This window comes from Cryptomeria japonica, chromosome 6 (assembly GCF_030272615.1).
Source record: "Cryptomeria japonica chromosome 6, Sugi_1.0, whole genome shotgun sequence".
Taxonomy (NCBI): Eukaryota; Viridiplantae; Streptophyta; class Pinopsida; order Cupressales; family Cupressaceae; genus Cryptomeria; species Cryptomeria japonica.
In genome coordinates this window covers 31,700,554-31,772,642 of record NC_081410.1, presented here as the reverse complement: position 1 = coordinate 31,772,642, position 72,089 = coordinate 31,700,554, and the positions used below count along the sequence as shown (strand labels likewise).

At 36.3% G+C, this 72,089-nt stretch overlaps 1 protein-coding gene across 3 annotated transcripts; it reads right to left on the bottom strand.

The window, feature by feature from the left end:
• Positions 1 to 31,538: 31,538 nt before the first annotated feature.
• Positions 31,539 to 68,841, bottom strand: LOC131069997 (serine/threonine-protein kinase D6PK). 3 transcript variants are annotated; one of them, XM_058005549.2, is made up of 4 exons: positions 68,578 to 68,841; positions 65,736 to 65,874; positions 44,427 to 46,171; positions 31,539 to 32,743 (listed from the first exon to the last, which is right to left on the bottom strand). In XM_058005549.2, the coding sequence occupies exons 3-4, from the start codon at positions 46,016 to 46,018 to the stop codon at positions 31,858 to 31,860; spliced, it is 2,478 nt and encodes an 825-aa protein (XP_057861532.1). In that variant the 5' UTR covers positions 46,019 to 46,171; positions 65,736 to 65,874; positions 68,578 to 68,841; the 3' UTR covers positions 31,539 to 31,857. The 3 variants fall into 3 exon arrangements, with proteins under 3 accessions (XP_057861532.1, XP_057861531.1, XP_057861530.1); XM_058005548.2 differs by lacking the exon at positions 65,736 to 65,874 and having other exon boundaries at positions 44,427 to 46,189; XM_058005547.2 differs by lacking the exon at positions 65,736 to 65,874.
• Between the last annotated feature and the right edge of the window lie 3,248 nt (positions 68,842 to 72,089).

Below are 72,089 nucleotides of genomic sequence, written 5' to 3'. Positions count from 1 at the left end.
TATTGATGCACTTGAAGAGGATGATGAAGTCAACCAGGTGTTGATCTCATTAGTTGGTGGTATGCTTGTGCTTGAAGAAGATGATGAAACAATTGTTGACAAGTTGTTTTGTGTAGCATGATCTAGATTGGTAATTTTATTGATAAGGGGTTCATGACCAACTTGTGTAGAGGAATCATGAGAAGAAATGGAAAATTAATTTGAGAGGGAATCTTGTGAAGAACATGGAGGATTATGACATCAAGATGAAGGGATGGAGAGATATTGATCAGGATCCGGAGAAATAATGGGATCTTTTTTAGGACATGAAGGTAAAAGTATGCTTTGATATTGTCTTGGAATAGGATTATTATGAAGGATGGAAGGGATGTCTTGATCTTGTTTAGGAGGTGGATGTTGGATGAGAATTGAAAGGACACTTTGTTCTTGAGATGAAAGGGTGTCATTATGAATGGAATAGAAAAGAGAAAGGGAATTATCATAAGACTCTTGGTCGGTGGGATCTTGATCAAAAATTGGGTAGGATGGAAGTGGTTTTTCTTGATCTTTATTTGTTTCAGGACTCATTTCTTCTAATTTTGGATCATCCTCTTGACACGGGGAAGGAGTTTGGAAATGCATGGGAGATTGTTGGAATGTTTCAACCTTTTGGCCTGATGAAGAAGGATTTCAAATGAGATTCTCTGAATCATGACTTGGATTAGATTGATTTTGTACGATGGATAGCCCTTGGGAGGTTGTGTTATTAGATAGAGATGGCATGTATTGGTTTTGTGTGACTTCAGGGGATAATGAAATGGTGGATAGATATAGTTGATTTGGGCTTTGGTTGAAAGGGATTTGATTTTTCTTGAAAGAGGTTTGAATGTTGGGTTGGTGTGAATTTTTATTTGGACTTTGGTTAAAAGGGGTGTAATTTTGGTTGAAAGAGGTTTGAATGTTGGGTTGATGTGAATTTTGATTTGGACTTTGGTTGAATGGGGTTTGATTTTGGTTGAACGAGGTTTGAATGTTGGATTGATGTGAATTTTAATTTGGACTTTGGTTGAATGGGGTTTGATTTTGGTTGAATGAGGTTTGAATGTTGGATTGATATGATTGATATATTGGGTTTAAAGAAAAAGAAGGTTTACATGACTCTAATGTTGGTTGAACTGAGGTAGGAACGATTTTGTTGAAGAATGAAGGTTGGCATGTTTGAATGGTCTCACAAGAAGAAGAAGGTTGGCCTGATACTGATCCCCTCATGGTCATCACTTCTCTCATCATATTTTCTAACTAGCCCCTATGGTTGTCAGGACTAGTCATGTCAGTCACTTGTTGTTGCAAAGTTTTAATTTGTTGAGCTAAGGTTTCTATGGATGGCGATGGAATAGGAATGGAAGGGATGAATCCTCCTCCTTCCCTACGAAATATATAATATCGATCCATGATGTTTTCTTGATTGGTTTGGACCTAGGATCACAACATGTAAGATATTTTCTCCATTTCTCTGAATGTGACAATGCTTGATTGAACTTGACCAACTTGTTTGAGTTGAGGTTGAGTTTGATTGATCCTCTGATTATGTTTTGGATGTTTGGGGTATGAATTTCTAGGATGATTATGCAACTGATGATGAACTAAGACAGACGTATATGAGGTCTAGACAATGACGTATATGAGGGTGATAATGAGGACGCAATTGAAGACTATGCAAGGACTATGCAAAGACTTAGGACGATAATGAGGACGTAAGTGAGGACTATGCAAGGACTTAGGATGATAATGAGGATGTAAGTGAGGACTATGCAAGGACTTAGGACGATAATGAGGACGTAAGTGGGGACTTATGCATGGGACAGATGTATGGACTTCCTAGGGTCACAAGTATGTAAGGACTTTTGAGTTTTGGTTTCAAAATGGACTTTGTTTTCTGTAACTTCATGTGTGGGACAATGTTTTATAGTTTTCCAAATCTAAGAATAATTGATGGTAGGTATGTATAGCTGACTGACTCAATTTTCATACAATCTTGGAAAATTTGGAGATACGTAGGATAGGGCCTGAAATAGCCCAAGGGATTGACTCAATACTAGTCTAGCACAACGATACATAAAAAAGCACGGAATACAATCTTAGGCTGGAAAGTGGACACCATTCAATGAGGCCCTTACGAAATACCGAGAGAAAATGAAAAGATAGAGAGTCTGGCAGCACTGGCTCCACTCCACGGCACACACTTCTCGGGCATGCCAGTCTCTCTTACCCCGAAGATCCTAAGATCTTATAGCCGAGGGATTTCTATATCATAGTGTAAGGTACATGAAGGGTATCTATGGGGTATGATGCGTACTCCCGGAATCACTGAATGTAGGATTGTTGGCAACTAAATTGGTTTGTAGTATTAACTTTTGAGGGGTCCCGATCCAATGATGGATTCTCAGAGAAAGCCACTTAAGACTTTAGTTGAGCTTATCGGTGCAGGGAAGGCTCCCACATACGTCGAATTCACTCAACACTCTAGCCACCTGACCAGTATATTTATATAGCGGCTCGAAAAACCTTCTCAAGAGTACGTTGGGAGAGATGATATCCCCAACGCATCCCAATTTGAAGTACCTTTGTGGGGTTGATGAGATCCCCAGTCAAAGATACCCCTCACTACGTAGAATAAAATAAAAATTTGGATGTCGTTGTCACTTTCATCCTTTCTCCCAAGACCTTGAAGGCGGGTGGAAAGTTAGTTAGTGCAATAGTAGGTCCACCCCAGACACAATAAAAATTATTTACCTTAAGAAAAAGACAAATGATTTAATCTAATGCAGCCTGATTCACGTTCATTTTATAGCCCAAATTTAGATGTTAGATACGCATGTGCATGTCTATTTTAAACACCAAATCGAAATATGAAGGCATACATGTCAATTTTTAACCATTTGTTGATTTTAAGCACCAAAAACCAAGTGTGAGATACATGCATGTCAATTTTAGCCCATGTTCATTTTAAGCACCAACAATGAAGTGTGAAATTATCCATGCATGTCTATTTTAACTGTTGTTGATTTTAAGCACCAAAAAAAATGAAGTGTGAGATTATCCATGCATGTCCATTTTAACTGTTGTTGATTTTAAGCACAAAAAAAAAACTGAAGTGTGAGGTGATGCATGCAAAAAATACTAATCTAATCCAGTCTGCAAATCCGCCACAGGCTATAAACAGAAGATTAGTAGTAAAACCAAACTAATAGAAAACAGAAACTCAAAACTTGACAGAAACGAATGTGTAATTCTACCTGTACGATTGTGTGATACTTACAGAGCGAATGCGTGAACCTGACAGAGCCAATGCGTAATTATGATAGACCAAATGCATGATGATATCTGATCGATTGCGTAGCACTAACAGGTCGATTGCATGATAGACAAGCAGACAACAACAAAAGTTAAAAACTAAAAAATATAAGAAAACTAAACCCGATTAGGAACCTGCAAAACCAATTGTGAAGCCCTAGCCAAATCTCTCATCATCCATTCAATATTGATTAGATCATATTTAACTTGATAAGAAAGAACTAAGCTATTATAGATATCTAAGGGCAGTTTCTCTTCTGAATCCTGTATCAATTTTTCTGCCCGGAGAACCTTTTGACAGCGTTTGGCTTCTCTTCTTTGTTGTTTCGTCCTTCTTGCACCTGAAATCCTGAACTGAACTTTTCTTGCCATAAACTGTTATAATCAAACCATGAAATAAAATCAATTTGATCCTCGATTAACCCAATTTAAGTCAATATTAAACAAAACAAATAACAGACAAAAGAAAAAATTAAACAACAATTAACCCTGCGGATGCGTGATCCAGAAAGGGCGATTGTGTGATCTAAACAGGACAATTGTGTAACCCTGTCAGAGCTAATGTGTGACCCCAAGGGGTCGAATGCGTGATGTTTTCTATGCGATTGTAGGATGATGTAATCATGATTGCGTAATGGAATATCTATTCTTGAAATCCGTGCGAAATCTTTAAAAAATGCAAAAATTCGTACGACCTGCAAAAATTACACAGAGAACAGAGAAGTTAAGTTAGTTGTGATTCACGTCGTGTTCACCAAAATGTATTGCATGTAAAATTCATCTTAACAACTATGTATCAATTAGAAATCAAGGGAAATCACAAATCCCTATCTAATCAAAGAATCTAACAAACAAGACAATGAAATAATGCAACATCAAATAGGAATTAAAATAATTCAATGAAACTGTTGGTTTAAATAATTATTCATCATGGATATTATTACACTTTAATTAAGTTTACTTAGGTACATGCATTTCATATTAGTTTGGGTATGAGACACTTGGGTGTTTATGCCACATTGGGATAGTGTGTGTAGGAGAATTTCCACCTTTTATGGTGTTGATTTTATCTTGTTGTTACATTTCACCCCATGTGGAATATTATATTGTTTCTCCTACCTACCCACACCTATTTCCTACCTACCCTTGTTTCTTATTGAGCCACATATCATGTTTGTGTGTTCACATATCCATATAGCCTTGCCTATATAAGCAGGCTCATCTACATTGTTTGTATGGGCAATCATTGAACATCTTGTAATGATCCAGTTGATCACATTTTGCATCTTGATAGAATACAGTTTATTCCTATCATTTATTTCGTCTCTCTTATTTGTGCTTTCCATTGCCTCTAGATCTTGGCAAATTCTCACATGGTATCAGAGCTGGTCCATGTCTCACATGGTATCAGAGCCATTAGAGTGCCATTGGTTTGCCAATTGTGAGAAATTTGAGGTTTTGCATTTTGAGCTTTCTATTGCAGGTTATTATTGAAGCTTGATGGGTCAAATCTGAGGTCACCATTGGATTTAGGAGGTCCAAGATAGTCTTTTTTGCCTTTTGTTCCATCCAAATCGGACTTCGGAGGCCAAATCTAGAGGCATTTGAAGCCGCGGCAGAAATTTTCCAAAAATTATAATTTTGCAGGCAATTTTCAAATAGTGATATCTCACTCATCTGGACTCTTTTTTTCGAGCAATTTTTTTTTCTGGGGGTAGAATTTCATGATTTGTATAGTGGTGTAGGAGCTTTTTGATTTTCGGATATAGGTTGTTTTGGAAATCATGAAATCCCAATTTTTACAACTTTGGAGGCTTCATTTAGGCTCATATGGACTCCTTTTCAGGTGCCGTTGTTTTTTAAGTGCATAATTTTTTATCTACTTTCATAATCTTCTATCAGTTTTTAGCAATTTTGAGTAGAAATTGTACTTTCAGTATTTGGCCATTCTTGGCATATTTGGTACTTGTATTTTGCTTAGATCTCAGTTTAGATCACTAGCAGTATTTGTTGAAGTCTCTTATATCTCATTTTGAGAAGTTGTAAAGTTGAAATCAAAAGTCCACTTTGCCATTATTTGCAAGTGCCAACATGATCTTTTTATGGGGGGTCAGTTGTTCATTTATATCTCTTGGTGAAATTCCATTCGAAGGCATCTTCTTCTGCAGTATTCTATGAGGCTTCTTTCTTGGTGGCATCATCTTCATGTTTCCAGATTTGCACTATCATGTTGTATGCTCTTGCATGAGCAATGTTGTACTCGCACTATCATGAAGTGCCACACCTCTTTGTATCTTGTCATTGTTGACTATTTGATGTAATCCTCTTGTACACATAGATTAGGAATATCTTGTGAGACTTGGTGCATGGCTCCAGTTGAGACTTAGATTGTACATAATTGTGCATGGCTCTCGTGAGACTTGGATTGTACCAGTATTTCTGCTATTTTTGAGTATCCAGATGATGCTCACAGCAGATTGTCTCCATGCCTGATCTTCTTTTTGTTGCAACGAGTGATTCATCGTCATCGACTTGGTACCTGGTTTTGTCACACTTTGACATTATTGGTGTAGCATTGGCTCTCTTTCTTCCTTATGGGGAGGTATTTTGGTCATCATCATTGGACCATCTTTGCAGGAGATTCGACATTGAGGGGGGGCTTCTTGGTCTCTTCTTCTCTCTTATGGGGGGGACTTTTTCCTCTTTGAGGTTTTGTCCTTCTTCTTTGAGAGTCTTTTATACATTCATCTCTCTTTTGGGGGGGAGTTTTTTTCCACTAGGTTTTCTCCCTTTCTTCGTTTGTGAGAGATTGCATTGCTTAGTTTTGCTTGCATTTGCATTTGTACATGGGTACCTATCATGGCCTAGTAGCTAGGAACCATCTTGCATTTCTTAGTTGCATTGTAGACTTTAGTGCATTCCCCTAAGTTCCACTTAAGGGGGGTGTTGGTGTAAATAATTATTCAAAATGGATATTATTACACTTTACTTAAGTTTACTTAGGTACATGTATTTCATAGTAGTTTGGGTATGAGACACTTGGGTGTTTGTGCCACATTGGGATAGTGTGTGTAGGAGAATTTTCACCTTTTATGGTGTTGATCTTATCTTGTTTTTACATTCCACCTCATGTGGAATATTATATTATTTCTCCTACCTACCCACACCTATTTCCTACCTATCCTTGTTTCTTATTGAGCCACATGTCATGTTTGTGTGCTCACATATCCCTAGCCTTGCCTATATAAGGAGGCTCATCTACATTGTTTGTACGGGCATTCATTGAACATCTTGTCAATGATCCAGTTGATCATATTTTGCATCTTGATAGAATACAGTTTATTCCTATCATATATTTTTTCTCTCTTATTTGTGCTTTCCATTGCCTCTAGATCTTGGGAAATTCTCATAGAAACTCCCTATTCCAAGATTGCATATCGCTTCCATTGCTCTTCTCTTCTCTGTGGTATGATGGCTCTCAGAGATTGCGCTGGTAACCTACAAGTGACACAAAGATTCGAAGTTCGTGATTATTGAAAATGGAGATTGGGTGCTCAATTTATAGATTTTTGGAGAAGATTGATTGAAAGGTGGAACAAAATGATCAAGAGGTGGAACTCAAGTGACCTCACATGAAAATTGATAGTTGAACTGCTGATTGTAGGAGTGGAACTCAATAGATTGAATAAATTAATTGAGTCAACTGATTGAGAAAAAGTTGATTGAAGGAAGAAAAAGAATGATTGGAGGAAATAAAGAGGATGACAAAGAAAGTTTAATTTAGAAAAAGCTGACTGAAAGATGGAAATAGAAGTTGAAGAGATAAATGATTTAATTAATTAATTGATTTAATTAATTAATTTAGCATGTGCTTGCATTTAAACTTAGATTTTCAATTTAATCTTTGCATGATATTTATTCAAATAATTGAATTTATTAATTCAATTTTAGCATTTGAATATATTTAGAACTTGACTTTGATTTTCAATTTGGTTTTTGAAATCATGCACATGTAATTGAATTTGCAAAAAATTAGAAGAATATGAAATTAAATGAAATTAGAATTTGGGGATTTGGAATTGGAGAATTAGAAGAATTAATTAGCTAATTAAATAATTTAAAGAAACTATTTAATTATTTAGAAATGGAATTTAATTAAATAATAAATATTTAATTAAAGGAATTAAACCATAATTAATTAAATAATAAATATTTAATTAACATTTAGAAGAGTTGAATGATTAGATGATTGGAGATAGAAGTTGAGAATTAATTTATTTAAATAATAAAGATTATTTAAATTAGGGAATTAATCAGAATTAATTAAATAATAAATATTTAATTAATATTTAGAAAATGGTTAAAATGATTAAATGGTGATGGAATAGGAAATAGAATAATTAGTAAGATTATGAGGAAATACGAAATAGAAGAATAAGATTAATTAACTTAATTAAATAATTAAAGAATTATTTAATCAATTAGAGGAATAATTAGTACATGATCAATGAGACACTTTTAGGTGTCTACACATATGATTGCAACCTTATTCGCACATAGATAATCCTATACCCCCAAAACCCATGATATGCCCATGATCTACAAAGAGATCTTACATCATATTTATACCAACTCGGGACCTAAACAATTCGTTCGGCCACCTAAAAGATAACACAATAAATTCATAACATAAACCTACAATCCAATGATCAACCAAGTCAGCCTAAGACCGAAACAACATAATCCAATCAATAGATCCAACCGAAAACGCATCAGGATCATCCACCAACACGTTACATAAACCGGTCCATAACCTAGCAAAATAAGATAGCATTAGGTCCGAACCCAAATCCAACACCACTAAACAACAGGAACATGAACAAGATAACCATCAACATGCTGAAATCCATCTAGAAGCAGCGCCAACACCACTTATCACGTGCATCAAAAGATCTTCAACAAAGCTCTGTTGGTAAAACCCTTACCGGTGACCAAAAGACTTACTAGAACAAATGATAGCTCCTAAGTCATCAAATCTGGAACCAACTAATTGTGATACACATATGAATAGCATGAATGAAAGATCCAAACCAATTCCACAAATCGAAGCATACCGGAGAATACCAGATCAATATCATAATCCAACCGTTCTACCGGAACCTACCGGAAACCAATAAACAACCAAAACAGTCGGTGTTGCCATCAATAACAAAATATCAATGCAACACAATCAATTCCTCCAATTTGCCAACAGTTGCCAACATAAGATACCTTACATTCATGTGACTGCAACAAGTCCTTCTCCTAGGAAAGTTAAGACCATTAATTGGAAACCTTTCAAAGGATAAACCTTTGACTTGTACACTAGATTCATACAATCCAAGCAATCATCTCACAATAACATTGCTCACACATGCAAAACTCAGAAGAATAAACAAACTCTTGAACAGCCACAAACTTATTTACCTCCTCCTCAACCTAGCCTTCCTGAGGTACCTTTGCAGATAGAAAAGCAACCTAGTGATTATGATCCTATCAAGCAACTTAAAGTTACTAGTACTAAGATCTCACTATGGGATTCTCTTCAAATTGCTCTGGTGTATCAAGCTTTTCTATTGGAAGATTTGCAAAATATCTTGCTTCCTTCTTCTGCGAGACCGAAAAATGTGAATGCATTGATGGATCATATTGTGTGGACTCACCGAATATTACTTTCTATCTGCATGAACTTTTGCCTCCCGAAGTAAGAAATCTAGCAGATCCTCTGATGATAATTGTTCATGTAAATGGCATTGGTATTAGATGAACACTTGTTGATACAAGTTCTGCATTGAATGTTTGTGGTTTAGATTTGATAAGAAAAATCATGGTGGACCCAAACTCCTTGACAACTTCCTCCTTTTTCATCTGAGGATTTGATAATAGTGGTAAAACTGTTGTAACCATCATATTATCCTTGAAGGTTAGGCCTATCACTATCTCAACCCTTGTACATGTGATGCCAAGTCCTTTATCATATAATCTCCTTGTAGGCAAATCATGGCTTCATGCTTTGGGAATTGTTTCATCTACACTTCTTGGATCGGTGAAGTTTGTAGCTAATAATCAAGTTGTCACAATTAAGGTTGACCCTAAATCTATACATTTATTTCAAATAGCAGCAGTTGGCCAAGCCTTAGTTGCACCCTCATTTCATAATTATGTACCTACTTTATCTTCTTCAGTGACAACGTCTACCTCTGTCTTGTCCCCTAGAAAGGAAGAACAAAAGAAGGAAGAAGTCACTAGAATTCAAAATTTTGTGAAGGAGAAAAACACCTGAGGAGCAGGATTATTCAAAATAAAAATTCCCGAAGGTAGATCCCCCTGAGGTACAAACACTAGAGTCTACTTCTATCAAGTCTTCTCTAGTTAAGTCACATTCTTCATAAAAAAATGAATGCATGCTTAGGTGACGATTCGGGTTCTTTAGATTTCACCGACTCCCACGTTGGTGAATACAAGGTTGACCCTATCCATCTAAATTTTCCCAAGATCTCATTGACCTCAGTCATAAAAGATGATTATGTGTCCATAAAGTCAAGTGATACTTACCATGTTGAACACCTTTTCTATATGAAACCACCATCATTCAAAGAACTACAGGATATTTACAGTCCTGGATATAAGCTCCTATCTCAACTTGGCTATGACTGAAAAGGTTGTGGACCTGATGAACAAGGCATTTGAATTCCTTTGGAAGTTGAACCTCGTCGCCACAACACAGGACTAGGATACCATCATACAAGTCGAAAGGCAAAACCATGGTTAACCGTTAACATGATTTTGGTCGATTCTCTTCCCCTTGAGCTCGTTCATCTAGAACTCATTGATAGTAATGCATCATTTAATGAAGTTCCCCTGGATCTTTTTCCTTCAGAAGAATCCTTGAAGAAATTTCTGGGTGCGTATGATGAGTTGCCCTCTTATCATCACAAACGTCGATTCCCTAATTGTTTGAATACCAAGGCGTATTTTGAGGAATCCATTGTGTAGGGGGCTCCTCTATCCCACAATGAAGAACAAATATCTACGTCTCATCCAAAATATTGTAGTGCACTCCTTAGTGGAGAAACTAATGATGTCATTATGATTGATGAGACTCCTAACAAAGCTATCAAAGTTGGGAATTGTCTATCTTCTGAAGAATTTAAGAAATATTATGATCTTTTACATCAATTCCCTGACATCTTTGCTTGGTCTAATGAAGAAATGCTTGACATTGATGAGTCAATTGTTGTACATAACATTGTACTTAGTCCTAATGATAAGCTGGTGAAGAAAAAGATTCGAAAGATGAATCCTAAGGTGGCCTTATTAGTCAAGACCGAGATAGAGAAGCTCTTAAAAGTTGTCTTTATCCGTCCCATCAACTATTCACCTTGGATCTCAAACATTGTCCCGATAAGTAAGCCTGATGGTTGAATCTACATCTGCATTGATTTTTGGGATGTGAATAAAGCCTCCCTCAAGGATGAATTTCCACTCCCGAACATTGACATGATCGTGGATTCAACCGCGGGTCATGCATTACTCTCTTTCATGGATAGCTTCTCGAGTTACAATCAAATTCATATTAATATGGAAGATTAATATAAGACCACCTTTACAACTCCCTGGAGGACTTTTTACTATGTCGTCATGCCACTTGGGTTGAAAAACATAGGAGCAACCTATCAACGAGTGATGACCTTGATATTCCATGATTTCATCCATAAGATATTCAAAGATTATGTCGATGATACCTTGGTAAAGTCCACAGCTCATCAAATGCACATTGAAAACCTTTGTCTGGTCATTGAAAGGCTTTGGCTATATAAGATGAGACTGAATCCCCTCAAGTGTGTTTTTGGTGTTGATGCCAGATAATATCTGGGATTTATTGTCTCTCGTCGAGGGATTGAAATAGACATAGATAAAATCGATGTGATTTTGAACATGCCTCCACCCAAGAATATCTTTCAGCTTCGTACTTTGCAAGGGAAGATTAAAGCCATTCACAAATTTGTGGCACAATTGGCTGATCGTACCCATCCTTTCACACGACTGTTGAAGAAAGATGTTCATTTCAATTGGAATGAGGAATGTCAGGAGGCTTTCAATTCTATCAAAGATTATCTGGCTAATCCTCGCATTCTAATGTCGGCTATGTCAGATAGATCTTTCTTCTTGTATATTTTTGCCTCATATCACACTCTAGAAGCTTTGTTAGCCCAACGCGATGATGAAGGCCGAGAAAGAGAAATATATTACATTAGCCGCACCTTGATAGAGTACAAAACTCAATATTCTGTTGTGGAAAAACAATTCTTAGATCTTGCCTTTGTAACCCAGAAGCTAAGGCATTACATCCTTCATGTAGAAACACAAGTTATGGATAAGAATGATATCCTCAAACATCTCTTTAAAAAATCCAATATTTCAAGAAGGCTAGCCAAGTGGGTGATGTTGCTCTTTGAGTTTGACCCAAGGTTCATAACTCAGAAGTCAATTAAAGGTAAGTTCATCATCGATCAGTTGGCTGACGTACCTTTAGAAAAATATTTTCCTACCTTGGACCTTTTTCTTGATGAGGATGTGTTAGTTACCGATCATGATCCTGTATGGGACATGTACTTCAATGGATCGAGATGCCAGACTGGCACAGGTGTAGGAGTGGTCCTATCTTCAACTGAAGGAAAGTCAGTCCCTCTTTCATTCCATTTAGAATTTCATTGTACCAACAACATCACTTAGTAAGAAGCCTTGATTGCAGGGCTATGTGTCGTGATTGCCATGGGTGTGAAAAACATCTTCATCCATGAAGATTCAGAGCTCATTGTAAATCAGGGTACATGTACCTATTGCGTTAAGAAGTTGAAACTATCTCAGTACAACGATTTGGTATTAACTATACAAAAGCATTTTGCTACTTACACGATCGACAATATTTCACATAGATAAAATCGTCATGCGGATGTAATGGCAAGTGTTGCTTCCCTTGTGGTTGGTCAGGCTGAATACTGCTTTGTGGTGCAAGTCCTCCACTCTCGGGTTGTATCCGATCAAACCCAAATCAATAGCCTCATGTGTGCTCAAATCGATTCAGGAGAATGGTTCACATGCATATTTAATTATTTAAAGACTGGAAGCTTCCTCGATGATGCCAGTAAAAGTTCACATGTGCTGATTCGGAAGCTAGCCGCTCGATATATTCTTTTGTCTAATGTTCTTTATAGAAGGTCATATAACGGTCTTCTTTTGCATTGTTTGACGAAAGCTGAAATCCCCCCTGCCCTTCAAGAGGCCCATTCTAGTTCTAGAGGTGGGCATTTTGGGGGAAAACATTAGATCCATAAATTGATTCACATGGGGTGTTATTGGCAAACAATGGAACAAGATTCCTTTGCCTTTGTTAAGAAGTGTCCCCAATGTCAACAACATAGTAACTTGATTCAAGCTCCCGTACAGGAGCTTTGAGCTCAAGTTTCTCCATGGTCGTTTCAGACATGGGGGTTAGATATCATTAGTAAGTTATCTCCCCTTCGTCTAAGGGCCACGTCTTCATCATTATTGCTACATATTATTTCACAAAGTGGGTCTAAGCCATACCACTGAGATCGACCACTGCTGATATGATCTGCAGTTTATTATGGATAACATTATCTCTCACTTTTGACCTACCTGCTACCCTTGTTTCTAATAATGGTACACCATTTAAGAACAAAGAGGTTAAGCAGTTGCTCAAGAAGTTCCATATCTAGCATTGCTTCTCTACACCTTATTATCCTCAATCTAACGATCAAGCGGAAGCATCTAACAAGACTATTGAACAAATTTACGTAAGACCGTTACCAAACATGGAAAGGACTGGCATGTTAAATTAGTATATGCATTGTGGGCCTATCGCACGAGTGTTCATATGGCTACTGGAACAACACCCTGCAATCTTGTGTATGGTGTTGATGCTATCATGCCCCTTGAGTTGGAGATTCCATCATTACATATCTCCCTGAAAGGGGTTGTCGATGATGGCTCTTATCATACTCTTCATCTAAACCATCTTGAGTTGTTAGATGAGCGTCGTTTCAAGGCCGCCCTTCAACACCTTAAAAATTATCAAAAATATTTATCTAGACAAGATAACCAAAGTATGCTACCTAGAACCTTTATGGTAGGTGACCTGGTTCTTTATGAGAATTAGAGAAATGTCGACGCGCCACTTGATCAAAGAGGGAATTTCAGCCCGAATTGGTTAGGTCCATACATCATCACTTTTGTTTAGATTCAGGTGCTTATGGTTTATCCTACATGGATGGTACTCCTCTCAAAGAACCAATCAATGCGACACACCTATGTAGGCACTATGCATACAAGATGAGTTGCATGTGTCATGAGCGTGATACCTAGATTTCTATGGTGGTCCCTTCATGATGTATATACCTTCATTAACACGGCATTCATTTCTATGTTATGAAGTGACTATGTATTTTTATATCTATGTGTGTGTACGCATGAGCATGTGTTCAATTTATAACTCATAATATCTACACGGACATCATCATAGAATTTAATCATACATATATATATATAATATCTAAATTAAATCATGATGTGCATCTAATCTAAACCATCCATCACATGAACATACATAAGGAACATGTAAAGTAACAAGAGCATTCATCCATGATAACACAAGAAAAGATCAAAATGGTGAATCTCATATATATATATATATATATATATATATATATATATATATATATATATATATATATATATATATATATATATATATATATATATATATATATATCTGTGTGTGTGTGTGTGTGTGTGAATGTATAGTGTCAATATCAATGTGCATGTATCACATCACTACAAAAATACGTGATATTGTCATACGTGTCTCTGAAATGCATAAATACATATGTATATATATCAAAAAAATGTTGTATATGTGCTAGATCAAAAATGCCTCATGACCCCTCTGGTGGGCAGGTCCCTAATGTCGGTGGCACTGGGGGATCCTGACCTCGACGAGGGGGTTGTTTCACTGAGGTGGATTGTGATCTCGTGGCATTGGTGCTTTGTGACTGCATGCCCCTCAACTCCCCTCGTAGCTCTGCTACAATCTCTCGTTGTACCATCAGCGCCTCCCGAACAACTACCTCTCGTTGATGGGCCACCTCCAAGTCCACCATTAGCTGACACACTCGGGAGTGGTCAAGGTGACACGTAGTGCCCTGCTAGGCAGAATCTACTAGTTGATGGAGGTCATCGACCTATCTCTACAGAGCATCATGTGCCCTCTCGACACTCTCGACTCACATCGTTGCCCAGTCTCTCTCTAAGGATAGCACGAACCTCCAACAAATCATGATCTCGTTGGCCCGTCACAGTGGCTAGTTGTGTTGCTCCCTGTACTAGATCCACCTGGCCCTCCTCATACATTATGTGTAGTTGTGCTATAGGCTTGAACAACTGGACGTGTCTCCCTGCAATCTGGAGGGGCCGATAGGTGTCCAACATAGGACCCCAAGTTTGTACAGCGGGGATGATCTCTATGAGTGCCTGATGAATGAAGCTCAACCACTCATTGATGTCCTCTGTAAATACAAAACATTTTATATCAATATCCATAGCATCAAAATCTCTACATCTATAAGTGCATAAACATATGTACGAGAAATACTGAAGTACATCAAATGAAATCAAAGAACGTACCAGGATCGCCCCTCTACCAGTCTAGATCTCGTGGAGGAACCCTGCTGGTGGATCCCTCCATGACTGCCTCTAGTGTCGATGGTCACGTTGGTGGTGCAACTACAGACGGTGGTGTGACAGGTGATGGTGGGAGCCCCCTCGCGGTGGGTATAGGTCTATTTGGTCTCCGGCTCCCCACCTTCTCTCTTTATCCTGGCCTCTCACCCTCCTCGCTTGAGGAGGCCTAGTCATCACTACTACCTACTAAGGCTCTGTTGTTTCTTGTTACGCCCGACGAGAAGATCAGTGTAGGAGCTACCCTACCCCACTAGCCTGCAAAGTCTGGGGTGACTCTGTCATCGTCAATGTTCGGTCATGGGGCAATGTTGTCATCATCACTACCCTTGGAGTTGTCCTACACACCTCCTAGGGTTGGGAGGAGTAGATCGTGTGGCCTCATTGCACTCTTCTCTGATCACATGTACATTGGTACGATAGGTGGAATAGTCAGCACCTATCCAAATTATCGCATGCATCACCTCCAGTAGTACGACATCACAATATGGTCATGTCGGCCTAGTAGAAAGCGATCGCGTTGCATCCATGGGAGTTGTGTACGATCTGGGACCCATACCCCCATATCCCAAAATAGTTGTTAGGCGACATCCCTGATCCCAAGCTGGTCCAAAGTGACCCTCCAATATGTCAGATCTCCCATGCGTCATCCGCCACATCATAGTGGATACCCAACTGGCCACATGCAGGTGACGTGCTCAAAAGCCCAAATTTGTAATAGTGTGCACGTTGTAAGGCTCTAGTATTCATGATGGATTTATTTGGACAACTCCTAGTATAGGTGATCGAGCATCCTGCATCCCCACGTGTACACTATTTGCCTCTCCATCTCTTGAATTAGGGGCACAAACCCTGTAGTCAGCTCTGAGCCTCGATCGTATATCAATACCCATTGTGAGGTGATCACTATCATGATGCACCATACCAGGGGAATCGACACTCGCCCCTAGCCCAGCACTCGCAGGTACACATGTCTTGTGGTGTCGATCCTCTGCCCTAGGGCCCACTCCTACTACTTACCCAGCTCTGGGGCAGATAGTATATCTAGTGATACTAGCTCCCCTCGAATGGGTAGTCGAAGCATGCAGTATACATTGATCAATGTCATTTTCATCTCCCCTGTAGGCGTATGGAATGACATGGTGTTTGCATCCCACCTCTCCATGATCGCTCACAACATTGGGGCATGGAACGGGAACTCTGGAAAACAGAATGTCCACCATAGACCTACTCTCTATAGAAGTTGTCTATCCGTCATCGACAGCTCCTCTGCCTCATCACGTAGTGTCTATAGTAGATGTACCGACGTATACTCCTGCATCTCGGGCAATGTCTGCATGCAAAATAAAAATTTCAATCAGACCCCATCATCTTTATTTCACGACGTTGGCATGCCCATAAGACGCCAACGTGCCTTATGGACAAAAATGTCCATTGAGGACTTCAATGCGAAGTTTGGACAGTAGCACGTGTTGGAGATGAGAGTATGGTGTCCAGACCGCTACACGTCCCTTGGACGCCTGCACAAACGTCTATAGTAAAAAGTCAAAAAAATACATAGAATGAAAAAAATTATGATTTGAGTCATACCTGGTCGAGCTCATCGCCCTTCTCTACTATGGTTCTCAACTACTCGATCGTACTCTCTCTATGCTCTCATCTGTGTGGCATTTTCGCTCGGACTATATTCAAATCTCAGCCCCAATGCCCACAATGAATAGTGAAAATGACCCTTCTCGAGACCTACCCTCAAGTATATAGCCTAATTTTTGCCCAATTTTTTTTCATCATCATTTTGGAATAATTTTGGCTCCTTTTCCTTCCTATTTTTCCCACCTCACTGGGGGAAAAACATGAGGGGACGTATACTCACCTTTATCATATTTTTCCCTTCTATCCGTACTAACACTTCTTAAGCATTCTTCTCACCAAAGTAGCTTCTTCTGTTTTTCGTGCTTACAATTTTTTTAATTTTGCAGTATGGGATTCATCATGCTAAATACTATGGTTTCTCATGGAGATTTGAGGGCATCATTTGTGATCGCCGACTCGACCTCTGTGGCCTCTATAGTATCCTTTTTAGGGTAAGTATTTATTGCACTTACTGCATTTATTTCACTACATGAGCTTAATGAATTTATCTTTCTAAAACTACTTTAGTGGGCCTAATCCTTTGAGTTGATAAGTCCACTAAAGTGGGGGAAAAATGTAGTGTCCTAAATCGCACTCGATGCATTTATGACACTTACACATTGTGTCAAGTGCATTAATGGAAAACTCATGATCAAAATTTTATTGTTTTGGCATCATGGGCTCTAAAGGCAAAGTGCCTCTATATGCCTTGAAACCCTCTTTGGTCTTATCTTTGGTAGGACGAAGGCGCGATGCATGAACGTCCTCGTGACACGTTAGTGTCCCGATAAACTCGCTGAATCTAGAATCTTGTAGAAAGTCAAATGTTGGCTAATGCGTGTCCTTTGGCTCATCTTCGCCCGTAACAACACTCCATGCCTCTTTAAGGTTTAAAAGCCTTTCCTAGCTCATTTAGGGGGGGTTCTCTCTCTCTCTTGTGGGAAGTTCTTGGCTCTCATACTTCACTCTTTCTCTCTTGCTCTCTTGTTATATTTCTCTCTTGGACACACTATGAAGATGCAATTATCTTGCAAAGATCTTACCAACACTCACATATCTTGAGCTTCATCATGCTCGCAACTCGAAAGGAGGGTGGCGAACAGGTTTTGCGCATTAGAAGGAATTTACAACAAAGTTTCTGGAGCTTTCTGTGTTCACGGGCCGTACAAACAATAGTGTGTCGCATTGTAGTCCATGACCCACACTGGCGTCTAGGACCCGAGGGCTTCGCATTTCAGTGGTATAATTTACTTTCAATTTTGTGTTGTTTTGTAGGTTTGGTTTTCTTATATCTTTCAATTTCTTCATTTTGATCTGTTATTTACTTCACATAGATACTAGTCTAGTTTTGTTATCCCCTGGCTCATCTTAGCACCAGTTCAAGTGAGGTAGCGGTGGATTAGTTTATCCTCCAAGTTTCATCATCTTAGAGGTGATAAATTTCCTCCCCTACAGATTCCTATTATTACATCATCTATTGTGGGTTTGATTACTATTTTATTTGTCGTAGGTGTGCTTCTTGTCTCTGTGCATCCACGAGTTCTTCTATTGTTGTTACTAGTGTGCAGTCTATTGCCATTTTTATTGTACCTTATGGGTTGACTTTTGTTGTTGATGGACACAAGAATTTAAAATAGGCTTTGTAGGGTTCCATATCTCCTTTGCATTTGTTTTTGATGTGTCATTTGGCTCCATTTCCTCTACTACTAAGGTTTCATCTATCACGGGTGTGCTTCCTATCGATGTGCTTATTGTTGCACCATTGAGCTCAATTTTTTTATTGCGAGTATGCTTCCAATCTTTGATATAGCCATGGGTTATCCTGATGTTACTAGTGTGTGGTCTATTGTTGTTGTTGTTTCTCAAACTCATGGTTTAGGTGTTGCTCGCCCTTTGAGAAAGAAATATTGTCCTCTTTTTTGTGCCAATTCATCACCGTTGATGTTTTGTAGCCAAGATGTGGTAGAAAATAAGGAATTCTATCACTGTAGGGGTTTGGTGTGTACATTTTATTCCTAATATTCACAAATGGATGTTGGATTCATGGAGGCCTCTTATGGAAACTCTTCTCATGTGCTAAAAGGTTTTTTATTTCCACCTTTGCTTCCTTTGATGATAGATATTTGGTGTTGGGAAAGCTATGGGCTTGGGGGAGCACTCTCTCTCAATTAAGTCTTGATCAACCTCCTTTAATCCTCTTACCGAGCCACTAAATGTGCATTTGATGTGGGTTAGACTATTGAACCTCTCTCTATAGTTTTGAGAGCCTTCTTGTCATGGGGACATTAGTAAATTTATTAGCCACTTCTTGAAACTTGATGAGTTTATTTTCTTAATGGGGCACTCCATATTTGTTCACATTCTAGTGGATATTAACATCTACAAGCCCCTTCATGGAGATGTCATTTTGATGGTTGAGGATAGGCCTTGGAATCAACCTTTTTTTTATTATGAGGGCTTCTCTTTTAAATGTTATCAATGCTTCTACATTGATAACATCGACAAATAGTCCTCTCTTGCCCACAAGGGCTCTACTATGTGGTGGAAGGATGTTACCGATGAGCACTTAATTATCAATTCTTTTAATTTTTTTAGTGACCCCTCCTAGGATGATGACATGTCTCTTGCTTCTAATGTGTCTCTAATTCCCTCAGACTCTATTGTGGAACCTCTTACCCTCCCCCTACAAACCAACCTACCTTCAATTTTATAATTGTAGTGTAATAAATTATATCCCTATATAATTTTAATCCTTACTTAGGCCTCTTTTTGGCATTTTGGCCTTCTATGCTTTTGACCATGGTTGGTTATGCTCACACGGGCTTCCATTCTCAAACTTCACTTATCACTTGGTTTGTAGCCCTGAGTTTAGTCCTAATTGGTTGGACAAAGGCATTCCAGGTGCCATTGTCCCAACAAAAAGGGTGCAATTCCAATCTTGACATTGGTCATAAAATGTGGGCAAGAATTTATCTTCCATGTCAGCCCGTCTCAAAAATTGAAACATGTTTGATATTGTAGGGTATAAAATCAAGCCTTATCCCCTCATTTGAACATCCATCTTACATCTTTCATCAAGGCAAATTCGCTCTATAATTCAAAATTAGGTGAACAAGTAATCAAGTATTTTCAAGACAATGAAGGAGAGGTCAAGTATTCATGATTCAAGCATTCGAGATGGCATCCATGATCAAGATCCTATGAATAAATCCTGCATCCTCCATAACAACATCAACCTTGCATGAATACTTCAAATCAAGACTTATCAAGGTGTAACTTTTCAATTCAAATCTAGGCTCTGCCTTCAAAAGGGACACTTTACATTTCCATTATATTTCAAATTCATTTTAATTATATGGCTGATTATAAACCTAGGGTTTGACCTAGGCAAACACCTATTCCCAACATCTTTCTTTTCTTTTTGTGTGCAGGTGATAGGTTCAAGAGTTGTAAGTTTGGAATCAAGAAGAATAGACAAAGCCAATTTGTTCCAACTTTTGCAGGCACACAAAGCAAAGGATGAATTTTCTCCACACTACTTTGTTTAGCGAATTTCCCGCAAAACTTCTAGGATAGATTCTGAGCAGCATTCTATTTCCATAATAGTTTATTTCATCAACATCCAACATTCTGAGGGCATATTCGCTTGGAGCTACTTTGTCCTAACTTTTTCAAACCTAATTTCTAGTCATAGGTTCCATTCATCTTCCTAGTCTGAGATCTATAGTTATAGCTTCATATCAAATTTGCAACTTTCTAATTATGTTAAATTACTTCAATTTTCCATCTTTATCCCTAGTATAGCATTCCATTTAATTTTCAGTATCCAATTCAGCCAAAACAACAGAGGAGTGAAATTTAATTAGCATTCAACCCTTTTCGCACAAAGGAGGTTCAATCTATTAATCTCACTCCTCTTCCCAATGTAATGTTGGAAAATAGGTCTCGTTTGTATGCCTAAACATATAAATCCTAATTTATATCATTACAAGAAGCTAAAAGTGTTATTCCTCATGTGCTAATGGACTCCATGTGTAGGAATACCCACCTATTTTTCCTACACATATGGAGGCTCCATCTACATGTGTTGATGAGCCTTCTATGGGGATTTATCCTCATTCTTCCCCTTGTAATGAGCATTTAGTTGATAGTATCACTTGGAATTTTGTTTGTAGAAGGATGAAAGGTCTTTCTTCTTCCTTTTCCCATTATATTGCTTGTGTTGTATGTAATAGTTCAACTTCCTCCTAACTTGGTATTGTATGTGTGGGTAGTTGTCTTGTTCAACAACTTAGTTGTAATCATTCCTCTCTCTTTTATTTGTTTTGTTTATCTACAATTTATGGCCTATTGGGGCCTATCTCATCCAACCTTTTGGTTATTGTTGTATATATTAGAATCAGAGATCACTGAGAGGGGGGAGTGAATCAATGATCTACTGGAAGTCAAATCCTCAAACTTATTCTTTATCCATCGGTTAGCAATGCATAACAAAAAAGAACATAAACATGCAACAAAGAATACACAAATCCACAACACCGAAATTTTTACGTGGAAACCCAAAAAGGGAAAAACCACTGTGGGGCTGGAACCCACAATATTCATATACTATGGCCAGGAGTACATAAATATTACATAGATGGGGAATGCACTTGCATTCAGACTCACTGCTCAATTACAATTGCCTGGAAGGCTACAACCTTTAGGGAAGTCTCACTGACTTACAATTTGATTATATTGAGAAAATACAATGAAATGAACTCTCAATTAGCTTTTGACTATGCAAGAATGATTTTCGGTTAAGCTTTGAATCTTTAACTATCTTTGCTCTGTTGAATACTTTGTTTTTGTCTCAGTCAGCTATCAGTTGGTCTGAAAGCAAAGTGTGCATGTGAAACTGCACTCAATCGTACCAAAACAGATCACCATAACTCTAGCACACTAAAAATAAATCGCCAAATTGATCTTATATATCCGGTCCTACCACAAAAGCAATCTCCTTCAAGTCGGCTTCAAGAAGTGTAATGTGTAGCTCCAAGTTGGCTTCAATCTTGAACAAAACATAGCACTGGACCAAAATATTATAATCACACAATTTCTAAGGGTCTTCCCAATCACCGAGATCACAAAAACAAACACCAAAAACACTACAATCATCGGAAATCATTCCAGACCAAAACCTTACTGAAATACCCTATTTTACCGGTTAACTCTAGCTTCCGGATAAGATGAATCACGACCGTCGGATCAAATCTCGAAGAAGAGTTGCCATCAATGACAACCCTAGACCAATATGCAACTACTAGAAGCCACCTAAAATCACCAAATGAGTGTCAATTGCCAACATTATAGAGTTGGGACTTTTCTTTCTTGCTTACCTTAGTCAAAAGTATTTTTTTTCTAACTCTGATATAAGGGTATAATAAATAAATGCCTTAAATAACATTCATAACACTATTTATATATGTAGACACCTAAAATTGTCCTCCTTAATTAAATTAATATTTTTATTTATTTGATTATTTTATCCTAAGTTCTATTAATTAAATAAAAAGATTTATTTAATTAATTCATTTAGCCTCTTCTAGCCATTTTCTCATTAAATAAATATTTTATTTATTTAATTGGTCCCACTTCCTCTATTAATTAAATAAATATTTAATTAATTAATTAATTCAATAGTTTTTTCCTCTATGACACATGACACTTATCTCTTAATCCTCTCCTACCTACCCTCTTCATTATTTTATTATGTAATGTGTAGCTCCAAGTTGGCTTCAATCTTGAACAAAACATAGCACTGGACCAAAATATTATAATCACACAATTTCTAAGGGTCTTCCCAATCACCGAGATCACAAAAACAAACACCTTCAAGTCGGCTTCAAGAAGTGTAATGTGTAGCTCCAAGTTGGCTTCAATCTTGAACAAAACATAGCACTGGACCAAAATATTATAATCACACAATTTCTAAGGGTCTTCCCAATCACCGAGATCACAAAAACAAACACCAAAAACACTACAATCATCGGAAATCATTCCAGACCAAAACCTTACTGAAATACCCTATTTTACCGGTTAACTCTAGCTTCCGGATAAGATGAATCACGACCGTCGGATCAAATCTTGAAGAAGAGTTGCCATCAATGACAACCCTAGACCAATATGCAACTACTAGAAGCCACCTAAAATCACCAGATGAGTGTCAATTGCCAACATTATAGAGTTGGGACTTTTCTTTCTTGCTTACCTTAGTCAAAAGTATTTTTTTTCTAACTCTGATATAAGGGTATAATAAATAAATGCCTTAAATAACATTCATAACACTATTTATATATGTAGACACCTAAAATTGTCCTCCTTAATTAAATTAATATTTTTATTTATTTGATTATTTTATCCTAAGTTCTATTAATTAAATAAAAAGATTTATTTAATTAATTCATTTAGCCTCTTCTAGCCATTTTCTCATTAAATAAATATTTTATTTATTTAATTGGTCCCACTTCCTCTATTAATTAAATAAATATTTAATTAATTAATTAATTCAATAGTTTTTTCCTCTATGACACATGACACTTATCTCTTAATCCTCTCCTACCTACCCTCTTCATTATTTTATTATTTCTTACACCTACCCTTTAATCATAGCTGACCATTTCTTTCTTTCACCTCTTAATTTTATCCCTCTATTTTCTAAAGCATCTTCTATATAAGAGGATACCTTCATCATTATTAACCCCAATCCATGCATCTATCAAGCTTTCTTGTGATCAAGCAACGTCAACCACAATTCGTTCTTTGTTGAGCTCTTGTGCACACATAAAATTTGAGAGCAAATATATCAAACAAGATCAATGGAGATAGGAGACAATGGACATTGAAACCCTACTTGGCATGTGAATGGTATTATTGTTCATTTGGTGATTTGTATGTTCTTAGGTATCTTCATTGGTGTATGGTGAATGTTTGGTTGTAGAACTAGGATTTATTGTGGTTGGATCTTTGTGGTTTTACAATAGTTTTCATCATCATTTTTTACTGTGTACAATATAATCAATAATTTAATAAAATAACAATAATTAAGTATTGTTTATAAATGTTTGAAGAGGTGTACAAAACTACCCTATAGGTATTTCCTATCATCTCTCCATATGTTTAAGAGGAGTTTCTTCAATGGAATAATTGTTGAACTCGGAGTTTTAGGTTTGTGAATTGTATCCATCCTACATAGAAGATGTTTAATAGTCCATTTGGAAGATAAAGAAACACATTAATACCCAAGTTCAATTGTCTATATTTTTCATAGACTTCTTGTAAAAAAATTAATTTAATGATGTTTTTTTGTGGAGTTTTTCACTATACTGTTTTCCTGACATTGTTGTCTTTGTCTTTATACTTCTTTGTATTGATTTAATATCCATTCCAATTTTTTATATCATTGTATATAATATTAAAATTTAATGTTCTTAATTCCAACACAAATGTATATATGCATCAATGCTAAACATAACATACATAGAATAATTAGCTAAATATAAATTCTCCATCTATGCAAAAGGAAAGAGACGCGAATAAAATCCATAACAAATTAAGTGACTCAGCCCAAAATTTTGTATGTAGATGTCAATAGTGAGTGTCATTAAATACAATGAGGTCTTGCATTTAGGAGACTATTGACAATGTGCTAAAATCTCATCCATATACAATAAGAGCCAATGTTGGGAGCAATAAAAATTAAAATGATAAAGAAAAGTTTAAGCATTAACACGTCTAGGTCTTTGTGACCCCTCAATCTCTAAATCCCTTAGACTTTTGCTTCTTTCACACTCTTTATATAAGCACCTTGTGAACCCTAATGAGAATGAGGTATCCTTTTAGCTAATCCTACATAAGAATGGATATGAGTGTGTTAGTTAGGACCCACCTACATTGATCTCCTTGTCCTACCTTTCAAATATCATAAAAAATGCATACTCCCTTCATAATTCAGCATTCTTTCTCTTCAATTTCAAGATCCCTTGAGATGCATACCGAATTGGAGAAACAATTTATATGTTGACCCAAGAGGAAAGGGAGTATTGATTCAACTAATAGCTCTTCCTTATTTTCCTTATTGTGGGATTGATGATGCCTATGTTCAAAATGAGTCACCACTCATTATAAGTTGTGCTTTCAATCATACAAAAAAAGGAATAAAGTCAAACATCTTGCAATAAACACCATAAATGTTATCAAAACTGTATAATAAATAAATGCATACACATGCACATATAGAAACTATAATTAATAAATAAAAGGATGCTCACACAAATTCCCTCATGCCAAAAGGGGTCTATTGTTGCCTATCTTAGAGGATGTAATCTTGGTGGTCAACCCTCTACCTTTCCTTATCTCTCTATCTCTCATGATCCCACTCTCACTCTATGGAGGATGATAACTCGTATAATAGATACTTTGGTGTCAATGGTTTCAATTCATTGATCTCATATTGAGCCCTCCCCGTTGGGCTCATAGTCTATGACATCCTCCTTACTATCTAAAGACATTTTACATATTCTTCTTTGGCCTACCCTCCAGTAGTTTTGCCTATTGCACTTCCTCCTATCCCTCTTGCTCATATAATGGGTCTCTCGAGCATTGGAGGGGTTCGTCCTACTCTCATAGTAGGTCCAAGCCTAACCTCAAGAGTTCCTTAAATATTATCCTAATTTATAGGAAAATTGTAGAACTATCCCTCTAATCTAATAAACCACCCTATCCACAAGGTGTCTTTCACTAACCCGTCTCACTTAGAAAATTGAAACATTTGCGCACATCCCTCATTATGTCTTCCTTACTCCAAGACCACTCCAAGCAATGTACAAATCCACAATCATGAATGTTATAATCATGTTGTGAATATTGTGAATAGCATTTGGGAATGACAAGATCCTCGAGGTATATTAGAGTCCTAGATAAGCACCCCTCTTTGATACAAGACAAAGTGACCTAAGATCCAAGTCATGACTAGTGATCAAAGGCTAATGGTATAGGATCCTAGTCTAGAAATACTATGGTAGTCAATATGTGTACGCTAGAATGTCACCTTGTAAAGGATGCATCCTCCTCTCCTCATTGACCCTCACAATTGATGACCAACTGAATAAAATGTTATAACCACTCTCGTTTCTAGATAATTTGGTGGCAATTATCCCTATGATAGCCATCTAAACAATAGGAACACACATCAATGCTACTAAGCACAAACCCATCCCCTCATTGAATATATTTGGAAAGGTGTCTCCAAAGTAGACTCTCTCTCTCTCTCTCTCTCTCTCTCTCTCTCTCTCTCTCTCTCTCTCTCTCTCTCTCTCTCTCTCTCTCTCTCTCTCTCTCTCTCTCTCTCTCTCTCTCTCTCTCTCTCTCTCTCTCACATCTAGAGTAATTTTGATCCTCAAGATCAAGATCTCAAGTAACTTATGTCATAAAGAGTGATGGTCCACTCTTCGTCAACCCCCAAAAATCATAAAGTATTTCGATCAACCCCCTAATAAGTAAAAAAATCACATAAAATTTGACTACATGAGAGCACCAATAGAATCCATGTAATTTTCAAAACCTAACTCAATACAATAAAACTCCCTTGACATCTAATAGTACATCTAAAATTCCCTTGAGCCAATATTGCTTGTGTGCACCACTCCATCAAGTATACTCACCTTTCAAAGCACCTGTGAATAAGAATAAACTAAGCATGATCTAATGAAAACTCAAATATTTTGCCATATAATAATTTAAAACACTCTAACGTGGTCTATAAGTGGCGAAAATGTGTTTTTTGCAATAAACAAAATACTAGCCAAAGTGACGAACTCATTTGCAATAGCTCTGAAATTTTGAAATTGCCAAAAATGCAAAAAACCAATGAAAATCAAGTGTGTAAAAGTACATTCTTGTTGCCTGCTTAGAAAAACTTTTTGAGACTACCTAGGGGAAAGGACCCAATAGTTGAGCATGTATCGATGCTTTTGAGACTACCTAGGAAAAAGGACCCAATGGTTGAGCCTCCCCCATCTCTCTCGATCCTCTAGGGTAATTTTGATCCTTAAGATCAAGATCTCAAGTAATTTATGTCATAAAAAGTGATGGTCCGCTCTTCGTCAACCCACAAAAATCATAAAGTATGTCAGTCAACCTCCTAATAAGTAAAAACATCACACAAAATTTTAATCCATGTAATTTTCAAAACCTAACTCAATACGATAAAGCTCCCTTAACATCTAAGAGTACATCTAAGATTCCCTTGAGCCAATATTGTGTGTGCACCACTCCATAAAATATACTCACCATCCAAAGTGCACATGAATAAGAATCAATTAAGCATGATTTACCATAAAATAATTTAAAACACTCTAAAGTGTTCTATGGGTGGCGAACATGTGTTTGTTGCAACAAACTCAAAGTTACTGCGATAATCAAAATACCACCCAAAGTGATGAACTCATTTGTTGAAGCTCTAAAATTTTGAAATCGACAAAAAATGTAAAAACCAATGAAAATCAAGTTTGTAAAAGTGCATTCCTATTGCTTGCCTAGACAAACTTTTTGAGACTACCTAGAGAAAAGGACCCAGTAGTTGAGCTTCCTCCCTCTCTCTTGATCATCTAGACTAATTTGTATCCTCAAGATCAAGATCTCAAGTAACTTATGTCATAAAGAATGATGGTCCACTCTTCGTCAACCCACAAAAATTAGGAAGTATTTGGATCAACCTCATAATAAGTAAAAACATCACAAAAAAATTGACTATCTTAGAGCACCAATAGAATCCATGTAACTTTCAAAACCTAACTCAATAAAATTAAGCTCCCTTGACATCTAATGGTACATCTAAGATTCCCTTGAGTCAATATTGCTTGTGTGCACCACTCTATCAAATATACTCACCTTCCAAAGTGCCCATGAATAAGAAAAATTAAGCATGATCTCAAAAAAACTCAAATATTTTACCATAAAATAATTTTAAACACTCTAAAGTGTTCTTTAGGTGGTGAACATATTTTTGCAACAACAAATCCAAAGTCACTACAATAAACAAAATACTAGCCAAAGTGATGAGCTCATTTGCAGTAGCTCTAAAATTTTGAAATTGCCAAAAAATGCAAAAACCAATGAAAATCAAGTGTGTAAAAGTGCATTCATGTTACTTGCCTAGACAGACATTTTATCATTACTAGATGAGAAATTTGAGAACTTTTAGTTTTGTCAAATCATCAAAAGCAATATTCAAGCGACAAACACATGTTATTCATAATTTTTTATAATTTTTGTAAGCAATGACTTTGCACAAAGTGGCAAATTCATCATGTATGTTCAAACATTTGAATATATTGAAGAACACAAATTTCCCTTTAGTTGTTTCTCCAATCACAAACATTTTAGATATTGAAAGGTGCTCAAACATTAAATATTTGCAAACATGCATATTGAAACACCAAACAAACAAACAACTTATATGAAGGCAAACAAACAACTTGAATATGAATTTGTATTTAATGTGTTATATGATGAGACCAAACCTCGTGAGAGATTTATAGGGAGAATTTGAACAACTTGACATTCTAGAATACCAATTAGCAAACATATTCACTGTAACAATTCTTAGAAGTCCACTCCGACCAACACCTCAATCACCTCTAAATTTATCACTAATACAACCACAAACAAACTAGAAGCAAACAAACCATCTAGCCATTTTTCAACTAAGGTTACCACTTCATCTACTTTTACCCCAAACCTAACAATAAACACCTAATCACCCAACCATGTGAATGTTTCTATGTGTTAGTTTTCATGCATATAGTTTTGGAGATTCAACATGAACAAGAAGTTGGAAGGAAGAAAGCAAAAGAAGAGGAAAAGTCATTTGCTAGGTGGAAGAAAACAAGTTAAAGTTTAAATAATTGATAGTTGAAAGACAAAAAAATGCTCTTAAGCCTCAAGTTGACATCAAGATATGCAAACTATGCAAATAGCATTTGATGTCTTTGTTGCGTGGTAGGACTAGGTAGAGGCAAATGACCCTACTACATGCACAAGTGCACCAACTACAACTAAGGACCTTGTAGATAATGTCATACTACATCAATGCACAAGCCTAGTCCCTACTTGAGCATCCTTACTCAACTCACTTCTAACATGGTTTTGTTGTAGCGCATCAATAGGAAATTGTGTGCACAAGTTATTCACATGGTCTTAGAAACAACAATGTTTCAAAAAGAGTAGGACTCCAAGGCCAACTCACATGCTTGATGCCCACATCTAGTGACATGACAACATGTTTGTTAGACCTAGCCAATAATTCAAATGTGCACCACACTACTATCAGAACAACTTGGTTTGTCTTTCTATTTAAGTACATTTTGTTAATTTCTTCCAAGCTCTAATATTTTCTTCCTAATTGATTTTGGCTTTTATGTGGGTTACTATCTTGTTTTATTTTTGTAATTTCGTGTTCTGAAAACAAAACAATATGATTGCATTGATTGAATGTTGTGTCATATTTTCTATTAATCACACATATAGAAAGAATGAATCTCTTAGAAAGTATCTTAGAAAAAGCATTAAATAAGATGTATCTAGTTTTTACACATGCATTACTTAAGAAATTTGCTTCCAAAATTGTATTTATCATTTGTAAATAGGAGAAATCTATTTAAACCCTCATGATGCAAAAAAGTTGATGATGAATGAATATATTATATAATAATGAAGTTTTGTCATTGTATTGTGTTGATGGTATCTACATAATAGTTTGGCATATTTATGTTTACAATACATCAATTTGTGCATGTCAAATAGAGGGTGAAGATTTTAGACATGCTTCAAATAAGAAAATAGATTTAGAAGTCAACACACAAAGGTTAAATAAGTACTTAGACATAGGTTGTACACACATGGTGGTGAAATGACTGGCACATTACATCCTTTGTATGCACCCAATCAGAAGTGGAGGCATATAATTTCGCTAATGCTCTTCGATGACAATGATTATAATGACTATCTCGTAGTTATGTAGGTTCCTTCACAACCATACTTTGTGTAAGATTTTTTGTAGCCATACATGGTGCAAACTCCTTACAATCACATACCAAGTTTTTTGTGAAAGTTTCTTCACAACAATATTTATATCTTTTCGTTACAAACTCCTTTGTGGACATATCAACTTGTTATAGGCTCATTTGTAGCCATCTCACTTTTTTTACTTTTAATACATTACATCCTTTGTATGCAACCAATAAGAAGTGGAGGCATATAATGTCACTAATGCTCTTCGATGACAATGATTATAATGACTATCTTGTAGTTATGCAGGTTCCTTCACAACCATACTTTGTGTAAGATTTTTTGTAGCCATACATAGTGCAAACTCCTTACAATCACATATACAAAGTTTTTTGTGCAAGTTTCTTCACAACAATATTTATATATTTTTGTTACAAACTCCTTTATAGACATATCAACTTGTTATAGGCTCATTTGTAACCATCTCACTTTTTTTACTTTCAATTTTTGTTCATTAATATTGTTAAGTAATTTTTGCCAATATCTATTTTAGATTTCTATCATAAGCAATGTTCATTACAAGGAGCACACATAAAATCTTTGTCCATGTCTATATACTTTTAATAAATGCATGATTCAAAATAGGTTACATTTGCTAAAGTCATCATGGATAATGATCCCAACCTCATCCCTTATGGTGTTAGGACTTTGCATTCATAAAGACTTTGATCCTTTGTGGATAATTCAAAATCATTTAAATTCACCAATAAACCAAAGACCTGTGACATTTGCCACACTTTGATAGTACATGCGAGAAAAAAAAAATAACTGAAATAAGGAACACCTTTTTCTAAAATTAAAATTAAAAATTGCATCATAATAAAATAATTCTGAAAATTAAATAAAGTACCCAATATAAATAAAATAAATTAATTCTTAACTAAACATTAAATTTACCCATCCATATACTAAATAAAATTGCTGAAGTTAAAAAAAAAGAGTTCTTAATCTAAACAAAATATTTTAGATACCTATACAAACTAATTTTTCTGTCAGCACGTAACTCTCTATACAAAACTCTTTAAATTTTGTATACGGCCCTTGCTTGGAACATTTACAAACAATTTATTATTTCAGATGGTATCATTAATTCCTTTAATGGAGATCCATTTTATTCCCGAAACATAGAATTGGGGGAGGAAAGTCAGAAAAAAAATTGATAAAAAATCTAGGGGGAAAACGTAATTTTCAGCCAACTTGCAAGAAAATCAGCAACAGTAGTTGCATAATTTCAAGGCCCTTTTTGTCCATGGCTAAAATTATCCATCCTAAACACTAGCAACACCCTTTTTAGGAAGGGATTTTGAAATTTCTTATGAAATATTTAGAGAGATACCCATAGGATCAAATTTATTTAAAAAAAAGATACAGTAGACCCCACATGGGAACATGCTGTAATCAATGGTCCTTTGGAAATGAGAATGAAGATAAAATGGTACTAATTTTTCTGCTGAAAAACTTCTACATACCTTCCCAAATTTAGATAAGTTTTTTCGTCTTTTATGCCTTAATCTGCTTTGACAAATAATTTATTTTTTGTTTTCTTGCTATGGTACCAGTATCATGGATAACAGCTCATTTTACTACCTTGCAACAAGAATGACCATCCGAATCAGAAAAGATTAGACAATGATGCACACAGCATGTTTTTGTGCACCCCAAAACTGTTTAATCGTTGAATATTTTGACAAGCTTTATACTTCTATAATTGGTCCAGAGAATACATTTAGGAAGATACTGAAAAGCTTAAGCTTTACACCCTTGAATCCTTTCAGATAGTTATACCTTTGCAATTGAAATCTATGATACATGTTTTAATACTTGGGAATGTCAAAGAGAAAGAATCTAATCGAAGCTAATGCTTCTCACAATGGTAAACTTCACTGGAATTCGACCTGAATGTGCATTTTATAGAAATATAGCAAAACAACGGCTTTCACTGAGCAGGTTGATTTCCATAACGCAATACATAAGCATTCACCAAACCTAAAAAAAATCAAAATCTAAGTAGTTCCCTGAAGCATTTGAGTCTGAATCAGCAATCTTTTTCCCACTGCTAGAAGCTGTGGACACTGTCTTTCCAGGCAATTCGGTCTCAAAAGGTTTTGGAATTTCAGGTGGAGTAGTGCAGCGGATGAGAGCCCAGTTTACACCCTCAAAAAAAGGGTGCTGTTTGATTTCAGTTGCCCCTCGCTTGAAGGCTAGGCGATGTTGAGGTTCTTTTACCAGCAAACCTCTGATTAAATCCCTGGCTGCAAAACTTGCAATAGGTGATTCTGGAAACCTCAAAGGTTGCCCGACTACATTGAAAAGAGTAGCACGATTACCTGACCCTTTGAAGGGTGTCTTCCCAAAAATAAGTTCATGTAGAAATATTCCAAAGGTCCACCAATCTACAGCACTACCATGACCTTCTCCTTTGATAATTTCTGGGGCTAAATATTCATGGGTTCCTACGAATGACATAGAGCGGGCACTTGTTGGTTCTGCAATGAGCTCAGGAAGAGGAGTTACTTGAGTACCAATTTCAACTTTGGGTTTTCTGACCTTCTTTGATCTCTGTGGGAAGAATCGTGGTACGAAACATGATGGCTGCACACAAGATGGTTGAATACACACTGGTTGAACACAAGAGGGTTCAATGCAAGCTGGTTGAACACAATATGCCGGAACTCGCTTTGATGGATCAAGGTCAACAGATGATGATTTAACTAGAGTTGGACTGACAGCACATCTTAACGATAAATCAAAATCTGAAAGCATAATATGTCCATCTTCCCTTACTAAAACATTTTCTGGTTTGAGATCCCTGTAAACAACTCCGAGCATATGTAGATATTCCAAACCAAGAAGAACCTCTGCCGCATAGAACCTGTCACATAAACAGAGAATTGTTTAGCTCAAATCAATTGCTTTTTACAAAAATCAATGTTGAGTTTTTAACCTCATGAAACTAAGCATTCAATGGTTTTTCCTCACTTTTTGCGCTTGCATATGGAGAATTCCTTGTACAAGAGCACTGGTTCTTAACAGACAGTTTTCTTGAATTAATTAAGGGAATCAATTTTTGGCTTAAATTTGAACCTGGCCAAGCTTATGCAAACAACCCAAACAACTTTTCTTCCATCTGCACTAGCCAAGGGCCATATGCAAGAATGCATATGTAACAGAAAGATACGAAATCAATCTTCAACTTTTACAGTATTCAGCAAATCTAAGTACGTGGCAACCTTATCATACACAAGCTAATAGTTGATACATGGTGTTGAGACTTCATGAGTCTTGGGAAAGACTTGTGGATCTGAGTCCAGGTCAAGCTGGACGAGCTGCAGCCTCAACTTGCAGACTGGGATGAGTTTGACAGAAGAGACTTGCAAGTCTGCCAAAACTCTCACGAGTTCCAGTTGACTCGCAAGTAATGGTTGCCATCCTTGGTTGAATCTGTGAAGAACTCAAAATCAACTTGAGATTTATTTTATTTTTTTTAAAGCCATTAAAAAAAATATTTGTGTATTATATAAATATTTTTAGTTCCAGTGTTTTGCCAAGTTTTGGCACCAAATATAAATCTGAGGCAAAAAATAGCTTGCCGAATCTGTGCTGAGATTGAGTCTCAACACTATAAGTTGATATAGACAACAGATACAAATTTATTAGTGGGAGCTCTCTCTATAAAAAGATGGAAGCAAAAACTTCAAGGAATGTTCTGTATCATATATTAATATAATCTGTTCAAGAACCATTTAAGTTTTTAACCCAGTGCTAGGCCATCCTACATCTGGATATCATGTGTGGTATTTTATGTTATATTGTAGCTTATCCAAGGAAACATGGGGAAAGAGACAGGCAATGGGATGAGATTGTCATTTCTACAATCACGGAAGGTTAGTAGATATGTATGTATGTTAAATACAAATACAAAATTTCAACAATTAAAATGAAAATGACTTCTCACAAATATTGAATCATAAATGAAAACAAAGTAATTCCTCTCAGCTGTCCTCTGTTGTGTGGTAATCTTCCTTGAAAATCATTTTGTCCTGGCTGCAAATTTTTATGTCTTGATCTTCTTTTATTTGGAAATTTCATTGACATGTTTTGCATGCTTTCCGAAATTATAGCTATTATTTTGTTTAAAAGACAAAGTGCTTGGGAGGGATTTTCTGACTTATGGAACTTGGGGTTTATAATTTGTTTTTGTTTTTATTTTGTTTTAACCAGACTTCCCTAGAAAGGCATTTGCTCCTCTTAGTTCAATAGAATATAATTTTTTTTATTATAAAGTAGTTGCAGAAGTTTCAAGCCTTTGTATTTTTAATTTATAACTAGCCATTTTCTGCAGTTTCTGATTTCAGCTTTCATTTGAAAGTTCAACGTTCATTGTTTCACATTTCATTTCATATGTTTTGATTTTCAAATGTTTCAAAGTTAATGTTCATCCTTTTCGGCTTTTAGCTCAATAGATTTTTTTGTAATTATAAAATAAATGTAAAAAATTTTAAACTTCCACACACACACACATATATAACATCACTCATCCCTGTTTCTTAAATCCACAAAAAAAAAAAGTTGTTGTACGGGAAACCTATCCTGTTGTCTTCATCCCCAAACCTCCATGTAAGATAGGTTTTAACCCATTTGTTGAACATGTAAAGGGTATACATCTCTGGGTTATGTAATATGGGTTTTAACACCCAACTAGACCGAAGTAAAGATTCTTGAAATCAACTTATGCGTTCTATCTAAATCCAATGCTCACACTTTTGTTATCTTTTTGTTTTCTTTTTCTTCTTTTTGATCAAATGAAAATTAAAAATACTGAATAAAAATGGTCAAAATCTCGAAAAGGGCCATATTTACCAGTTACTGCCCAAAGGTCCCCCATACCCATGGGCCATACCAGTATGATTCTGAAACTAGTACTGGTCCTGATACTTCCTGGGCACCTCAAGTTCTTCTAATATCCCAGGCCCTGCCTAGGTATGATTGCTGTAACCAGACAGGACTCAGGACACCTGATGCATACCTGAATGTGAAACGACAGTCATAATAAAAACAAAAAAGAGCAAAGGAAAAAATTAAAAACACAATAAAAAAGATTGCTTGTTAAAAACTCTTTGATTATTTTGTTTATTATGATTAATTTAATTTATATTTGTAGACCATTTATTATTTTTAATTAATTTACATCCAAGCCTTACAGAACCTAGGATTCAAAAGAATTGGTGAACCATAGCCTCGCCCTTGTAATTTAGCTTGTATTTAATTGATTATTCATCATAAGAGAAACCAAATGGTGGAGATCTAGACTAGGAACCAGTGTCCTCACGACAAAACAATAGCAAGTTCTTAAGTTAAATTATCTCAATGATAGAAGCAGCAATGAAGAACGGACTGTATTAATCTCTCTTATATAGGCTCATGTCAGAGGGATGGTTATTGGCATTTAGGGGAAAGTCCAATAAGTTGAAAGAGTTAAATTGAGATTGTATAAACTATAAAGCATCCATTGAATCACTTCAAAACTGCAAGGTCAGCATTTAGCTCTTAGATACAGAACTGGTATTTACAAGAAATGTATTTTATTGTTCCTAATAACAAAAAACCTTTTCTATGAGAAGGCGGAAAAAGATTATAACAATGCCATCATCTAGCATGTATGTATAATTCATACGCCACAGTCCTTACTGAGAAAGACAAACACAAAGTATCACTCTCCACAACATCATAAGTTTGCTTATCTATATTTAGCTACCAAAATAATCAAGAGTTGAAGATGATCATTAGATGAATAATGATGAGAACTGGTATTTACAAGAAATGAATTTTATGGTTCCTGATAACAAAAAACTTTTTTCTTTGAAAAGGCAAAAAATGGTTACAACAATGCCATTATCTAGCATATATGATATAATTCATATATGCCGCAGTCCCTACAGAGAAAGACAAACACAAAATATCACTCTCCGCAACATCAGAAGTTTGCTTATCTATATGTAGCTAGCAAATAATGATGAGTTGAAAATGATCGTTATAGATGAATGATGATGAGTTGAATAATGTTTCCTAGTTATTTAGGGAACATCCATAGCAATGATTGGAAACGATTTTTATCTTCTGCCACAAACACTACTGCAATCTCTTTTTGTTGATATTAATTAGGGAAAGGGTGGATTCAAATTGCCTTAGGCAACATTGGAATCCGCCTGGCCCCTCTTCCCCCTAACGTGGCCCTATCCCCCACGCTATAACAAACAAACACTCAGCGCACTATCCAATAGGGCCGACCCTATTAACAAGGCAGATAAAGGAAATAATTAAAAGTTCAATTATTTAAAAGGCCGCCCTAGTTGAGGAGTTCGCTCCATATAAATAAGAGATCAAGATTCATTTGTAAATCAATCAATTTCATCTGCTTCTTCATGCGAAACCTATATGCCTAAAGCGAACTCCAAGAAGTCACAAGAGATCTGCACTTAAAGCAATCTGCATAGTGAAGGTGGTGAGAAATACATGATAGTGAAGGTGATGCGAAATACATGATAGCTACAGCAACATACATAGAAGAAGGTGCGAAATCATGACAGCAACAGCAACATACATCTGCCATTAGAAGGAGGTGCGAAATCCAGCACAAGGAATCAGTGAACTTCTTAACGGTCTGCAATTTAGGTTAAGACAACATCAGCATCCATCTAGTAAATGTTGAAGGCAGCCACCGTGGTCTACCATACCTCCAGTGACAGCAAAATCTGAACCTAAAAAGGCACATGAGATAAGTGTTGTATTGTTTGCATAACTATAATCCATAATCAGATCTGAGGATCTTTTCTGGCTGGGTTTTTCCTCCTAGGAGGTTTTCCCAGGGTAATTGTGTCTTGTCTCTATTTCTTTATTTTTCTTACTGTGTTAAATCTGAAACTTTAAATCTCTAAATCTAATGAATCTAATTAGAAAATAAATTCTGATTTTCTGAGTCTTAGTTAATCTGAAAGTGTTAAAACTAACACTTTTACCACACATTCACAGAAATTAGTAAGGGTTGGGGAGCATATACTTGTGAAGAGAAAAGCAGTCTTTCCCTGTGATACTATAGTATAATAGCCTCTGAATTGATACAGTTATGGATTATATTTGCTTTGCAAAGGCTTGAATGCTGCCTTCATCATAATGGTTTGATACAGATTTTACTAGTAATTTAAGATAACTAAACATAAAGCTTTGTTTTACAGTGTTAATCCTGAATATTGGTGCAATCAATTAAGATAGATAAAAGGGAAAAGCAGGCAAATTAAACAAGATAGAAAAAATAAAAGGCAGTACCACAGTTGGAACATCAGCAGAATGGGCTCAATGGTATGAACAAGATATGGAAAACAGAATGCATTGGATTGGTACTACATACACACAGTAGCAGAAGTCAAATTTAAGTTATCGGGTTCTTCTAATCCGATTCCCGTTCCCATACCCAACTGGGCCAAGCTCGGGAGCAGTGACAAGACCACCCCAGGAGTGTGCAGGGACACTCCTGTCTGCTCCCAGGCACTACCAAATGCTTGGCATACAACAATTAAACCACCCAAAAAATGATTTAAAAAAGAATTTTATAAACACTAAAACATAAAAAATCCCTAAACCATATATATAGCCTGTAAACAAAAGAAATTAGTTCAAAATTGGGTACTAGAAGTAGATGAGTTCATTGCTACCAATAAATTTTGTGTTGGAATGTTAATGTTTATTGGTTGCATCACAAAATCATGAATCATGTGCAAATGGACAGCTAGGATTAAATTGTGTTCAAGGCCTTAGATACATTTATTAGGTTAGTGATGGATCAAGAACATGGCGATAGGAGTACGTGTCCTTGTTGAATCACCACAAATATGCTTGTAATATCCCACACATGGCATTGAGGGATGATTCCCGTGTGAGAGGCATGTCTTTTCAAATACCAAGGGGAACCAAACTTATGCTCCTCTCCATGTCAATAGCATGTTCCTATGGCTTGATTTATGAATGTGAAGGAGTAAGGCTCCTTTCAACATTGTATTTGAGCTTAAGGTTTGATACATTGGCCCTTTGTGTACAAGCTCGGTGTTTAGACCTATTCATCTATACAAGTACCAAGCAAAGCTTGCTTGGGGCAAAATTTCATGTGTGCCAAGTACCTCGAAAGTTAGGACACATGCATTGGAGTTTCTAAAATACCCTGCTCAATTGGTTGTACATGTGTTAAGATAATTGGTTGTCATGATATACCTCTCCCTATAGTCATCTTTGTTCTCAAAAGAACCATCTGTCAGTTAAAGAGAATTATTTCTAGCCTAAAATTAAACAAAACATTTGAGAATACGTGCAACAATATTTGAATTGCCTAAAGGAACAGTGTAAGAAACCTGGTCAGTTACTACCTTTGTCAGTTCCTGATTGGAAATAGGAATCTATTAGTATGGATTTTATTAAGTTTTCCTCAAACCCATAAAAGGCGTGATTGTAACCTATTTGTAGTTGATAGATTAATTAAATTGGCTCCTTGTCATTATGGTTCATTAGAAATTTAAGAAAAATAGGAAAAATAGAGTATAAACTTGTTCTGCCTCCTCAATTGCATAGAGTTCACGATGTTTTTTCAGGTCAGTTTCTTTAAAATGTATAATTTAATTCTAGACATTTTTACAGGTCAGTTTCTTTAAAATGTATAATTTAATTCTAGCCATGTATTTGATGGGAAAAGTATACTTATTGAACCTAGTCATGAATTTAAAATCAAATTTTGAGACCTAATTGATGACAGGACTAGGAAATTACCAAATCGAGTGATTGATGAATTTAAAATTAAATGAACTTTTTGTGATGTCAATAGAGCTACATGAGAAAAGAAACTATATATTTATAGTAAATATCCACATTTATTTTGCCAAACACTACTGATTGCAATTTGTTATGCAAACAAATCCTGTCTCTTGAGGGCAGCAGCTGATTTACAGAGGGAGAAATGTTATGAAGCTTTCCATCCAAATATAAAATGAACTAATATTCCTTTGTTTTTTATAAAGGGGTTAAAAAGCTGTTAAATAACAACATTTGTCATTTTATTAAAAATCAAGTGATGTGATTAAGGATTTGAACTCGTATATTGATCATTTATTTATTTTCTTATAAACCTGGATATTTGGCAATACTCAGCTTCTTGTGTGACAGAGCAAGGTAGACGATGCACATTGGAGAAGGGGTACGAAGGGCATGTCCAACTAAAGATACAAGGTACACCTTGGAGAGTCCTAACTAGGACAAACTGTAACTATATGTTTATCTTTTCCTCCTTGCAGCCATTTGCTTATGGACCTCTGCACTTAATCACCAAGAAAAATTAGAGACAAAGGAAAACAAGTACAACAGATATGTATTGTCTTTATGGATTTAACGGTAAAATAAACTTGAAAAGATTTCAATAGTCATCATTTCCATTATTCTATTGATTTATTAATGTTATTTTAAATAATATTAAAACCATGATTGTGTGAAAATCTGGAAATCAGTTCATGACAGGCAAGTTTGACACAGATTTATCTTAACAGCAAAAGCTAAGTCAGCTTTGAAAGTTTTGTTGATGTTCGATCAGTGTTGAGAATTTTGGCCTTACTAGTAAAAGTGTAACCTTACAAATAATGCATTATGGACATTCCTAACCAACAAGGTAAAAAGTAAGGAAGAGCCCCAAATTGCTTATGAGATTGATAGACAAAACTCAAACTACTTTTTGCAAGAGATACAGAATCCCCGCAAATGTAAATTATTCTGAACAGATTCTGAGAAGTGCCAAAAACTTCTCAACAAAGAGATGAACCAGAGATACAACTCCATAGGAATAAACTAATACAGTTATGCTATCTTGAGAGCACATTAATCCCAGAAAAAGCCATAAACAACCTTCCAGCATTCTTTTGAATGCATTAATTAAATAACGCATCAGGGATATTCCTAACAGATTAGTTAAAAAGCAAGGGAGGGCCCCAAATGGCGAAAGAGGTTGATGGAAGAAGCTCAAACTAATTTTTGCAAGCGATTTAGAACCCCTGTAAATGTAACTTATTCTGCAAAGATTCTCAAAGGTGTCAAAAACTTTTCAATAAAGAGATAAAGCAAATATACAACTCCACAGGAACAAACTAAAGCAGATGCACTAACTTGAGAACATGTTAATCCCGGAAAAAGCTACAAAGAGCCTTACAGCCGTTTTTTTAAAGATTCACTGGGGACACTGGTAATGTTAAAAATTAAAAGCAAGGAAGGGCATCAAATGGCTAAAGAGATTGATGGAGGAGGCTCAAAACTAGTTTTTGCAAGAGATTTAGAACCCTGCAAATGTAAATTATTCTGCACAGATTGACAGAAGTGCCGAAAAAAATTCAACAAAGAGAGAAACCAAAGATTCAATTCTGTAGGAACAAACTAAAGCAGATATGCTAAATTGAGAACACACTGATCCTAGAAAAAGTCTTAAACAGCCCTTCAGCAGTTCTTTGAAAATGCTGATTAAATGAGTTATGGAAAACAACAATGATGAAAAGAAACTTAAATTTCTTCTCTTTTTGTGCTTTCGTCTTCAAACACAAAAGGAAGGTGAGATCAAGTATTGCCCACTTTTACAACGCCCTAATGATCAAGAGCTCAAAAATTGCATGCACACAATGCCTATTCTAGGAGCAAGGTAGAGCAAGGAGAGAGATAGCAAGTATAGTAATAATGGTACTTAGATCACATCAGGCAACCAGAGCTATGTGAATTCTATTTGAGTACTTGATTCTTTTATTTAATTTCTATTGATTCTCTGTGTTTTATTTCACAGTTTGATATGTGATCTTGTTTTCAGTTCCTACACAAACTCAAAGTGAATTGGGTTAAAATTAAAAGTACAAATAAAATTTGAGATTGAAATAAATTGTAACTTTACATAATCTTGCAGTAAACTGTAAAATCAATGAGCTCGAACAAATTCCTTGGCAAGAAAATAAATAAATCTCATTGACAAGCACTGATGCAGCCTGCCACTGCTTTAGGTATCAAGGAATCTCCTATGATCCCTTTGGAGTCTTACATAATTATAAGACTAAACCAAGGATTCTTTAGAAAAGACCCGCAATAAAAGCCTAATAAAGACAATAAACAAAGATAATAAGGGCAAAGATCAGCACAAAAGATCAAAACAGAGGGCAATATCATTGAAAGACTCCAAGGACCGGCAAAGAAAAATGTACGAAAAATGAAGTGAATTAGATTCTTTCCACAAATCCAAAAATAAGGCTTAAAAAGAGCCATCAAAAGGCCATAATGAGCTCTCAATGAAAAACACTTATAAGAGGGTGTGTGATAAGAGTCTTTGAACTATGCTTCTCATGTAGGAACAAAGACATCGTCCAGACTTTGCCCAGAAATTTGATGATGAAATACTGCATGTATACTGGTTTTCTGCTGAAAGAGTGGAATTTATATCTCGATGTGGTAACTTACTTCTATTTTGCTGCAGAGGAGTTTAGGGCAGGGAAGTTCAACTGGATTGATAGTGAGAAAGGGGGTTTCCCATTGATAAAATCAGGTCAAGTTATATTCATTATGTACTTTGGGGCAAAACTCAAATGATTTCATTGAAAAATATTCAACATTTGGAAATTCATTCCCTTTTCTAGTGCATGGTAAAATTTGTGTCAATCCTGCTTTACATTAACTCCTCCTCTCTCTCTCTCTCTCTCCTGGATGGATAAATTCAAATTATATATTTATCATTTATGCATTTCTTTATGAGTAAAAGCTATAGAATGGCTGGTCTAGGGTGACATATAAGCATTCATTGTGAAAAGGATTCAAGGTGTAAACTGGAGAGTATTTTATGTCATGGGAAGGTCAATAGCACATGCTAATCACAAAAGAAGCCCCTCTAACCGGCAGTTGAGGCTCTTGTGCATCAGTTGCCAGCTCATGCAAAAACAACCCCGATGGAAGAAATTTTATGGGTCATAACTCATGGCTTTGGTATATAGATGTTATGTTGATATAATATAAAATGATGTACATAAAATTCATGTACAGTTTTATGCACAATCATATCCATCATTTTTCTTGTACAGTAAGAAGATTGTGTAGGTAATGGTAAGTAATTATAACTCCTATGATGGCAGACTTCATTTATGATATGGCAGTGCTGAAGTTTGAGTTGATTGATAAAAGAAAAATAAAATTCTATAAGTGCCAATCCTCCCTTGGTTCAAGCACCACCTTGAGAGGAGAGTTAAAAAATAAATTTATATAATAAAGCCAACTTTTGGTGAAGGATTGCCTCCGTTGAAAGAGGTATATATAGAAGATAAGGAGTTGAAAAGGTAAGCAAACAATGAGAATTAATTTAATTCAGATCAGATCAACTATAGCAGCAATAGCAGAAGGAATTCGGATCAGAATCATAGATATAATCTGCAATCTGCATGCATCAAGCAGGCAATCGAAGAAGAGCAAAAGTACTCATACATCAAACAAGATCAAGGATATCAATCAGAACAGAAACATTATATGTAATCTGCACTCATCTAGAAGGAAATAGTTGGATCCAATCATCAGCATTCATATACAGCAGTCTGGTGTCCTAATCATCTTTGTGGTATGCAGCATGATAAAAAATTTATGCATAATTCCTAACATATTGATATAGGCAATAATATGTATGCAACATAATAATATATTTGATACATAACCTCACATATATTGGATAATTCCTAGTCTATTGTTGCAATCAATCATGACAAGGTTAGTAATGGAACGCAAGGAGGGTGAGCAGAGACGGAAAGTGCCTGCCACTTGGGGCCAAGGGGTGCAAAGTCATGTCCTTGGGCTTAGATGAGATGTTTTGGGCACCCTATTGCGGCTTCCTCTCCAACCTCTACGATGATTGATTGTGGACACACACACATGTGGGTTAATGAAATGGCATGAATAGGGAAGGCAGAAATGGGCTCCTCCACTAAATAGGCCACCCCATGTTGGATGTCCAAACTCCAAAGTGCCTGCCACTTGGGCCAAGGGATAGATGAGGGGTGTTCTGGGCACCCTAGCGTGTTTCCCTTATTCAACCCTCCAATATGGTTGATTACTATATTTAAGTATGTTGCCTATTTATTAAGTTCAATACAAATTATTATTTAATGTTATCAAAGATGATCATTAATTCAATTGATTATATACAATTATTTGTTATTAAACCCTAACCCTAATGAAATAAATTTGTCTTATGAATTACATTTCCAACATTGTCTGACATGATTACAGGACCTAAGCTAGGATTTACCTTGCTTAAAGCTTTTTAATTGGTAAACTTATGATTCTAACTATTTTACATTTCTTATTTTAATGAAACTTGTAATTTGTCGGCAAGATTTAGGGCAATCCCGAAAGGGGACACTACATCTAGAATCTAAACTAAGTCCTGCCCCTTCATCCACTCGTGCCTGTTTGGAATCACTGTTGTTTAAGGATTTGTTAGGGATGTCCATCCATTTTGCTTAAACAGATCGCTGCTCATATGTGGAGGCTCTTGTCCGCTTACCAATAAGGAAAGATCTTCAAACACACTTAGTTTATTTCTTACATTTGACGGGTATGAGAAGGTCTTGTGGCAGGGGCATGACATAGTGAAGCAATTAAGGAAAGCAGATTTTGCCCCAACAGCAGAAAAATTATATTCAAGACTTTCTAAGAAGAAATCGGATTTAAGTCATTCTAGAAAGAAAGAAAGATATTATATTGATGTCCACAGAACACCTATAGGCATCCATATCAAAAATGTGGGATTATTAAAAAATTCTTAAACTGTTATTACTAATTTAAACGTACTAAGAAGTTTAGTATAATGATTATTATGACTATATTTTAGAATGCCGAAACAAACAAATTGTTAGTCATTAGCTGATTTTTTTGATCATCAGTTCCCCTGTGATATTTGAACATAAAAAGTTACCATTATAAGGGCTGACGGGCAATAAAAATATTTTACATAGCTTACCTGCAATAATTATCATGGAGGAAACATCTGAAACAACACAGAAATCATATGCCCTGTCCTATTCCCTATATAGAAATGCACGAAATAGTACAGTACGATTTTCACATATAATTAACTTCACAAAACAAATATAGTTTTAATCATTTTGCTTCTGAAGACAGTTGTGAGCTCATAGTTTGTCATCAAGGTTGTAGCACTACCTAAAAAACATCCTAATTGCAAGTGTTGACTTGCACTCATATTTTTAGTAAGTATAATGACAGCAAGTATAGATTTCAAAGATAGTGTGGAATTTTTCAAGGACAACAAAGAAAAAGAAAAATTATGGAACCATATTAAAATCACTTTTTTGTAATGCATGGATGGATCTAGTGAAATATACAAAATTTGTCACAAATATAATTTTACAAAAGCACACACAGGAGTCAACATCATATTATTTTATTGGAAAACTCATAATTCCTCAAATATGACTTTACTAGAAAGGGGTTGTGTCCCATACCGGGCTGCAAGTTCAGAAAAGTGCTTCCCTGGTTGTCTTTGCCGAAGTGTATGTAGATCTCCTCCAGGGCAAAACTCCATAACTAAACATGAGAATTTGTCAGTTTCAAAATGAGTGTATAATGTTGGGAGAAAAGGATGATCCAATGACTGTAGGATCTCTCTTTCAGTTTGTGCCCTTAGCAACTTTTTTCTACTTGCTAGAGATGCCTTGTCCATCACCTTCATTGCAAAATAACACTTTGTACCACTTAACTCCGAAAGATACACACTACCTATATCGCCACACCCTAACCTTTTCAATAATCTGAAATGGCTTAAACCTAAAATTCCATCTCGCTTCCTCACAACTAGGATGGCTTCCCATCTTGGATCATTTGCTTTGTGAGGCTTGTTGACACTAGCAGTTAAGTTACTCCAAGTGCTATCATCACTGAGCCCACTGCTATTACTACCTCTGCTTACACTACTCTTGGCACTTTCAACAGAGTCTCCTATCCCACTGGGCTTAGTACTTTCACAATTGTTTGCTGCACTAAATTTATCACCATTGATAATTGATTCACTAATGTTTGCGCTAGAACTATTTTTAACACTACTTGCGCCTGTAACAATCCCACTGCCATTGATACTGCTTTGAGGACTAAGGCTCCCACTTGGAGGTAAAGAAGAATCCCATATGCATTCATTCTCAGGTTCACATTTCAATTTGCTATATTTATGTGCAGCTTCTAATGAGCTTGGCAAACTGCATTGTGGAAGCCGAGATGCTCCTTCAGCCAATTGTGCTGTTCCTGAAGCTGATGGTATGAAAGTGCCAAACAACGTGCTTTCTTTCAATGAACCTCCTTCAAACACATTAGAACAACTAACTTCACGACTTAGACTGTCCAAAGTATCAGCTGCAAAATTCTGAGAAGTGCTTGCTCCATCTGACTGCTGTTTACCAATAACTGCTAAACTTTGAGAAACAACAGCAGCACTTGATATTTGCTTTTTAGTGTCTGCTTCGTCCTCTCCTCTTGAGAATTGCCTGTCAGCAGCAACATTCAATGTTTGTTTTTTAGTATCTGCTTCTTCTGCTCCTCTTGATAATTGTCTGTAAGCAGCTGTTGATGATGAATGCGAGTGGCTTGCCCCTCTTAAGGCTTGCTTCAATGTCAGTTTTTCCAATGGGCTTGCTTTGGAAAGTGGAGAAGGGCCAATGTCTCTTAGAGCTTGTTTCAAGGTCAGTCCTTCTGATGCAAACAGCGCCTGAGAAGAACCTGCACCTCTCAATACTTGCTTCGAAGTTGATGGCTTTTCAGTGTGAATTTCAGATGCTTGAGAAAAAGGATCTCCACTTGCTGCTTGTCTTGAAACAGTTGAATTAACAATCTGAGAACTACCTGATGCAGTTGATCTTCCCACTCCCTTCAACTGTTTATCATATACAGTATCTGTTTCTTTTCTACGGGAATTGTCTAAAGCTGAAGACTGCTTCAAAAGACCTGTTTCTGCACCTGGCAACTTTCCTTTGCTAGATGAATTCTTTAAGCTAACTTCTTCTGGTGACTTCTTCAAACCAGTGGCAAAGGCACCAGAAGTTGCCATCAGTCCACACAAAGATTTACTGGAGCTATTTTCTCACAAGTTCCATTATGTATAGACCATCTCCATGCACTCGTTACCATGCTTTTCAATTCATCCTCTTCCACCATACTCCATTATAAAGACCAGAAACCAATTCGCTTCTACTAGATTTACCTGTAATGCCATAGAAACCTGAACAAATATTACTCACAGTTCCAAAGATGAAGAAACTAGAAAGGGGTATTCTGGGTGAAAGAAAGATGAACCCAAAATGCTTCTCACAGAACATCAAAAATTGAAAGTAAAGATATTCCTTGAAGCTTCCATGCAAATTTGTCATTCAAAAGAAAGTGCACTTGAATTTCAAACACAAAAATTCTCAACCCATTTACAGCAACTACTCAAAATCCTATACATAGAGTTCACCCTATGGAAAGAATTGAAACAACGACCTAAGAGCCAGTATACATATACAATTATTCATGCAAAAACATATTGATCGGTGGCAGTCTGTGGGCACCAAAATTGCAACAAAGACCTAAAGGTCCAGTCCACATACGACCACAAACAACAATGCATATAATCCAATTGAGCAACATTGGGACAAAACAAGATATAATGACTTACAAGTCAGTTTAGAGGCATAAATAACGAATACAGGCAAATCACTGTTTCAAGAACCAACTGGCACATAAACTTAAAAGAAATACAGATCAGCCAACAGAACAATTGTTACAAACAGGACCTATAGTTCAACTGACAGCCACACATACTACATATAAATATGCAGAGGTCACCTTATTTAACTTAAATAATACCTACATATTGAGTCCCAAGCAGAAATACCTTTTTTTTCCTTTTATTTCACAGATCAGCCTAGATACAATTGCTACATAAAAGGCCTACATGTTAGTCAGAGACAATTATTCGTAAGACTTACAGGTCAGACTTCAGGTACCATTATTGCAAATAAGACCTATGGGGTCATATGCTTCAGGCCTATATGAGAAACTACATTGCTATATGAAAAAAATTACAGCAACAAAAAGAAATTACAGCCAAGCCTTCAGGCCTTCTTATTGTTTCTTATCTGAGATAGACAGGTCAAAGAGGTGATGAGTTGATTGGAATCCCCACTTTGAGAACCATGGTATCCTAATGGGATTGACAAGGAACAAAAGATGATGCTAGTCTACAGATGTGGTTTAGTAGCAGTCACTTTCATTGCTTCGCCTGCCACACATAACCACTATACAGGCAAGATTCATCATTATAGGTAAATAAAGAATCCTCCCTATTTTACTTTCTTCAGACATAGTGATTTACAGAAAAACAAATGACAGTATTTTCTTTGGAAGGCTTACATCCAGATCTATTTGGTGCTAGTCTTTTTAACCCCCTACCCCCATCAATTGTATCTCAAGGGCACAGTAAGGTTAAATATTAGGAGATAACATTCAACATATAAATTGTTTACACGACCAAAAATTAGTGTTGGGCAATTTATAGTAGGTAGGGTAAACCATGAATGCCCCAGATGTACAAAAGCACTAAACCATTTTGTAAATACTCACTTTTACATTAATATAAAGTTCCTTTTGATTCTTGTACTATTTCTTTCTCCAAATGTGGTAGTAGAGGACAATATCCTTACTGGGTAGAACTGAACTATCAAGCTTATGTTGTATATTAAGAAAAGTCAATTAGCTGATAAAGTTATAAACAGCATTCAATCTAGGCATATGAAAGTGGAACTGAAGGCCATAAAAATTGTGAACTAATATTGGGTACCTCTTCAAGCAAATCCAGAGCCATGAAAAAGAGTTTGAAGATGTGTTGAGAGAAATGAACCTCTAGCTCAAAACTTTTCAGATCACATTTGAGGTTCTTGTTAGCAATCAATGTTGTCTCAACCATTCAAAATCAAAGTTACAGATTGAATCTGAATACAAAATCTATGGTGTCTGATTTGCAATGCTTCAGATTATAATTGTGCCATAAGGAGTCAGATGGAAATCATTTCCTTGTAAATCAGATGAAAAGCTGAAAAGCATCTGAAGAGCCATTTCTATTTGCAGAATAGAGTCATTCTGATTTACAGGCCAGAGCTGTTTTGAGTAAGAAAACAAGGGCTTCAGAAATCAGGATAAAGTATTGTGAAACAATGGTAAAACATTTTCATCTATAGCTAAAGTCCATTTGAAAGACATTCTGTTGCTGACAAATCTTTCTTTGTTGAAAAAAGATGTTATTCTCAATCTATTGTCCATGAAGACTACTAAGAAAACAAAGTTTTGCAAACAGTTGATGCTATCTGCTGCCATTTCTATCTGCAAAATTAACTTACAATGGCAAATAAATTATTGAATACATGATTCAATTCTGTTTACAAGGATTTAAGGAAAAATAAAACATTTTTCAGGTTTCAAAGTAATGTTCAGTTTCTAGTTACAGAGGATTATAAAATCATTCAGACAGTTTCTAGTTGATACCACAAATTCTTGTTTATAATTTAATTTCATAAACTATTATGGTATTTTCACTGTTTCAACTTTCAAGTGAAGTAAGATTGCCTTTCTTTCCTCAGACCACACTAAGGAAATTGCTCGAGTTGGTGACAGATTTGACCAATCCTGAAGAAAATAATGGTGCCCATCTTCATATACTGCTCATAAGCCCAACCATGTATCAGGGAAACAAGGATCCATCCAAACATGAATTTTTTAATACATAGTGTGTATATTTGTCTTAACCCCAATTGGAAGTGAGCATAAATAAAGAAATCACTTTCCATGATGGGCCACATTTGCACTGAGAAAGCAAAGATCATCACTTGGGAGGATAACTACACTAATCATAAACTTTAGTGAAATTAGTGACATTGAAAAACAACCTAACATTTTCAATTAGATGATGTCTTGAACCTGAAATCAATCTTGGATTTCCTATAATCCATCAACCTAGTGATGGACCAACCCAGCTTTGTAATTAATCGATTACTTATTTATTATGGCACTTTTGCGGATTATCGGTAAAAGATTGACATATCTCTAAGAATCATCAACGAGATCAAAATATCACTCCATTATTGTTTTAAGTAAGGGGAAGCGTCATAAACTAGAGTGGCATGTGGCTTATGCCTACTATGCTGATCAGTACAAGGTGTCAGAGCCATAACCTTCATATGACATACTAATATGGATTGCAAGGTACATTATCAATTTTAGGTCAATATTTAACTTTAGAAATTTGACAATAATTTGGACTAATGAAATCAAAATAATCTCAATTTCTAACCATAGCATTGATGATACATATCTCTATGTGCCCTTCATGATACATCAGATGTTTGATGCCTCAAAAAGTGTCAAATACAGTCTTCTGTATTTCTGTAACAACTAGGACAAATATGGTCCAAATGAATTGATATTAAAAATGGAGTTCACGATACACATGTCCATATTCCCACAGATAATCAGGTCAAGATTTATTCAATTGATATTCCAAAACTTGAAGAACAAATTAAGTATGCCATCTTGGGAAAAAACAGAAATGTGGAAAAGGTTGTTAACCTAACCAACATGTCCTTTTTAGAAGAAGAAGAAAAAAGGCCTGATAGAGAGATGCTCCATTGCAGAGTAGGGCCAGACCATTGGATAGAACAAGCAGAGTTGTGTGAGGGGTCATTGTATTCCATAAACGGTTTTTTTATGCCTCCAATGCTCCAAGATAGGGTCACCACTTTGTATCTACGTCTACCCATGGGGATTGACAAAGAGAGCAATCTTTTAATGCTGGAGTTCTGAATCCACAGTTTTGTTGTGTGATTTCCTTTTTCTGTGTTTTGTTCATTACATTCCTTCACTTCTCTCCAGTATGGAATATTGAAATTTGATGGTACAGGTGATTAGACATTTAACTATTGGAGAAGAAAGAATAATGGCTATACATAGTGTTAGAGTGCATTCAAGCATTGTTTCAAAATATTCAATGCAATAAATGATTTCAACTGTAGTAGCATATATTTCTAATATGGAAGCATGTCCTTTGATCTAAAATGTATATAAATCTGGTTTTCTGTAGTGCAGGTTTGCACTTTATGAACAAACACATTGAAACCAGCATAAAAGATGTACATGGCAGTTTACAGCTGTAGCACACATCTATTTTCTGCCTAGATAGATTTCCAGTAGATTCGCATCAGGCATAGCTTGAGTAAAGTACAAATTGGTGTAATCACCAATAGTATTTTTGTCATGTCCTCTTTCCAAAGCTAAAGAATTGGTAATATTATTTTATGTTGGGCCCGACAATTTTATATTTAAGGGACAACTTAATAATATTATTATAATTAATTTTAAAAATATTTTTAAACACTTTATTATAAAATTTAATTTTAAATACTTTGGACTCTTGGAGGGAAATTTTAATCTAAGGGCCCATTTTGGAAAGGTTTCAAAAGGTGTCACTTGACTTCATTTGGGGAGATTTTATTTTGGCATTCTTCACTTTGGAGCATCCCTGTTCGAATTCACAACCAAGGACAAAAACCCTTGGCTGTTTGGAGGTTTGGGAGGACAAAAATCTTCTTGGACTTCATTGTCGAAATTGAGGATGAAAACCCTCATTTCCATCTTGGGCATCCTCATACAAGGGTTGCATTGGAGTTGAATTTGGAGAGTTCGTGTCAAGTTTCTAGTTGGGTGATTTTGTCTTCAGGCATATACTAAGAGTATCATTGCCGGTTTCTAAGTTTGGAAAACCATTGATCATCTACAATGCTCAACATCATCCTCTAGGAGTGAGGACAGCTGTTATAAGGGGTATTTCATGACATCTTCACTAAATTAGGGCTGGACCATGACTGAGAGGTGATTAGACATTGGTTATTTATGGCAGATCTACATATTCCAGGGCCCACTTGGTGTGCCACCATCACCTTCTGCTGTAACAGCCACTCGGCAACCCAGAACAGCTTGTGCATGGGCTAGATAAGGAGGTTGCAGCAGTCATAAAAGGAATTTTATGCCTTGAGTGTGAGCTTGCAGGAGCAGAATCGCAGCACCGTAAGGCTGATTGTAGCATATAGTAGATCTAGGGGTTGGTTGCATATACAGATCTAATCTCAAGGAGTATACAATCAGAAAATTCATGACTAGTTGAAGCTGACTGCAGACCTATCAGCATCCTAAGTTGAAGGCAAACTTCCATACCAAGGAGCTACCTCTTATCTGCAGTTTGAAGTTTGAACTGACCGTTACCACAGCCCTCATCATTTAAGAGGGTTTGATCCACTCATCACAACACCCCTCCACAAGTGGTCAACACTTATACCAGATCTACAATATAAAATTCAGTAAGTTTGTTGTTTATCATTGAGGTTTGTATGTTTCAGCACCTATGGCTTGTTAGTCAACCCTTGTTTTTGATGTAATGCAACTCAGATCTAATCAAGGAGAATTATTTGAAAGTTGTTGGGGGTTTTGGGAGTACTTATTTTCAATTTCAAGTTTATTGTTCTCTTTTACTTTGTTCAAAATATCAGAAAAATACACAAAAAAACATATATTTCTAGAAATTCTAGATCAGGGACATTATATTGGTATTAGAGCATTGATCTTGCAGTCCTATTTGGGGAAGGAACTTATCTTCTGACGCAGATTAGTTTGATACACAGGAGTGACAAGACATAATAAAAGAGAGAAATGAAAAGAGGAAGTATGGGTGACCGAGATAGGAGAGAACAAAAAAACTTCCAAGAAATTATCAACCGAATTAATAGGGAGTTAGCCAAGGAGATCCAAACTTCCATGAGGTAGTCCATGTAAAATATAGCCCAAACCTTGAGGGAGTGAATCACTATGTGAGTGCCTCCAGGCCAATCTAGAATGTTGAAAAGAAAGCAATTCAGCTAATAATAGGGTTTCAATCAACCCTCCCATTAAGACTTTCCACGCAAGGTTTCTAAAAAAAGCAGAAGATCCACTAGAGGAGGAACAGCAATTTAAACCTTGCATGGAAGATGATATAGCATTATATCATGAAGAATATAATGCTCTAAGTCAAGCAATCTATAATGAACTATTCTTTGGTGAGTTCTATGATTTGAGGACAGAGAATGGGCATAGAAGAGGAAGGAGATATCATCATGATCAGTCCTGGATAAGGATACAACATCGATTGGGAAAGATTACCATATCTACATCTGATGGGTCAATCAAATATTCAACTAGAAATTGGTTGCAAAAGTTGGATTAATACTTTCCATTAAAGCCTATGTATAAAGAGGAAACAATTAATTTTGCTACCCTACATTTGAAGGGTGCAGCTCATAAGTGGTATCACCATGGCATGGTATAGTGCCATCACTACCTTAAAGAATTCAATCAAAGCTTGAAAGAAAGATTTGACAGGAATGAGCTAAAGGTTCATCTTAGAGAGTTAGCATAGCTGAAGCACAAGAGAACAGTAAAAAATTATGTGGCCAAATTTCAGAGATTATATATGATGGAATTGGATGTGATAGAAAGGAGAATTGTTGTGTTATTTATAAGGACTGACTAAACCTCTCAAGAGTTTGGTTAAAGCTTTTGATCCAATATTCTTATAGGAAGCCATCAAAAGAGCATTGAACTTGAAGACTGCAGTTGCTAAGAATAAATTTCAATAGAAAGAACCAACTCTAGCTCCGCAAATGAAACCATTGTTGAAGGAAGCTCCACATCCAAAAGACATGCCATAAAGTTTCTGCAAAAAAAGAAGACACCAAAAATGAGCTTAGGAGAAAGAAATTGTGTTTCACTTGCAAGGAGCCATGGGATCCTAGATGCTGATGCCTTAGTAGAGGACATATACACTATTTCAAGGTAATTCCAAAGGAAGAACCAAAGGCAAAGAATCCTATGCCTAAAATTGAAGACATAGAGCATAGGGAAACCAAATAAGAGGGCATTTCAAGAAGCACTCTTGGCTCACTTTCAGGTACACCTAAGTATCACCCTTTCAGAGTTAGTAGGCGATTGCTTGGGCAAATGATTGTCGTGTTGATTGCTAGTGGAGCCACTCCTAATTTCATTGATGAGGATTTGGTTTCTAACCACTAGGAGAGGATTAGAAACAAACTTCTTGACAGATTCAACATCATTGTTGCAATTGATGGCTTTACCATTCCATGCACTATGAAAATAAAGCAACTCAACATCACCTCAAAAAGACATGAAATGCATAATGACTTCAATGTTGTGGGATTAGGAGAACTAGCCATGTTTTTGAGTGTGTAATAGTTGTTTTAACTTGGACAGTTCACCCTCAACTAACAAACTAAGGATTAAAATTCAATTGGATGGGAAAGAGGCAGTACTTTGTGGTATAGAAGAGGGAGCTCCAAAAGTTGTCATGGATAAGAGTATGCGGCATCAAACCATGATTACATCTATAGGAGAGATAATCTTCACATCATGATATTTGGTCTACTTTCGAACAGCCTTGCATGGTGCTTGATCTTGCACTTCTGAGATTGCCATTGTGTAGAGGTTACATTCAAGAATTAAGGGAGAATTGTGTTGGATGTATCCTTGCAATTGAGGAAGTTGGGAGCACCACAAGAAAATCTCAAGGATAATTCACATGAATATCAGAGTATGTGGAATAAGCATGGTCGACTAACCTCAAATTTGGATAGTTCTGCAAAGGATCACCACGAAGGTATGAAGGGAGCAAGTGGTGATAGCATCCAGCCATCAAATGGTAGAGGAAACACACTCAGGACATCTACGAATCTAATTTCCAGCCTTGAAGCTGGTGTCACCACCATTGTGAGGATACATCCAACTTCCTCATACAAATGCTTTTGCAGGTATTTTCAATCATGGGAAGGCGGTGGTTTCAATTTGTGGCTGCTGGAGTATTTTCAATCCTTGTGTGGCTGTTCTCAGTCTCTATGTTGCTCACATTTTTTATTTTAGCCAGGAATTTTCAGTTTTACAACTGTTGTACCATTCTTACATTGCTTCTTTTGAAAATATCAGCCCTAGAACTGGTGTTATCAGTCATGAACAGCTGCAAGTTTGCACATTTTGAGAGAGTTTCATCACTGAATGATGTCGTAAAAGATTTCAGTTTCTGGGAACAATTATTTCAGCCACCATAGTATTGATTTGGGTGAGATTTCCAGTAGTTTGTGGATATTGTAACTCTTTTTCAGACTGTATACAATCTGATTTGCACCACATTTTAAAGGGTACAGCCAGCAACATCATTAGAGGACAAACTGAAACTCCAGGTTTTGGTTATGAAGCTCAAAATAGTGTTCTGGATTCATCATCACATATGAGGAGCTAAATAGTGCAACAAAAACACAATGGTGGGTACATAGGGCAGCCCTTGGCCTTGTGGGAGTTTGAAGATATCCTCAAGCTTTGGGGAGAAGACATTATTTGTCATCGCACCAAAGAAGAGCATATTCTGGGTGGGTGGAAATCCTTAATCCTTGCCTAATACAAGTCAAAGGTGGGAAGATACAATCATACATCTCATCACAGACATCCCAACAGTTTGCATTTATATTGTCATGAATAATGCACACTTCTTTATTATTTCTCCTCACATGGCCAAAATGATTTTTGAAGAAGACATTAAATTGCATGGATTACTTAATACTAATAGTGTTATATATTATGGAGAAAGTACACTTCATAGTGCTTTTTAGCAGAAACCATTTCACTTGGCAGACACAGAAGCTAGACTTGGTGGACACTAGAGCATAATTTATCACATTGGTACAATGATACTTGTATCCATAGATGGACTACTCGCCGAAAACTCAGCGAGTTTTTTTTGAGCCTGGCGAGTAGTTACGACTTCTACTCGCCAGAAAACTCACCGAGTTTTTGCCTATCACATTGGTACAATGATACTTGTATCCATAGATGGACTACTCCCCGAAACGAGTTTTGAGCCTAGCGAGTAGTTACTACTTCTTCTCGCCAAAAAACTCGCCGAGTTTTTGGCGAGTTTTTGGCAAAAACTCGGCGAGTCCGAGTTAAAAACTCGACCGCCTGGGTCTCTTAGCCGGAAACGGCAAAACAGTAATGCATTTTTTGTTTTTTGATTGTATTTTGAGCTGAGAAGGGGGAAGTGGACTTGTAGTGAGTTGCAAGGTGATTTGGAGTGATTTTTGAGTGATTCCAAGTGGATTTGAAGGGGATTTGAAGGAAAAATCAGATTCCCAGGTAAGTTTTTGCATTTTTTTTTTATGCTTTTTTAAAACAATTTGTTTATTTTTTGTTGCATTTAGATGGCTTAGAAATGATTCCTAGGTAATCTAAATCATTTCTAAGTTATTTGCACAAGATTTAACACTAGATTTGACAAGTTTTGTTGAATTTTCACAATTTTTTTTAAGAATCTAGTTTTCAAAAGAAAAATTCAAACCCTACTTTTTTTGAAAAAAAACTTTGAATGATGTCTAAATTTATTTAAACTAATGCAAATAGTTTGCTAAATTGTTTAACTAAAATGTTAATTTTTTTTTCACTTTGTATGTGTAGGTTAAGTAAGCATTAATCATGGCAAGGGAGCAATGGCCACTAGATCCATGCCCATCTAGATATATAGGCACCCGTCCTAGAGGTGCTAGAGATGGGGCATGGAGGTATGCCTATGAGGGACCCGATCCTGGGTCAGTTATATGCATAAAATGTGAGAAAATACTTCATGGGGGGCATCAATCGCCTCAAATACCACCTTGCAGGAATAGATAGGCATGATGTTAGAGCATGCCCTAGGACCAATGAAGAAATAAAAAGACAAATGAATGCCCTACTTGCAGCAGGGGAAGAAAAGAAATTGCAAAGGGAGAGGGCAAAGCTAGCCATGAGATCAGCCATAGCTGAATCTCAAGGTGTTTCTGTTGACCTTGAAGAGGAACAAGAAGCACTTGAGGGCATAGTGGGCTCTCGGCGTGGCCCACGTATCCGCAAACCCACCATCACCTCGCCCATTGCTTCTACTTCCTCTAGTAGAGTACCTGGCACTGTTCTACTTCCATCACCACGAGTAGGGTCCATAGGTGATTATTTTGTGCCCAGGAACACACCTGGAGCACAACCATCATTAGAGGCCACTGGATGGAATAAGGAAGTACATGAGAAAATTGACATTGCAATAGCTGATTTTTGGTACTTCAACAACATTGCATTCAATGTGGCGGAGAATGCTTATTGGTTGAATTTGGTGACTGCTATGACAGTTTCAAGAAAGGGGTACAAGGCCCCTTCTCGCAAGGATTTGAGTGGGAGGTTAGTAAATTACTACATAGTCCACTTGATTTCATTTTTAATTATTTTTTAGATTTCTTGTTTATTAAATCAAAATTGTGTAGTAAGACCTAATTTCACTTTGCACTTAGAGGTTGCTCACAATGGCAGTTGGTAGGGCAAGAGAAGTGATGGAGGATCAAAAAATTGAATGGGCAAATTATGGCTGCACCATTCTTTCTGACGGGTGGACAGATGGCAAGAACCGCACCATCATCAATTTTTTGGTTGCTTGCAAGGAGAATGTAGTATTCTTGAAATCTGTCGATGCCTCCAACAAGGTGAAAAATGCAGAAACATTGGCCGGAATGTTGGAGCATGTCATCATGGAGGTGGGGGTAGAGAATGTGGTGCAAATCATCACAGATAATGCAGCAGCATATGTGTCAGCAGGTAGAATCCTTTTAAATTATCACCTTTAGGCATTAGCAATATTTTCATTTGTTGTGGTTTTGTTTTACTTCGTTACATATTTCTTAAGAATAAATTCTTCTTTTGCAAGAAGTATCCTCCAAGAGAGGCACCCCACTCTTTTTTGGACACCTTGTGCAGCACATGTCCTTGACCTTCTCTTGGAGGACATAGGAAAACTTGAGTGGGTGACTCTAGTTGTGGAAGATGCAAGAAAGATCACCAAATATATTTACAATCACCCCTGAGTCCTACATTTGATGAGACAGCACACCCAAGGGAAAGATTTGGTGAGAGTTGGTGTCACAAGGTTTGCAACGATTTTCTTGACATTGCAAAGCCTTCTTGCTGCATTGACTTCTTTGAAACAAATGTTTGTGAGTGGAGAATGGCTTAACTCACCTTATTCAAAGAAGCCTGAAGGAGAAGCTGTCGCATGCATAGTCTTCAACAGCCAATTTGCACAAAGGGCTGCAGAGATTGTGAAGGTTGTTACTTTAAAACTTTAATTTTTAAATTTTAGTTATTCTTGATTCAAGTCTCTCATTACTAATTTGTAACTTCATTATTTAAATTTTAATCTTTTTGTAATCTATATTTTTCAATTGTAGGTGTCAGAGCCCTTGGTTCGAGTTCTTCGCTTGGTGGATGGGGATAAAACCCCAATGGGATATCTTTATGAGGCCATGATAGGGCCAAAGAGTCTATCAAAAATTACTACAAGGGGGAGAGGCTCAAATTTGATCCCATTTGGGAAATTGTTGATAGGAGGTGGAACAATCAGCTCCACCAACCCATTCATGCAGCAAGGTACTTCCTCAACCGTCGTTTTAGGTTTGGGGGTTCTTACTCAGATTCAAATGGAGAAGTCATGGAGGGCCTCAGTACATGCATTGAGAGGATGGTACTTGATGTTGAGGAGAGAGACCTCATTGTGAGTGAGCTCCAAAATTATGAGGGAGGAAGGGGTAAGCTATTCTCTTCAGAGCTGGCTAGGAGAGGAAGAACCACTCAAACCCCGGGTATAACATTTGCCATTTGGATTTTGGGATCTAAAGACTAAAATGATTGATAAATTATGTTTTCTCTTTTCTCTTTGCTTTCTAACTTTTCCATTTTATTTATTTTGCATATGCTTGGTGGCAAAATTGGGGTGGAAACACCCCACATCTCAAGAAATTTGCCCTCAGAGTCTTATGTCAGCCTTTCAGTTCATCCAATTGTGAGCGCAATTGGAGCTTGTTTGAAGCAATCCGCACGAAGAAGAGGAGCAAGTTATCGCAGAAACGGCTCAATGACCTTGTCTACGTGCAATATAATCTTTGATTGCGCGTAAAGAAGGTAGAGGAACTACAAGGTGGTCCAATTGACTTGGATGATATAGATCCTTACAGTGATTGGACATCACAGGAGCAGCCTCCATTGTTTTCCAACACTGACATCACTGATTTGGAGAGGCAAGCTATGGAGGAGGGGGGTGTATTTGGTTTCAGGCTGGATGACATTGAGGAGGATGAGGATGAGGATGAGGATTCATTGCCAGTGCCAGTAGCAGGTGGAGACATAGCTTCATCCAAGATGGAAGATGAGTCTCAATCAGCCATACCGAGCGAGGAGGCACAGTCACGCCCAATCCCACAGCAGACTTATACGACTAGACAGTCTAGACCCTCTAGTTCTACCTCTCCCCAAGTTTTTGCTAGAGCTAGGAAGAGGAAGTTGTAATTGTAATTTGTAATGATGTATTTACTTTTGTTTTTACAAAAACTATTTAGTAATTTACTATTTTGCTTCCAAGCTTCCAGCCATCAGCATTTCTCATGAGGATGCGATTTTGTAGACACTTTGCATTTAAATATATCTAGAATCAGCTTATTTCTTTTGTGTTATCATTTATTGACTCATTGGATGCATCTTCTCATTAAATTTTGCAAAAAAAATGCATTTTTTACTAAGTTTAAGAGTGTTTTTAAGTTGCCGATTTTTTCGCCAAGTTTTTTCGAGTTTTTCCTGAGTTTTCCCCGAGTTTTTTTCCCAGGGGCTTGGCGAGTCGAGCCGAGTCACAAGTAGTTCAACTATGCTTGTATCCCCAAGAAGTCCCTGCATTTCTAATAATTTTTTTAAAGGAATTTCAAGTTTTTTTTTTATTTTTTTATAAGTTTTGAACTTTTCATGCATAATAAGGGGTTATAATGCCGCTTTTTTTTATTTTAGGTTCATACAAAACAGTTGGAAGTTCTAGTTCAATTGCCCAAAATGAAGAGAGTTATTTTAATGATGCATTGTCACCTCTTTGGTGACATACAACTATGATTCAACAACTTCTGGTGGTGGGGATTATCTTTGGCGTTGTAGCCAATGTGAAAAAAGCATAAGAGTTCATACTTTGGAGTGAAAGCTCATTTATGCACTATTCCTTTACAGGGAACAAACTTTTTTCCTAAGCCAGATACAAAAAAGGTGTCAAAGAAAAAAATATTGGCTTATATTAAAGAACAAAAGGATGTTGACATGGCAAGTTGTTGAAATGGATAGCTAAGTTCGGATTATATTTTAATGATGCCTAGTGGCAATTAAAATATTAATCATATTGTAATAAGTTTAAGCGATTACATGTCTAATAGGGCTGGGCCCAAAATGAAACGTGGTATAACTTGTAATTTATGTAGGCCCCAAATTGGGCACCAAAAAGGGCAGACTTTAAATATGTAAAATGGCGGCAATCTTGTTAAAGCCGACTTGGGGAAAAAAAACATGAACATGAATCTTGTATATAAACAAAATTCATTTCACACTTCAAACACAATTTTTATCTTCATCAAGCAAAAATACCATAAGCCTTAGCCTTATGCGAATTTAATCAGCGAACTTGTAGAAAGCGATCTAAGTCTTCATACTGCTGCGAGTCTATCTGATCATTGAGCGAATCCATTGGGCAGCTTGCTAGGCAAATTGGCGTCCTTATACTTCAGCGATCTTCTTCTCCAAGTGATGTCGATATTCTGCCCCCTCTAAAGATATACTACAGCTGCATATAATTGGTTTGAATCTGCCCTAGATTGGCACTACAATCAGATAAGTAATCTGATATATACTGTTCATGTAATCTGCTTATAAATAAAGGATCTGATCTGAATCTTTGAAGCTGGGTTTTTCCTCCAAGAGGGAGGTTTTCCCAGGGTACTTGTGTCTTGTGTCTTGTGCTTTATTGTTATTACTGCTTATTCTCAGTCTGATTATAATTTAATTAGTTAGATTAACATTTGATTGCTTAAATTTAACATGGTATCAGAGCTTTAAGTTCATTCAAATAATCAGATTATTAGTTGCCCTTCACTTTCAGTTTGCTGTTTTAGTTTTGCAAGATGGTTACAGGTCTGAAAGTAGAGGATAGACTTGAAGGTGCCCTCAATTTCACATCATGGAAGGTTCGTGTCCTCCTTGCTCTTGAAGAATTAGATCTGTTACAGTTTGTGGAAGATATGGATCTGACTGAACCTTCGGATCTGGAAGAGCTAAAGCAATTCAAGAAGAATGCCCTCAAAGCAAAGAAGATCCGTATTGATTCCGTGAAGGATCATGTTGTTCCAGTCATCTCCAAATTGAAGACAGCCCTTCAAACATCTAGAAGGGATATATGAGATCAACAACATCAGCCAGACACTCACACTGAGGCAACAACTTCTTCAAGTCAAAATGTTCAAAGGAGATTCAATCATGTCCTTCTTCATGAAGATTTCAGAATTGAAGGACCAACTCAGCGCCATTGGAAGCGAAGTTGTGGACAAGGATATTGTCATGATTGCGTTGAATAGTCTTCCGGACTCTTGGGATCCCTTCATTCAAAGCATAAGTGGAAGAGCTGAATTTCCTTCCTTCAATCGCCTCCGGTCAGATTGCATTCAAGAGGAGTCACGACTAGCTGCCAGAGAAATGCATAAAGGCTCTCATGGAAGAGATCAACATGTGCTTGCATCTTAACATGTCAAAAGAAAGGGAGGCCATTGGAAGAAGAACAACTTCAAAAGAGATAGAGACTTCACACCTCCAGCTTTCGATTCAAGGAAGAAGCCAAGGGATCTCTCACATGTCCGTTGCTTCAGATGCGACAAGTTTGGACATTATGCCAAAGAATGTCAGAATCCGCCCATGCAAGGAGAGGCCAACCTGAATGAAGTTGCAAACTCAAAGGACAATGAAGACTACCTCTTCATTTCTGCCTTGTCCAGCAATGTGCCAACCGATAGCAACACTTGGTTAATCGACAATGGTGCATCTAGACACATCACAGGATATCGAGAGCATCTCTCAGACTTGATGGAGAAAGAGTCCAAACTTCATGTGGTAATTGGTGATGATGCTCAGTATTCGGTAAGAGGCTTTGGTAGCACTTCTTTAAATTTAGAATCTAGTATGTCTTTGCATCTTAGTGATATCTTATTTGTACCTGGAATTAATAGGAATTTAATTTCTATCTCTGCTCTAGAAGATAAAGGTTATCAAATAGCATTTTTTGAAGGTAAAGTACTTGCATGGCCTAAGAAGTCTAGTATTAAATCTGCTCGTGTTATTGGAAATAGATATGATAGTTTGTATAAGCTTTCAGCTAACCCCATTCGAGCACTCATTCATGAAGCTCCTGAATCTAGCGAGCTATGGCATAGAAGGCTCGGTCATCTTCACTATCAGGCACTTCCTTCACTTGAAAAGATGGTTAAAGGTATGCCTAAACTTAATCAATCTTATGATGATGCTTGCAAAGGTTGTGCATTAGGTAAGAACACTAAAAGTCCATTTCATAAAAGTGAAAATAGAGCTAAAGAAAAATTAGCACTTGTTCATTCTGATCTATGTGGACCTATGTTTGTTCCTTCACCTAGCGGATTTCTATACTATGTTACATTTATAGATGATTTTTATAGAAATACTTGGATTGACTTTCTAAAATCTAAAGAATCAGATGAAGTGTTAAGTAGGTTTAAAGAATTTAAAGCTCTAGCTGAAAATATGTCTGGTAAAAGAATTAAAGTGTTAAGATTTGACAATGGAGGTGAATACACCTCAAGTAGCTTCAATGACTTTTGTGTAGAAACAGGAATTGAGAGGGAGTTTTGCGTTCCCTACAATCCTCAGTAAAATGGTGTAGTTGAATGAAAGAATAGAACCATCGTTGAAGCTGCTAAAGCTATGATTCACGATCAGGACCTGCAGACCTTCTTATGGGCTGAAGCATCGAAGATTGCTGTGTACATTCAAAATAGATGTCCTCATCGTGTCCTGAAGAACATAACTCTCGAGGAAGCTTTCATAGGAGTCAAACCAGATATCAGCCACCTAAGGATCTTTGGGAGTCTTGTATATGTTCATGTGCCAAAGGAAAAGAGGACTAAGTTAGAGCCTTCCAGGAAGAAGGGTATCCTTGTTGGGTATAGTGAATCTTCCAAGGCATTTCGCATCTACATTCCTCGTCAAAGGTACATTGAGATAAGTAGGGATGTCACCTTTGAAGAAAATATTGCTTTCAAGAAATCAAACTGTGGATATTGATACTAACCCTGAGATTTAAAGGGAGCCTATTGAGCCTCCTGAACCTATTGAGCATGATGATCCTCCTGAGCTTAGAGATATTGCAGTTAGCAGGAAAAGACCACTTTGGGTTAGAAGCACAATTCAAGATGTAGAAAAGTTTGCAGCTCCTAGTGGCACTTTCAGAGAAAGTAAGAGACCTCAAAAGCTCTCTAACTATGTTGAAATGATGTGCAACATCATTGAGGCTAAACCATCCAGCACAGAAGAAGCTATGAACCAGCAAGCTTGGAAGTTAGCTATGGACGAAAAGTATCAATCCATCATCAAGAACGATGTCTGGGATGTTGTGCCTAGACCTAAAGGTAAGTTTGTTGTTTCTTCCAAATGGTTGTTTAAAATTAAACATGCTGCTGATGGTAGTATAGAGAAATATAAAGCTAGATTTGTAGCTCGTGGTTTTTCTCAAAAGGAAGACATAGATTATGAAGAAACATTTGCTCTTGTTGCTAGATATACTTCTATTAGAACTATTATAGCTATTGCTGCAGCCAAAGGTTGGAAATTACATCAAATGGATGTAAAGACTACCTTCCTTAATGGTGTTATTGAGGAAGAATTCTATATTGAACAACCTGAAGGTTATGAGATTCATAATAGAGAAACTCATGTGTGCAGAATGAAGAAAGCTCTCTACGACCTCAAGCAAGCTCCTAGAGCTTGGTATGAAAAAATTGATAAATACTTAGTCAGTCTAGGATTTTATGAAAATGATGCTGACCCTAACATTTACTTTAAAGTATTTAATGGTGAAATGCTAATTTTGGTTCTATATGTTGATGATCTATTTCTAACTAGTGAAGATAGTCTCATCATTAGGTGTAAGAAAGAATTAGCTACTGAATTTGAAATGAAGGATCTAGGTTTAATGCATTACTTTCTAGGGTTAGAAGTGTGGCAAAGACCTAATGAAATTATTTTAAGTCAAGGCAAATATACTATTGATATATTGAAAAGATTTGGTATGATGGATTGTAAACCTATGTCTACTCCTATGGAAACTAACTTAAAGAAGTTGAGTATTTTTGCAGCTAACTCTGATTTTGCAGATCCTTCAGAGTACAGGCAGTTGATTGGATCCTTGATGTATCTAGTCAACACTAGACCAGATATTTGCTATGCAGTGAGTGCACTTAACCAATTCATGAACCAGCCAAAGCATGTTCACTTGGTGGCAGCCAAGCACATCCTGAGATACTTGCGTGGAACAATTGGCTATGGGTTGAAGTATCCAATCAACACAGTAATCAATTTGGAAGGCTACTCTGATTCTGATTGGGTTGGAAGTGTTACTGACAGGAAAAGCACTTCAGGAATCTCTTTCAGCTTGGGTTCCGCTATGATCTCTTGGGTCAGTAGGAAACAGTCCTCAGTTGCATTAAGTAATGCAGAAGTTGAATACATTGCTTCAAGTGTGGCAAGTAGAGAAGCAGTTTGGCTTCGCAAGCTTCTTGCTGGGTTGTTTGGACAACCTTGGGTATCCACTGTTATTTATTGTGATAATCAGAGTTGTATTAAAATGTCTAACAATCCCATGTTTCATGACAAGTCAAAACATGTGGAAACTCATTATCACTATGTGCGTGATAAGACACAAAGAGGTGCCATCCAACTGAAATATATCAGCACTGATGAACAAGTTTCAGATGTTCTCACCAAGCCTCTAGCTCGAGTGAAGTTTGAATACTTCAGAGAGAAGCTTGGAATTGTAGAGAACACAGCATTGATTGAGAGGGAGTCTCAATCTCAGTAATGCAATTTAGTTTGCATCCTCCACCCTCTGCGGGCAATGCAAGGTGATAGTATTTCCTTCTCTGGGAGAAGGTTGAGGTGAAAGACCTCTTCCACCCTCTACAGGCAATGCAAGGTGGATCCATCCTCTGCGGGCAATGCAAGGTGGGAAGTTTTGTTGGTTTCTAGCATGTCACCCTTTATCCTCTGCGGGCAATGTAAGATGAAGAGGTTCATGATGTATTATTACAATATGTGATAGCTTGTTATAATCCTCCCTAGCTAAGAGGGAGTGTTGAAATGGATAGCTAAGTTCGGATTATATTTTAATGATGCCTAGTGCCTAGTGGCAATTAAAATATTAATCATATTGTAATAAGTTTAAGCAATTACATGTCTAATAGGGCTGGGCCCAAAATGAAACGCGGTATAACTTGTAATTTATGTAGGCCCCAAATTGGGTGCCAAAAAGGGCAAACTTAAAATATGTAAAATGGCGGCAATCTTGTTAAAACCGACTTGGGGGAAAAAAACATGAACATGAATCTTGTATATAAACAAGATTCATTTCACACTTCAAACACAATTTTTATCTTCATCAAGCAAATATACCATAAGCCTTAGCCTTATGCGAATTTAATCAGCGAACTTGGAAGGATAGAAAGCGATCTAAGTCTTCATACTGCTGCGAGTCTATCTGATCATTGAGCGAATCCATTGGGCAGCTTGCTGGGCAAATTGGTGTCCTTATACTTCAGCGATCTTCTTCTCCAAGTGATGTCGATATTCTGCCCCCTCTAAAGATATACTACAGCTGCATATACTTGGTTTGAAACTGCCCTAGATTGGCACTACAATCAGATAAGTAATCTGATATATATTGTTCGTGTAATCTGCTTATAAATAAAGGATCTGATCTGAATCTTTGATGCTGGGTTTTTCCTCCAAGAGGGAGGTTTTCCCAAGGTACTTGTGTCTTGTGTCTTGTGCTTTATTGTTAGTACTGCTTATTCTCAGTCTGATTATAATTTAATTAGTTAGATTAACATCTGATTGCTTAAATTTAACACAAGTAACAGATCAAAGTCACTAGCACATCCTCTTGCCAAGAGAAGCTTGCAAAAACCTCCTAGTGGCTTATCACAACCAGCTGACCCACATCTTTTTGTGCTAATGCCACCATCTTCTAAGGAAGAGAATGTTTCAGTTTTGCAAAAAAGAGGCCCATTGCAAAAGGCCTTCAAAAATTAAGTGAGGGAGATTGCAGATCAAAGCATTGCTCATTGCAATTATGGCAATGGGCTTCCTTCAACCTTGTTAGATCACCTTATTGGCGAGATATGGTGACAACCCTTTGCAATACACCTCTTGATGATCTTAGTCCTAGGTATGAAAAGGTGTGAACCACCTTATTGGCGAAAGAGAAAGTTTTAGTCTAGACATCATTGAGAGTAATCAAGGATACATGGCCTGAAACTGGACATCATTGAGAGTAATCACAAGCCATTTTCAAAAATTTCAAAATATTTGATTGCTAATTCTTGCAATAATAATTCTTCTTTCTATTTCTCACAGTATTTCTTTCTCCCTGTATAAAAAGTCAAAATATTAAATCCAAACAATGTTCACTCCTTCAAAAATAGACAGCTAACACAATATATCATGAAATCTTGAATCTATTCATTCTCACTCACCCATGCCTCACCAACACCCCCACCTCCACCCCAATTTCTCAATTACAACCACCATTCAGAAAGGTGTTAAAAGGCTTTCTTCCCAAACCATGATAGAAGAATACAATTTTGCATCAAATCACCATCAACAATTCCAGACCTGAAACAGTTAAAAGGTGTTTAAACTAGCAACATGTAACCAAGTACTCAACTATGTAGATTATCTAAAATCAACACCATAGAAAAAATCATCTCCTTGAAAATCAAACTAGAACCCATAAACAAACCATGTACGCAAACAAACAATGGATTCTTACCAAGGAAATATAAATCAGATGATAATAACAATTGTACCTATAATATTAATAACAATAAAACCTTCCACCCACCCAACAAGCAACGCAATCTTAATCTAATGTTAATAAAGGTAAACATAAGAAATTATTACATTCATATGGTATTTCTTCAGAAGGATGCACAAAGTTTTGGGGATTTACACTAGGAGCTTGCTGCCTGTATCATATACCAGTAGCCTTCACACAGGGAATTTGGCAAGAACGAGTAACACATGCTGCTTTGTAAGCACTTTTACCAGCACGTATGCAAAAACTAACAAAAAGAGTCTCTAAATTACAGTCGAGGTTGCTAAATAGGAAGACAGCTAAAACTTTGTTCATTATTTCCTTCCTTGGAGTCTTGGACTACTACAAGCAGCATGCATTGATTAATGTGCATAATAATATGCCCAATGGTTTAGAGTTCAAATCTGCTAAAACTTTCTATATTTAAGTTGGCATGCCAACTTTTGCAGAAGGGCACAAATGGGGTGAACTTTGTCCAATGATTATAAGGGCATGTCTGAATACATGTATTTATCCACCTTCATTCATGTTGAGCTTGATTTTAATCATCGTAAAAATATTTAAGAAGATTTCAGTGGACAAGAACTTGCTCATTGTTTGCCCCCACTTGATTATGTAAATTAACTTCGTCTAGGCTTATTTCTTTATACATGTTTATATTTATGCTTCTGTTTTGTCTGCCAATACCATAATCCGATGTTATTGATTCTTATAACCATGTACATTGGATGTTACACCTATTATAGTTAATCACATCCTACTACCCTAGAAAACATAGTTTAGATAGGATGCTTCCACAGACCACCACAGAGAAGATGTGTTTACAGGATCTTATTAATGCATTTAATCGTTTAAGAGTTTAACTTGAAGCATACTTCAAATCTCTACTATTAATTTCATGGCAGAGAAAATAATTCCTCCTCTTCACAAGAAAAATGACTGTTCACAATGTTACGAGAATCTCCACATTTTTAATACAGCAGGACGTGAGCTGAGGAAAAATTTTGAAGTCAAATTTTAAGAGTAATATAGCTATTAGCCAGGTACAGAAAAGGCATACACCAAATTCCTAGGAGAGAGAGATAGTCGCGACCTTCTCTGAAAATGGAAACCATCAAAAGGGGCACATTCTGTGCTTGGAGTTTTGCCATCTCCAAATTCTTCAAATTGAAAAAACCGGATAACATGGCAGATACTGATTGCTTTCACAATCAAAATTTCTTCCTGGTATAACATTTGGATCATCTAAAACTTCTAAACTAAAAGATTTGAGTGTCATCTTCTTTTATAAATAAAGATATAACTTTTTGTGATACAAACTTTTTGAGATACTGATTGCTTTCACAATCAAAATTTCTTCCTGGTATAACATTTGGATCATCTAAAACTTCTGAACTAAAAGATTTGAGTGTCATCTTCTTTTATAAATAAAGATAAACTTTTTGTACAAGAGGATACTTAACCCCAATTGTACAAGTAACACTAAATCTATTCATCACTGGGGTGAGAAAAAACATGCCAGGGATCAAACCAGGGATCATGACCATAAACCTTCTCACTTGATGTTAGACATATCCCTGGTGACCATTTTAGCTGTTACCTTAAGAGATTAAAAAACTTTCATATATTCAAGGATCTTTTATGAGGAAAGATGGAGTCTCCCTAGGTTCCAAGGCCTTCAAGTCTCAGGTGATCATACGCATGGGGAAAAGGTTCGCTTAAGTTTCAATCACTGTGAAACAAAATTTGTACAAGGGCACTTGGAAAACCCCAATATTGTCCATTGGGGCTGGTCTGGTGTTCAGGTCGACCGAAATGAGTCAGGTCAAATCCTATCAGGCATGCAGGCATGCTCACTGTAGGCATGTAGCTGTTATACCCTAGTTTGATGTGAGATGTGCGTGTGTGTGTGTGTGTGTGCCACTGTGCAGAGCTAAGCTATGCACAGTCGTAAGTGTTCAGAGAAGTCTACCTAGCAATATGAAAATAAAAAATTCCAAAACCCAAATACACGTTGAGCATATCTTCACCAAAATGAATCAAGTAACCGATCTGAAGCAACATAACAGGCTCCTTCCCTGTATAACAGACTACACAGTTTGCATTTTACTTGAAGTGCTATCGTTGCCATTAATAAATACAATAACATTACTTTTCTTAGAATTCTTAAGGTGACTATGGATGATAAATACACCCCAGGAAGAAATGTTTTGATCTCACACAGACTGTTAAATTAGTCCTGTTGTAATCTGGGTCTACACTGTTTATGGAGATATTCTAAGGTGCAGCGTTTCTGAACCAACTCCCAACAGAATCCTGCTCATGTTGCCTACAAAACCCACTTAAGATTAATTGTACTAAACTGATTTATTCAACAAGTGACAACAGAAAGGACAAGGACTGAGAAACAGAACACATTGTAAGCTGAAGCCCATATAGCCATACCCTCAAAACCAGAGAGACCCAATGTCTAAAAATGCAGAGCTTAGGATTTGATTTACCTGGAAGCTCCTCTAATATCCCGCTCTGACAATCTGCAATCAATTAACTGAACTCAACACAGATTAACAGAAATTGTGGAAAAGCTATTAAACTTGTGTTTGTGTGTATGGGATAAAGGGCAGGCCTAACAGTGATTTGATGAATGGATGAAATGAATGAATATATGTCAGCAGCAGAAGAGGAGAGAATACACAGTACATGTATCTTGCCTGCCATACTATGCTCTGTCACTTCCTCTTTATTTATTTATTTATGCCACACAAAAAGAATTTTTGTTAATATTATCTTTGCATTAAACTATTACCCACTTTAATTATTTTACAAAGGACAGCCTTAGTTATACATTCACTGTGCAAAAGATGTCCGAGTGAGTGGGTTGCATGAGAATCGAGTGGTGCTTCACGCCCATCATAGATATTGTCATCATTATTGTTGAGGGCAAGAATATCATTTTTTCAGGCACGCTCATTTGGGATTTTTTGTTTTAAAAGAGGTAATAGTTTAAAAGTTTCGCCAATTTTGGGAGATAAAATCTTTCTTGGAATTCAGATGTATAAGGGAAAAGAGTGTCCTCCATTTAATTTTTGGTTTTATATCATTATGAGTGGGTGGTTAAAGTAAATTATTTTAGTATGTAATTTTAATTTATGTGTATTTTAATTTATTAAAATGAATATTATTATTTTTAAAAATAGTATTTTATTTAGAATATTTTTAAATAATTTTGTCAATAAAAATTTATAGTTAATATTTTGAATCATATTTTTGGATTTACAATTAGGGGGAGAAAAAACTTAATAATTGATTAGGGAGTGTGATCTCAAATATTAATTGTAATAAGATTTTTAAAATTAATGCTTTGGATCACATTTTGTGGTTTAACATTAGAAAGAGGAAAAACTTAATGATAGGATTACAGAGTGTGATATTTAATATTGATTGTAAAAATCTTGACACTATTACATCTAAAAATATGTTAAGTGTTATTATGTATTAGGGAAAAACCATGGTGGTTAAACAATGTCTTATTTATATTTTAAATTATAATTTCAATTTAGGTTTCTCACATCAATTTTTTTAAATTGTGCACTTAGAATATGTATAAAAATTCATTACCTTTGGATCGTTTAATCATCTTAGGATCTCATATCTCAATCATGCATATTATCACAAAGGATCAATTAGCACATAACCCTCAATAGTTTGCGTTAATAAATCTCAAAGCCTTAGTTCTTGTTAGAGATAAGGGCAACCACTACAATATGAAAATATGATATTGTATACCGTGAAAATGGAATGATTAAACTATTGTATAACCAAATAAATATCCAACCACATAAAACCCTAGCTTTACAATTAAAATCCACCATACACCAATAAAGAACCTAAAACATGCAAAACATCAAAATATTAAAAAGTATATCATTCACATGCTTAGTAGGGTTTGATCTACATTGTTCCCTATCTCCATTGATCTTGTTTTGATATGGTTGCTTTTAGATTTTGTATTGTGCACAAGAGCTCAACAAAGAACAGATTGTGGTTGTGTAGACACTTGATCGCATAAAGGTTGATTAGATGCATTAGTTAGCTAGGTTGATTAGGGTTATGAAAGGATGAAAGAATCCTCTTATATAGAGAACACCTTAGAAATAGAAAGATAGGATTAAAAGGTGGAGGGATAAATGGTTCGCTAAGATTAGAGGGTCTGTATGGAAAATGGTAATGACAAGTGTCATGCAGGGAAAAAGTTAATAAATTAATTAAATAAATAAATATTTGTTTAATTAATAGAAGAAGTAGACCAATTAAATAAATAAAATATTTATTTAATTTGGGGAAAGGATAATTTAAAAAAATTAAAATATTTATTTAAATAGGAAAAAGGCTAGAAGAGGATAAGTGAATTAATTAAATAAATAAATAACTATTTTATTAATAAAAGGTTTAGGATAAAATAATTAAATAAATAAAACTTATTTATTTATTTAGGCTAAGACAATTTTAGGTGTCTACAGATATAACTTGTAATATGAAATATAAACTTGTATAAATTAATGGAGAAATGATTAAAACTACAAAGAAATCACACTAATAAAAAATAATACACATAACACATGGATCAAAAACCATACACATAACACAAGGATTTACACGGAGAAAACCCTTTCAAGTAAAAAACTCTACCAAGAAAAGAGGGAAATCTGAATTATTCTTCAAATAGATTACAATACATAAAATTTTCTCAATCTGGCATCAAATCCAACATCATTTGTGTACCTATTGTTTATGATAGATTTGGAAATCAAAATTATTGTAAAACTTAAAGGAATCAACCACTAAACCCTAGTTCTACAATGGAATCCAACATAAAACCAATGAAGAACCTAAGATCGTGCAAGAACATAAAATAAAAGAAGATTATACCATTAGCATGCTCTAAGGGCTTGTCTTCATTGTCTTCCTATCTCCATTGATCTTGCTTGATGTATTTTGCTCTCAAATTTTAGATGTGCACAAGAGCTCAATAGAGAATGGATGTGGTTGAGTATGCAATTTGATTGTGGTATTACTTACACTTGATTGAGATATGAAAGGATAGGAAAAGAATCATCTTTTATGGATAATACCCTAGAAATGGAGGGCTAGGATTAAGAGGTGGAGGGATAAATTGTTGGCTCAAATTAAAGAGTAGGTATAGGAAATAGGAAAAATATTAAAGACGTGGTTAAAGGTAAATTAAGAGATGAATGACAAGTGTCATGGAGGGAGAAGCTAATGAATTAATTAAATAAATAAATAATAGAAGTGGTAGGGCCAAAAGGATAATTTAAATAAATAGAATTATTTATTCAAATTAAGAAAGGCTAGAAGAGGCTTGATGAATTAATTAAATAATAAAAATCTATTTAATCAACAGAAGGCTTGGGATAAAATAACTAAATAATTAAAATATTTATTTAATTAGGCTAGGACAATTTTAAGTGTACATTTTGCCCCTCTTTAAGACAATGCAGCTTGTTGCATTATTTCAAATAAAAATAATACATTGATACAATAAGTTGCCCCTAGTAAGAAAGATGGTATGCCCCCTCGAGAGATTGGGTGAAAAAATTGCAAAAAAAATAGACAATCTCGTGATAAGTAAAAAGGCTAGGATAGGCTAAGCAAGGAGGATATGCAGGTGAAAAAGGCCAAGGAGGTTCGAAAGTGGAGTTATGGGGGATCACGACGACCACAAGGAGTCACCACAAGCACTTAGGGTTATCACACCTATAAATAGGAGGGTTGGATAGGGACCACCTCATTTTCGTCCATCACTTTCATTGATCAAGGCACAGAGCGACAGAGAGCGAGCAAGCACAGCAGTGGACTTATGGCAGAGTGATTCCATCTGATGACATGAGTAGCTAGAGGAGTACGGGGAGCCGGTAAGTACATTCTTACCTTTTTTATTTCGTGCATTTATGGCATCATATATAGGTCTAGGGATTAGGTTGCAAAAAAAGCT

Coding starts and splice junctions, on each gene's coding strand:
- LOC131069997 (XM_058005549.2), bottom strand. CDS start 46,018: ATGGCAACTTCTGGTGCCTTTGCCACTGGTTTGAAGAAGTCACCAGAA. Junction 32,744..44,426: donor TTTTCTGAACTTGCAGCCCG/GTATGGGACACA, acceptor TTTATGTGACAG/GTTCTATGCGGCAGAGGTTC.